The sequence below is a fragment of the Phocoena phocoena genome, chromosome 10 (assembly GCF_963924675.1).
Source record: "Phocoena phocoena chromosome 10, mPhoPho1.1, whole genome shotgun sequence".
NCBI classification, from domain to species: Eukaryota; Metazoa; Chordata; class Mammalia; order Artiodactyla; family Phocoenidae; genus Phocoena; species Phocoena phocoena.
In genome coordinates, this window is record NC_089228.1 from 139616 (window position 1) to 210776 (window position 71161).

The 71161-nt window shown below is 52.9% G+C and overlaps 1 protein-coding gene across 1 annotated transcript; it reads right to left on the reverse strand.

Annotated features, from left to right (window-relative positions):
• Nucleotides 1-24500: 24500 nt before the first annotated feature.
• On the reverse strand, nucleotides 24501-51275 carry CFAP100 (cilia and flagella associated protein 100). Its single transcript, XM_065885015.1, has 15 exons — nucleotides 51217-51275; nucleotides 49959-50157; nucleotides 48001-48187; nucleotides 46380-46447; nucleotides 46144-46307; nucleotides 45920-46000; nucleotides 45350-45531; nucleotides 45086-45118; nucleotides 44886-45009; nucleotides 42856-42904; nucleotides 42627-42778; nucleotides 27800-27935; nucleotides 26487-26692; nucleotides 25396-25489; nucleotides 24501-24614 (listed from the first exon to the last, which is right to left on the reverse strand). Exons 1-15 carry the CDS (start codon nucleotides 51273-51275, stop codon nucleotides 24501-24503), a joined length of 1848 nt encoding a protein of 615 aa, XP_065741087.1.
• Nucleotides 51276-71161: the final 19886 nt, after the last annotated feature.

Consider the following 71161-nt stretch of genomic DNA (forward strand, 5'->3'; position numbering starts at 1 on the left):
GGCCCAGCTGTGCCCACAGGGAGGCCTGGAGGGGTCGGGCGGGAAGCACGGGTGTGGTCTCGCCTGTGCGGAAGCTCCCGAGCCAGTGTCCAGTGGAAGCCCTCACCTCGCATGTGGGTTTCAAGTCCATGGCTCAGATCACCTTCTGGCCGCTTGGTTTGTTTTCTAGACACAAAGTCCTAATATCTCCTATGTCCCCTGCCCGTGAAAAGGCACGTCTCACCTGGCACCAGGTGCTGCCTCTGGTCCCTCCTGACTGGACGCCCAGCAGCCAGTGTCACCGCATCACGACTGTCAGGAGTGTCAGGCGTGGGGGGACGAGAGCACACGGTCCAGGCCCACAAGCGGCCGTGCCGTCCACGGAGCCAGTGCTGTGGCTGTAGGTGTTCCCTCCCCACCCCACGGGCAGAGACCACCGTCCCCTTACAGACTGTTACCAAGTGAAGTCATGTGGACCCTGCTCGGGCCCCAGCCTGCGAGGCGCTCTGCCCCAGCGGGGAAGGTTTCCTTTTTCCATGTGGGTTCAAGTAGGCAAATAACAGAACCAAAGCCGAGACCAACACAGCACAGGCTCTACTCAGTGGCCAAAGAGTGGAGAAGCGGGAACTGAGCTCACAGATCACCTTCTCGCCCTCCTGGAGAGAGTGGTTTAATTTCGAAGAGTAAAGACAAAGGGAGGAGGAGGGAGGCTAGTGGTGGGATGAAGAGGCCTTCTGGGGTAGGGGCGGGGCTTCTTCCAAGGGGCTGGGGTACCACCTCCTTTTACCCGTTTCTGGTCCTTCATGTCCAGCCGTGGCCGCCAGTGGGTGTGTCACTTAATATGCTGATATAGTAAATTCAACATGTGATGAGACTCGGGGTCGGTTGGAGGTGACACTCGTTGCCATCCTGGTCCCAGCTGGTTCCATGTTTGTTTGTTTGTAGCGTCCTTTTTTACCTCTGGATCCCTTCACTTAAATACTTAGGGGAACTCCTGCTGAAGGTGGGGGTGCAGGACAGCCCTGTGAAAGGTGGGTGCACGGGGCTTGAGCAGGGCCTGGAGCAGCTCTGACAACAACGGGAGGCTGAGACGGGCAGTCAGTCTGACGCCCACACTGGGGCCTGTGGTCGGCATGCGGAGGGGGTCAGCCGGGGACACGTGTCAGGGAAGGTTCTCGGTGTTTACACAGAAGACGTGAACTTGGGCCCAGATGCACAGCTGCCTGCAGACGCTGCTACAGAAACCCTTGATTCTTTCCTGAGAAAACTGGTGGGCGGTCATTCAGGCAACAGGGCAAACAGCTTGCTCTAGAGGCTCTTGTGGGGAAGTGGGGACTTAGCAACAGGGGCTCAGCCTGCATAACCCCAGAAGCCCTCCCAGGACAGCTCCAGAACCGCTTCTGGAATGGCAAGGAGAAGTGGGTCTTCCACCTACTAGACGTGGAGGAGAGGGCTGGGTTCTGCAGGGCCACCCTCACCTTCAGGTATCGGCTGGGAGGCTCACAGGACCCGGCACATACTTGTGCCTTGTGTCCTCACAGCTGAGATGGGTCACAGCACGCAGTAGGGATGCACGGGAGGGAGGGCCCCGGCTCCGGCCACCTCATGACCCTTCATGCCCCCTCCTTCCCTCGAGGGTCTCTAGGGTGTCTCTTCCCCCAGCAACAAGGGCAGAACCATTACAGTTACCCCACCCCCGTCCCCCCAGGGAAGCTCATTAGAGACTTGGTACCCGGCTGGGGGCTGGTCACGTGGTGTTGCCTGCCCTCACCCTCCAAAATGCCGGGGCCCAGAAGGGGAGCCGGGGTTCAGCATGAACCACATGGTTTGTGAAAGCAGCACAGGCGCAGGGGGCTGCCCCTAACGGGAGGCGGGAGGGTTTAGATCAGGCCAGGGAGCTGCTCACCAGCTGCATTAGCTTCCCGGGGCAGCTGTGACAAACGACCACAAACGGAGGCTCAGAGCAACAGAAACCTGTCCTCTCTCAGTCCTGGAGACCAGACGTCTGAGGTCAAGGTGTCTCAGGCCCGCGCTCCCTCCGGAGGCTCCAGGGGAGGGTCCTTCCCGCCTCTTCCAGCTTCTGGGGGCTCCAGGCGTCCCTGGGCTTGTGGCCGCATCCCTCCCGTCTCTGCCTCCGTCTTCACATGGTGTCTCCTGTGTGTCTGTGTCTCTCCTCTAGTCTCTTAGAAGGACACTGTCACTGATTCAGGGCCACCCGGATCCATGATGACCTCATCTCCAGATCCGTAACTAATTATACCTGCAGAGACCCTACTTCCAAATAAGGTTCTTTTCTCAGATTCTGGGAGCCATGACGCGGACATAACTTTTGGGGGGACCTCCCCATTCAACCCACCATAGCACCCAGTTCCCAGATGCCAGCCGACCTTCCTCAGGACAGCATCAGGCTGGTGATGTTCTGTCTTTCTGCATGGAGTTGTCTCTTGTTTCTTGTGGTAACAGTGAGGTTGGGTGGGGGGCACTTCTGGCTGACCTCCCGGTCATTCCAGGGACCACGCTGACGTGTCCTTCCCGGGAGGGTGCGAGCACGGCCAGGGCTCCCTGGGAATACTCCACACTGACCGCTCGGTGGTCAGACACCTGCATGGGCTGGACCGGTCCCCGGCACCTTCTACCACATCCACAGCCTGGTGGACTCTGTGCGGGCCTGTGACCAGGAGGTGTGGACCGGCAGGATCGGTGGGAGCCCTCCTGCCTGCCACGTGGCCTCCAGCCCACCACAGACCCTCCAGTCCTGCCATGGACATCCCCATCGCATTAACCCCCAAGACGGCTTCTGGGAGGGGTGAGAATTTGACCATGAAGAAGACAGGGCAGGCCCTAACTGCAGCAGGTGAAGGCAAGGACTGGGGGTGCTTGGCTATTTGTCCCCCAAAGACCCCGAATGTGGGCTCTGACTTGATGGGTCCACCCCCACCTGGGCTCACCTGGGGGGTCGCTGCAGGGAAAGCGTGTCCTTGGGTGATTTTCCAACTCTCCCCACCCCCAGCTTCCCCCTCTGGGCCCCCCGGCCCCATTAATAGTGTTTAAATAGTGTCTCTCACCCATCAGGCCTGCGTGGGAGATTTTAATATTGTGTGGGAGTCCAGTGACCAGCACCCATGTGTCCTGTGTGTCTTGGGAGGGGAGGGAGCCTCGCTCTCACATTCCTGCCCCAGTGCACCTGGGTTCGGGGGCAGCAGACCCAGGCTTTGCTCTGGCAGAAGCTCCCTTTCTGTGAACAAGTCTTCCCCGACTCCTGTTATCCTCACTGGAGACTCAGGAGGCCACAGCATCGGGGCACCTCCAGCACCAGGACCCCACCCTAGGGAATCTCTCAAGAGCAGGGACCAAGCCTGGAGGTGGAGGGGAGGAGGAAGCCGGCCGCTTCAGGATCCCCGGGGCTAGGATGCCTCCTACACAGGAGGGCCTTGGACTCAGCTTAACTACCACCCGGGGTCTCCTACCCCTCCCCTGGTAGGGGAGCCCTTCAGATTCCAGGGCCCCAAGATCCTCCCCACCAACTTCTGACCCCAACTGCAAAGTCGGGGACCCAGAGACCCCCTCCCCGGCTTCTTTTTTCTTGCTCCCAGAATTCCCTGAAGCTGTTATAGCCAGGGTGTATTATGGTGAAGGATGCAAGTTAAAATCAGCGAGGACAGGGGGACGAGCAGGGTCCAGCCTCCTCGGCTGTGGCAGCCCAGGGAAGCCCACCTGAGTCCTGAAGTGCAGGGTTTATTGGGGTCTGTCACGTCAATGTGGGGACCGCCATGTGCCTGACCTTGGCCTCCAGCCCCCGGGGGGGACTCAGGAAGTCCCACCGTGCATCACGCCATCAGCACAGACCAGCCTGGAGCGAGGCCCACGGAGCACGGACACTCCCGTCAGACTCAAGGTGACCTCTGGAGCCAGGAGCAGAGGCCCGGCCTCTCTGTGGGCAGGTGAACCCACACCGCACAGGCCCTGGTGCAGTGCCCGTTCCGTGGGGTCAGCTGGGTGCACGCAGGTCAGCCAGTGTCTGCGTGTCTCAGCCTGTGACCACAGACCACACTGTCCTGCTCTGCTCACAAGAGCGAGGCCAATGGAGGGACAACAGGGGTGGGAACAAAGCCGGGTCATGGTCCGGCTGGGTGAGAAAGGGTCCAAGGAGCGAGAACCCTGCTACCCTTGCCTGGTGAGCCGAGAGCTGACGTCCACCCTGTGGGCAGCCCCTCTCCCCCCGTCCCGAGGTAAGGCTGCCTTTCCTGCACCCTGGGCAGTGTCATGCCTGTGTATACAGCAGGACGCACAGCAGTGCACGCAGCAGGCCTGATGCCTGCCCTTGCCATGTACTTGGGGGCTTGCTGAGGGTGGAACATCCCGACAGGACACGGGCCAACCCCGGGGAGGATGTACGGGTGAAGCGTTTGGGAGCTTCCGGAGGGGATTCTTACCTGTCTGCACAGGTGGACTGAGGACACAGACCAAGGGTGGGCAGGCGGGGAGCCCAGGAAGGGTCCTGGGTCATCCCTGAGGCTGGAGGAGGGGTGTAGAGCTGGGGGTGACGGCGGTGGGGACGAGGGGCTGATCACAGGACAGTGCGGAGACAGAGCATCCGAGGCAGCGGGGAAGGTGAAGACTGTGCCCGGCGGGAGGACGGAGAGACCAGCAGGTGGCGCTGCAGGCGCGGGTAGCAGGGCTGCTCCCTGCAGGGCAGCGCCAGAGCCCCGCACCGCTGGAAACCACGCAGTGTCCAGACAGAACCCCAGAGGATGGGGGCCCGGATGGGTGGGAAGAGTTTGGAAAAGTCACCTTATCTCCACATGTCCTGGGGGAGGGGTCCCTGCTCCCGCCTCGTTCCTTAGAGTCTCCCCACCTGGGGAAGTCAACACACTCAACAGCCGGTCGTGCACGGCTTGGAATTTGTCCGGAGGATGAAGGGGAAGCGGGGGAAAGAATGAGAAACAAGCTCTACGTGTTTGGACAGCACATACCACTCTAATTTCCAATCAGGAAGAGGAATTTCCCAAAGGCTCAGCTGCCCCTGTAACCAGAATGGGGCTTAAAGCGATCCTGCCACTTTGTGGCCGGTTCCAGAAACAAGTTGAAGACAGTTTCTCAGGGGCACTGCAATCCACAACGCCTGCAGGGTTGTAAATGACAACTATGGTGGGAAAATGTCTTGGGGTAAGTAATTGAAAAGGACTTGAAAACAAGGCAGAATTGCAGGAACCGGATTGCAAGACGTAGACTGGACTCGCCGTTAAAGCACATGAAAGCTGCTCAACATTGCCTACGATTCAGGCGGCCAAAAAGGGTGTACTGTGTAAATCCACACGCCCTTGTGCCAACCAAACATGCGGGAAAAACAAATCAACACTGCAAAGATGTGTCACTTTGCCCCAGTCAGAATGGCCGTCCTCACAAAGTGTAAAAACCAGAAATGGAGGAGAGGACGTGGAGAAAAGGGAACGCTGCTGCGCTGATGGTGGGAATGTCAACTGCTAACAGTCACGCTGGAGAAGGGTATGATGTTTCCTAAAAATTCTAAAACACAGAGCTATAGGGACTTCCCTGGTGCGCAGTGGTTAAGAATCCAACTGCCAATGCAGAGGACACGGGTTCAAGCCCTGGTGCGGAAAGGTAACACATGCCGCGGAGCAACTAAGCCCGTGCACCACGACTACTGAGCCTGTGCTGTAGAGCCCATGAGCCACAAATGCTGAGCCCATGTGCCACAAGTACTGAAGCCCAACGCCTAGAGCCTGTGCTCCGCAAAAAGAGAAGCCAGTGCAATGAGAAGCCCACGCACTTCAACGAAGAGTATCCCCAACTTGGTGCAACTAGAGAAAGCCCACGTGCAATAACAGAGACCCAACCCAGGCAAAAACAATTAATTAATTTAAAAAATAGAGCTACAGAGCATACGGCACTTCCACGCCTGGGTGTATATCTCGGGATAACCATAAATCCATAGGACACAGGCACTTCAACTGTTAGTGCAGCCCCTTTGCAGGAGCCTCGACTTGGAAACAATGTAAATGTCCTTGGAAGGAAAAAATGGATAAAGAAGATGTGGTACTTCTGTACAATGGAATATTACTCAGCCATGAAATCAATGAAATAAGGCCAGTTGCAGCAACTCAGGTGGACTTAGGTACGATCATTCTAAGTGACATAAGTCAGACACAAAAAGACACTTAGCATAAGATATCACTTATAAAGTGGAATCTAAAAATGGCTACACATGAACTAAATTACAAAACAAACAGAGTCACACATTTAGAAAACAAACTTATGGCTGCTAAAGGGGAAAGGTGGGGTGGGGTGAGGCATAAACCAGAGGGTTGAAATTAGCACAGATACCGTTCCAAAGACCAAATAGGTAATCGACAAGACCTCCTCTATAGCTCAAGGAACTGGACTGGGCACACTCTAGTCACCAGAAAAGAATATGTACGACTGGTAAGAATGTGGAAAAGAATTTATGGATGTCTCTCTGTAAGTGAATCAAGTGGATGTGCAGCAGCAAGAAAGACAGCATGGAAAATCAGCTACACCTCATTATAAAAATAAATTACAAAAAAAAAAAACCACAGGGAGAAACTGTTACAAAATTCGTTCAGGGGCTGTGATGAAACCTGCGTTGACCCCATCTACATCCACAGCTAAACGGGACAAGAGCAGAGGGCTCAGTCTCTGTCTCTAGGTTTACAGTCTAATGCTAGCTCAAGTCATTGTACCTCTGTTCACACACTGCTGATTATTTTCAACAAATCACAAAGATATCAGCGTTTTATATTGACTATTTGGTGCTTGGGCTGGGGTAGCAGGCAGCACCTGCTGCTGTTAATCCAGGCTGAGCTATGCTAACCTGGAGCGCTACCTGGAGATGCCCAAATCTTTAACGTAGTCATAACAGTCCCTGCACTTGCAATAATATTCTCTACAGTTGTACCCATTATGATTGCAGGGTTTGAAAACTGACTTGGGCCACTAATAACTGGGGCACCTGAGGTAACACTTCCCCAAATAAAACATATAAACTTTTGACTACTTCCCCCATCATTCCTACTCCTACTCATATCACCAATAGAAGCTGGTTCTGGCACAGGTGGAACCGTGTATGCAGCTCTAGTCTGCAGTCTGGCCCACGCAGGAGCCTCTGTCGACCTAACCATTTCCTCCTTACATTTAGCAGGTGTCTCTTCAATTCTTCGTGCTATTTCTTGTATTACTATAGTCTTTAATCCAAAACCAGCAGTCGTATCCCAACACCAAACACCATTATTAGTTTAATCTTCCCCAGCTATAGCCATATTACTGTAATTACCAGTGTCAGTCCGAGCAGCCAGAATCGCTATACTGTTAAGAGACAGAAATCTCAACACGACCTTCTCTGACCCTGCAGGAGGAGAGCGAATCCTATACCAACACCTATCCTGATTCTTTGGTCACCCTGAAGTGTGTATTCGTGGCCTACCAGGGTTTGTTAAATTTCACATACTATTACATACTATTTAGGACAAAAACTGCCTTTCAGCTATTTGGGAATGTTATGAGTCATGTCCACTGGCTTTTTAGGATTTCCCTTGTGGGCCCGTCTTATATTTACCGTAAGGATAGCTGTCGACTCAGTAGCATACTTTGCATCAGCTACCGTAATTACTTCTATCCCTACAGGAGTAAAAGTATCTAGCCGATTAGCAACTCTTCTTTAATTTTTTTTTTTTTTTTTTGCGGTACGCGGGCCTCTCACTGCTGCGGCCTCTTCCGTTGCAGAGCACAGGCTCCGGAGGCGCAGGCCCAGCGGCCACGGCCCACGAGCCCAGCTGCTCCGCAGCATGTGGGATTCCCCCGGACCGGGGCATGAACCCGTGCCCCCCGCACCGGCAGGCGGACTTTCAACCACTGCGCCACCGGGGAAGCCCTAATTTTTTTTTTTTTTTTTGGCTGCGTTGGGTCTTCGTTTAATGCACGCCGGCTTTCTCTGGTTGCGGTGAGCGGGAGCTACTCTCCGTCACTGTGCGCGGGCTTCTTGTGGCAGTGGCTTCTCTTGCTGCAGAGCACAGGCTCTAGGCACGTGGGCTTCAGTAGTTGTGGCTCACGGGCTCTAGAGCGCAGGCTCAGTAGTTGCGGCGCACGGGCTTTTCGCTCTGCAGCACGTGGGATCTTCCCGGACCGGGGATCGAACCCGTGTCCCATGCATTGGCAGGCCTATTCTTAACCACTTCGTCACCAGGGAAGTCCCTGATCAGCAACTCTTCATGGAGGTAATATTATATGAGCTCCCACTCTATTATGAGTTTTAGGCTTTATTTTCCTTTTTACAGTAGGTGGTTTGACAGGAATCATCTTAGCCAACTCATCCCCGGACATTGTCCTCCAGGATACATACTATGCAGTAGCACACTTCCATGAGGTAGTGTCCACGGGAGAAGCCTTCACTATTATAGGAGGCTTCCTACACTGATTCCCACTATTCTCAGGTTATACACTTAACTCAGCATGAACGAACAGTCACGTCACTGGTATATCTGTCGTAATAAATACGACTTCCTGCAGCGCTTTCCTGGCCTCTCAGGGATGTCACTGCGTTAGTCTGAGGACCCTGAGGCACACACAACATGGAGTATTCTGTCTTTAGGCTCATTCGTCTCAGTAGCAGCAGTAATGCTAATAAGCTTCATACTTTGAAAAGCATTTGCATCCAAACGAGAAGCCTCAGCAGTGGAAACTGCTATTCCTAACCTAGAATGGTTGCACGGATGCCCTCCGCCATATCCTATGTTTGAAGATCCTACCTATGTAAATGTAAAATAAGGAAGGACTCAAGTCCTTTTCAACCAGTTTCAAACCAACACCATAACAATTATGTCTTTCTCAATAAATGAGATAAAAGTTAAAAGTGATGTAACTTTGTCAAAGTTAAATCATAGGCTAAATTACTGTATATCAAAAGGTACATCAATTTCTTCTAGGCTCTCAAAATGTAACATCACCGATTATGGAAGAACTTTTACATGTTCATAATCACACATTAATAGTTATTTTTAAAATAAGTTCTCTAGTCCTCTCTATTATTTCACTAATATTGACAACTAAACTCATATACATACAATAGATGCACAGGTAGAGAAAATTTGAACAATTTACCAGCCATTATTGTAATCTTAATTGCCCTATCATCATTGTGAATCCTTTACAAGATACGTGAAATCAATAACTCTTCCCAAACCATACAAACTATGGGTCAGTAATGATACCGATGCTACAAATACACAGATTATGAAGATTTAAATGTTGACTCCTCTGTAATCCCCACATCAGAGCTAAAAGCAGGAGAATAATGACTAATAGAAGTCAACAACCCAGCAGTATAGAGATAGTCATTGAATATTAGTTTCATCTGAAAATGTTTTACACTCCTGAGCTGTTCCTTCTCAGGCCTAAAAAGAGCTGCTATCCCAGGACGGCTAAATTAAAGAATCCTAATACCAACAGGACCAGGCCTATGTTGTGCACAAGAGAGCTCGTTTTCCTGAGTTCAAAGACAGGACAGAAGGATATGGCTGAGATATGGGGTGAATCTGGAGCCCATGGGGATGCACTGTCCAAGCTCCAGGATAGGAATGGGGTCTCTGGGGTCCCAGGCCACCTACCAAGCCCTCCCGAGCAGGATCTTGGCAACATCCCCTGTCAGTGATGAGGCAGCCCTAGCGCTTGTCATGCCCCAGTGCTGTGTCCTATGTGGGTCCCATGCTCTTGGGACCACACCCATACTCTGCAGGTCCATGCTGCAGGGTCCTTCATGCCTCAGGAGTAGAGACCACACAGCAAGCAGCTCCCTCCCCAACCAGCAGGAGGAGGGGAGGAGAGCAGGGGCACCAGGGGAATCTCACTCAGACCACAACACCCCAGGGGCGCCAGCGGGGCCAGTGATGATGCAGATGAGACACAGACCAAGAGGTGGGACCAGAGGACCCGAAAGGCAGCTGGTCAGGTCCTGGCTCACCTGCACCCCAGATGCCTTTGTCCCTCATACACCCCCTTCCTCATACCCTCTCCTTAAATGCAGGTTCTTCACATGCAAACAGGCAGAGCTTCAGACTGAAAGTCAGCTCTTCCAAAGTGACCGCCAGCAAACACTGCAGGATTCCACTTCAGTGGGTGCCCTGGAGTCAACAACTCAGGGACTGAAGTGGATATCGGTGCCAGGGCAGTGGGAGGGAACGGGGAGTGAGACTTTCATGGTTGTGGAATTTTGGTTTTGCAAGATGAAAAGTTCAGGGATGGTGGTGATGGCTCCGCGAGAAAGTGAATAGATCTGATGCCTCAGAAACGTGCACTTAAAATGGTGACGATGGTAAAGGGTATGTGATGTGTGTTTTATTTCACTTAAAATAAATCCTTAAAATAATGTCTTGTTAATTGGGATTCCATTTCGACTCCCTTTCACAAATGTCGGAGGCCCAGACACAGTCCCCTACCTTAAGGGCCATCACGGTACCCTCACAGAGCACGTGGGAGACCATTCTTAGGGAGGGCTAGTCTGTGCTCGCCTGACCTCTGTCCAGGGGCACCCAGGCAGTGGAGACCCCCGTAGATTAGACATATGATATGATATGATATTAATATGATACCACCAAGCGTTGTCACTCACCAAACACAGAGCAGCAACCCGCTCAAACATGCCTGACCTCATATGAACGTGAGAAGATTAAGAGAAGAAAAGGAACCACAGGTTAATCAGGGCAACACCCTTAATGCAGAGGTTGGAAATCTCAAAGGGGACAAGACACACTGCAGTCAAAGAGCACATATGTATGTGGTCTCCCCGTACATGTGATCCTGACCCATGCAGATGTGGTGAGACCCACACAGTCCCTGCACCCTTTACCTGGGGTCGCACATCCACATTCACAAGGGCGACCCCACCTCCCCAGACCCTGCACCTAAAGTCACACGTTCTCACTCAACAGGTGACCCCTCCTACACAGATCCTGAAACTAAAGTCACACGTGCTCTCTCAACAGGTGACCCCTCCTACCCAGACCCCTCCACCTGAGTCACATGTCCACAGTCCCAGGGTGACCTCACCTCCCCAGACCCTGCACCTAAAGTCACATGTTCTCTCTCAACAGGTGACAACTCCTACCCAGACCCCTCCACCTGGGTCACATGTCCACAGTCCCAGGGTGAACGGCCCTCCCCAGACCCTGCGCCTGGGGTCACACCTCCCCTTGGTCAGGACACCATGGCTCTGCTGCTTGCTCCCCTAATGTGGAAACAAGCTGGGTTCCTGGGACCTCCTGGAATGGGAAAAAGTGTCAGGTGGGTCTCCTCTGCCCACGCTTGTCCCAGAGAAGTCCTCCTCTTTTCCCTTTGGTTCTACTGATTTTACCTGTGTTTAAAGCTTTCATGCTAGAGTTGAACACACTTCCTTGGTTCTCGCAGGCTCAGTCCTTTCTTGTCTCACATACTTGTTGAGTTAACTCACAGGACAGCAGGGCTGAAAGCTGAGGGGCAGCTCTGGACGCTTCTGAGTAGGGACGGTAGACTGGAAGGAGAGCTCGGCAGCAGCCTCAGCTGTTACCCATCGGCCTTTTACCCGATCTGCCCTGCAATCAATTCACCAGCTAAACCTGCCTCCCTACGCACCATGCACGTGCTGGTGAATTGGAATGATTGCCAGGTAGCCCCCCTGTGGATTCTCCACAAGCCCCAGGGAAGGTGAACCTTGCAGGGATTAAGACTAAGGCCCCGACACCAGCACTGACCCTTGGGAGGACCAGGTAACCACACTCACAAAAGAGGCTGTTACGTACACAAGCCCACCTCAGCTCCAGACCCCAGACATCTAAGCACTGACCTTCAGATGCAGGCACGGAGCTGCCCAGTGCTGAGGCCAGGCCGGGTCTCTACCCAGGTTCCCATAGTCCTAGCGTACACAGAACATGGTCAGGTCTAAATCTTATTATTATAGACAACACATGGTCAGCTCTAAACATAATCAGTAGACAGGACATGCAGAGGTCTAAATCTACCGTGTAGACAGAACTTGATCATGTTTAAACTAGCTTAGGGCTGATCTCATAGGAGGTACAGATCACACACATGGTCTCTCATCTTTGGACACCCACATCAGGAAACTGAACAAAATCTTTGTCATTAAACATTTCAACAGGCAAAACAGAAATGTTACCAATGTCTCTGGCCACCTGATGGTCAGGACCCACGGGTGAGCCATGAACTTCTTAGAGCACAACCCAGTCTGCTGCCAGGATAGACAAGAAATGGCCTGATTCCAGCCTCCCAGGCTTCCAGAAGGAGGCGGCCGCACTGGAAGCCCGGGCAGGACAGTCCTGCATGGTCCGGGCCGGGAGATCCGGTCTGTCCATTCTGCTGGCCGATTCCGGGCGGGGTGCTCAGGGCCGCTGACAGCCCTGCACTCAGGTCCTGCTTCCCTCCAGCGTGTGCGTGTGCGTTTGTGTGTAGAGGGGGCGGTGGCTGACGGCTCCCATGGCTCCCGTCCCAGGCACGGCGCTGTCTTCGAGGGGAGGCACGGCGAGAGGTAGGGGCACAGAAGCCGTTGGAGAGGAGAACCCACTGCGGAACTCCTTGCACACTGGCTCGCCCCACCCAGGGACCCGCCTGCCCATCGTGGGCCGCATGTCATTCCCCAGCCCCCACCCCCGAGGGCAGGGCGCCTGCTCTTTCAAAAGCACAAGGTCTCACATGAAGGAGACCCAATGGGGCTGTCACGTCCCCACTCCTGATGCTGAGTTTGGGGAGAATGAACCCCCTTGACTGGGCGATGGGACCCTGTGAGGAAAGAGGTGGCGGCCCCATCCAAGTCGGGGCCTGCCTGAGAGGTGGGAGCACAGGAGCCAAGTGCAGGGCCTGGAGGCCAGGCCAACAGGAGGGACACCCCAGGCCCTGGTCGGGCTCTCCCACTGTGACATTGTAGATTTAGGGGACCTGGGGCAGGTGACTGAATGTGATGGGGGTCTAAGCTGGACCCTGAATGGGGCTTAAAGAAGGTGTGAAGGATGTTACTGAGACAGTGACAGTCACTGGAAGAGAGACTCTGTGTCAGGACGTCCTGCTCCATCCATTGAAATCCCTGAGATCCGTGACCTTTACGTGGCTCTGCAGGATTGTTAGAGCAGCTGCGTGTGGACGTATCTGGGGCACGATTCAGTCTGCAACCAACCTGCAAGTGGTTCCAGCAAACACACAGGTGTGCGCACAGGCAGACACAGCACACACACAAACACATGCATGTGCACAGCACAAATATATTCACTCACTAGCATGTGAACACACACGCACGCATGTGCCCGCACTAACGTGTGCAAGTGTACATACCTACGCACACGCACAGCACATGTATGCAAACAGGCACATGCACGTGCAGAGCGCACACACAGGGAATAAAGTGAATCCGTAAAGCATTAACTCCTGAACACAAGTGAGGCTGACATGTATTCTTCCCTTTTTCTTAGCTTTGATGTTTTTCACAATAAAAAGTTTAAGAAAAAGTTAATGGCAAATGACTTCTGATTAACAGGACTTTCCAACGTTACTCCACAAATATTATAAGACGTGAGAAATGAACGTAGGTATTACATGTGTCCATTAACGGACGAATGGAGAAGCAAAACATGGTCCATCAATACAAGGGGATGTTATTCAGCCTAAAAAGGAAGGCAATTCTGACGCAGGCTGCAGCAGGGATGACCCTTGAGGGCGTCATGCTCAGTGATGTAAGCGAGACACACAAAAACAAACAGTGCTTGACCCACTCATACAAGGCCCCTAGAGCAGTCGGAAACAGAGACAGAAAGTAGGATGTTGAGTGCCAGGGGCTGAGGGAGGGAGAATGGGGAGTGAGTGTTTAATGGGGACTGTTTCAATTTTGCAAGAGGAAAAAGTTCTGGAGGACGGTGGCGATCAGGTTTGCACAACAGTGCGAATTACTTCTTGACCCTGAAATGTGCACTTAAAAATGGTTAAGACAGTAAATTTTATGTTATGTGTATTTGACCACAATTTTAAAAACTTTTTAAAAACAACAGGAAGTGGTCCATGAATGCCACAAGATGCAGAACTTCACTAACAACCGAGGGGTTAAAACCATAAGAAAACGACTGTGCACACACCTACCGGAAGGGCAGACATGAAGACACAGGATCAAACATCAGCAGGACGTGGAGCAATGGAGAGCCTGGTGCTCAGCGGGCGGTGCAACCACTTCTGAAACAATCGGGCCTCAGAGAGCGCACTCCGTGCACACAGACCCACGGTGTTCCTCCCAGCTGAACACAAACCCCCCAGCCCTGCACCAGGACACACGGACATGGACTCCGCAGCCACAGGAGCCAAACCTGAAAGCACCTGGAGGCCATCACAAGCGGATGCAGAAGTGAGCCATGCACGCTCCTAGGAAGGAATATTCCACAGCAATGGAGTACATTGTATTTAAAGGGAGTAAAACTATAAAATTATTTTTTAAAAAACTATATTCACAAGATGAAAGAATCTCATGGACACAATGCTGAGCCATCAAGAGCAATAAAGCAGCAAGCACGGTCCACCCACTTACGGACTTTGGAACCAGGCAAAGCTGGGCTGCGTTGTTTAGGGATGCGTGCTTGGGCATAAGCTATGAGGACAAGTCACTGACACAACATCAGGAGAGCCGCCACCTCACGGCGGGGGGGAGGCTGGGACGAGGGAAGGGCCCTCCTGGGTGTCCACTCATCAGGTTCTGTTTCTTGATGTTTATGATTATTCTTTACTTGTATATAACCTAATCCTTAATATGTACTTACAGCTTATCATTTTGGTTTATTAAAAAAGGGGTCTCCCCAACAAAGTAGAAGGAGACCTGCTTCTCCCAGGGAAGAAAAGGAATAGTTTCTACCAGTGAAATCTCGATACCACGGCTGCTTCAACCATGAAGCCTGACAGCAACTCCTGTGAGAGGGGCACGGGGGCCACAACACTCAGAAGGAGGCTCTGGGGCCTCAGTCCTGGGTCACTGCCTCTGAGGAGTCCACAGCACCTGGTCAAAGTTCTCAGTCATTCTGTGCACGACCCTTTTGCCTTGGGTGCTCTGGCACAGCTCGGCCGGCACCATCGCTGGGAGAGAAAGAAGAAGCATGCAGAAGAGGGAACCGGATTTCCAGCTGACCCACCTCCTTCTACAGGATGATGCCACAGTCCCTAAGAGAGGACAGCAAGGCCACGGAATCCAGCCTCTCTGCCTGAGGCCTGGCCACACTAGTGCCCCACGCTTCTGATGCCACAGGGAGAATTTCGCAAGGTGCCCTCAGACCACCTGGTTGGACACACGGGGCTTTCAGACACGCAGGTCCTGTCCAACCCAGCACCTCTGGGGTCACACTCTGGAGGTGGGCCTGCAAGCCTCCAGGTTGTCGCTTTTGGTAGCAGCTTTATTGAGACTGAATTTCCTTACCACACAGTTAGTTCACCCACTTTACGTAGTAAGCTCAGTGGTGCTTTGCATATTCACAGGGCTGTGCACCCACCAGCACAATGCATTTGACAACAGTTCCATCATCTCCCCAGAACCCCACTCTTCAGAGGTCACCCCTCACCTCCCACAGCCCCGGCATCCCCGGTCCACGTTCTGTCTCTGTGGGCTTGCCTGTTCTGGATGTCTCATGTACGTGGAATCCCCTAATTGTCTTTTTCTGTCTGGCCTCTCCCACTGAGCGTCATGTTTTCGAGGTTCATCCTCATCGTAGCCTCTGTCAGTGCTTCACTCCTTTTCCATGGCTGAGTCACCCTTAGCCTCTCTGCTTTTAAGTCTGTAATTAATTGTGTCGCCCTGCCGGCACCACACAGGGCTGACGAGGATTTCACCTTCCGTCATTCTTGAACTTTGAACCAACACCAAGGGATCTTGTGCAGAGGCTGAAAGCCCAGCCCCACACAGTGCACAGTCACCGTGTGTGACCAGAGCCCGGGAGGAAGGGTGAGATGGGCCCGCCTGTTCACGGGACCAGTGTCCTACGGTCTCATGGGAAACCAACTCACTCGTCAGCGTCTTGTGAGAGCTGCTCCCCACCGTGCCAAGCGGGCAAGACAGACTGGTCAGGGACCACGGTGCTGCCTTCAGTTCAGACCCACTCCTACTAACTGTCTAGTTGGAAAGTGCTGAGGCTCCAGGGGTGGGTCCTTCCTGCTTCTTCCAGCTTCTTGGGGCTCCAGGCATCCCTGGGCTTATGGCTGCATCCCTCCCATCTCCGCCTTCATCTTCATGGGGCTTCCCCTCTGTGTCTGTGTCTCCACTCATCATATAAGGACGCAGTTACACAGGATTGGGGCCACCCTAAGGCCCCTGTCTCACCTAGTTACACGACCAGGCCCTACTTCCAAATGAGGTCCTGTCCTGAGCCCCTGGGGTCAGGGCATGGACATCTCTTTCCCTGGGGGGTACACAATCCCCCTTCAGTCTGAGGTAACAGTGATGTTGCCCAGGAAACAAGCCAGCCCCTTACCTAAGCCAGCCCCCGAAGAGGTCTGAGCCCGCCTGGTCTCTCGGGAACTGACTGGGCAGGAGAGTGTGGCTCAGGGCCCGAGTGTGAAGGACACCAGGAAGCACCCGTGTGAGGCTCCCCTTCGCAGCGGCAGCGCTGGACCAGCTGCTGAGGTCCAGCAGGGCCACCCTGAGCTCCTTAGAGGACTCGACCCACGTGGACTGGGGGCGACAGGCAGCAGTGGGTGGGCGTGTGATGAAGTGTATGTGACGGGCCTGCAGCGAGCAGGTGAGCACGTACGTCTGTGTGTGTGACATCAGGCACACGTGATGGGTCAGCAGTGAGCGCACGTGTCTGAGATCAGGTGCGGTACACACCCACGTGATCAGGGTCGCGTGGCGTCTTAGCGGGCAGGGCACCACAGGGCTGCAGGCCACCGACCCCGCCTGGTGCCCGCCTGGTGCCTCGAGCCCTCCCTCCCCCACCACGTGCCCCAGCAGCTCCCACGTCCGCAACCGCGCAGTGGCTGCACCTGCGCAGAGTTCTTCCCCTGGGCAAGTACTTCTTGAAGAGGGTCACCTCCATGGTGACGGCGACCTTCCTCTTCTGCTGCTTCAGCGGGGGCCCCCCTGCCTGCCTTCACCAAGGCATCCAGCCGCAGAGGGCTGGTCCCTGCACCTGAGACCAAAGAGAAGGACTTGAGGGGCTGCGCTTTCTCCCACCAGGAGCCCCATATCCAGGGGGGCCAGCGGGGGCATGTCAGACACACAGGGCCGGACACTCTGGTTCATCTTCCCGCAACACGGTGGGCGAAAGGAGAGCCACGTGGGACCTCAGACCGTGTAGGACAAGGCATGTGTCGAGGACCAGTGAGTGTCTGTTGTTGCAGCACGTCCATCCTCCCTCGGGCCGGCCCCTCTCCCCCACAGGCTGGGTCTATTAACACAGGGAACCCTGGAAGGGGGTTTTCTGTGTGGCTGGCTCACTAAAGCTGGGTGTCTGTGAGCACATGGGCCCGTCTGCAGTCCCGGTGAACACACTGTTCTCTCCGGGGAAATGAGATGGACACTCAGTCCCCGGTCTGTGGATGGTCTAGTCCTCTGGGTGTCTTGTCTCTTCTTCGGGGTCACTGGGGCTTTATCCTCACTCCATGGGGTACAGGAGGGGAGGGATGCCCACGCCCTGGGCTCACTGCGCCTGGGCTCCTGGGGAGGACCTCTCTGGCCCACACGTTCACAGGCCTCAGTCACTCCTGCTCGACGTCCCCTCCAGGGACTCGGCACGAGGACCTGCCCTGTGAAACGGGGCACCTGCATCTACAGAGGCGGGTCATCCACCGGACATACGACAGGAGCGAGCGGGACAGCAAGGCAGCCCGATGCCCAGCTCGGGTGGGGAGGCGGCTGCGTGTCCTCCATCTTCAGCACCCAGACGTGTGCGTAGAGATGCTCGTGCAGATACCGAGGGGCTCTTTCCTCCGATGCCTCGTGTCTCATCATCTGGCAGGTGTGGGGGTACTGGGGTGACTGTAACAACATGCCACAAGCCGGGGGTGTCACAACAGCAGAGATTTCTCTCTCGCAGCTCTGGACGCTGGAAATACACAATGAAGGTGTGGTTGGTTCCTTCTGGAAATTCAGGGAATCTGCCCTGGCCTCTCCAGGCTTCTCTGGTCTCCAGAAATCCTTGGCGCCCCTGGACTTGGGGCTGCATCATCCCCATCTCTGCCTCCATCGTCACGTGGCTTCTCCTCTGTGTCTGTGTCCAGATTTCCCTCTTTTTATAAGGACACCAGCTGTTGGATTTAGGGCTCTCCCTAATCCAGCATGACCTCATCTTAACCACATCTGCAAAGACCCTGTTTCAGAAACAAGGCCTGATTCTGGGGTCAGAATGGATATAAATTTGGGTGGGGCGGGGACACTACTGAACCCACAGCAGTGGGTGAGATGTCAAAGGATGGAGGGAACAAGAAGTGCCCACCGAACTGACAGGGCGTCGTGAGCCCGAAAACCAAGGCAGGCAGCTGCTTTGGGACCTGACTGCTCAGACCTCTGCGTGACCTCTGCGTGACCTCTGCATGACCTCTGCAGGCCGACCTCAGAGGGAGCACATTGTGTCAGGAGTCTCAGGCAGGACACATCCTCAGGGCTCAGGAGGAACCTCAGGAGGCCTTGGAGGCCAAATCTGTTGGGGGAGGACAGAAGGGCTCAACTCCAACCACCGTGGGGAAAGTGAGCAGGGCAGCGGGTGTCCCACGTGGACGGGGCAGTGTTATCAGCTCGCCTAAGAAAATACCCTATGACGGCTCCTGTGCGTTATGTAAAACTCACGTTTCTACCATGAGGTTCTCAAGGAACTGGAGGTGCTCCGGTCTCACTCTGCAGCCGCGCCCGTGTTCCAGCAGCGACCACGGACTGACAGCAGCGCCGTCCACTTCACCTGGTAGGCCCCAGCCTCGGGCTGAGAGGAGTCAGGCCACAGGCCGTGGCGTCCAGGGCTGCGGTCAGTCAGTCACCAGTGCACGGCCACCGGCCCCACGAGGCTGTTCACACGTGATGATAAAGCCGGCCAGCCCTCCCAGTGGATTCTGTCCACGCTGATGGGGATGCGTGTACACGTGGGCTGAGCCCTGGGTCCGCCTCTGGACCGTCCCGGCGTGGGGTCGTTCACGCCCTCCTTTACACTCCACGGTCCCCACACGGTCACCCGGGAACCACGTGGGCAAGCAGACGGGGTCTTTCAGCAGAAATGCGAGGCCCCAGTGATGTCAAGTTGTTGATGTGATGAACGATGGGGTTTTTTTAATTGTGGTAAGAAGCATTCTCAGCCCCCCAAAGGAGAACCCATCCCCCTCCCCCAGCACCTGGCACCACTAGCCCACTTTCTGTCTCTGTGGATTTGCCTGTTCTGGATGTTTCCTATAAATGGAATCATACAGTTTGTGGTTGTTCTTGGCTGAGTGTTTGTGTCCCTCCAAAATTCACATGTTGAAATCCTAACCCCCAAGGTGATGGTATCAGGAGATGGTGCCCTGAGGAGGTGATAAGGTCATGAGAGTGGAGACCCCATGAATGGAATTAGTGGGGGGGTTTTAATAAATTTATTTACTTTTTATTTATTTTTGGCTGCACTGGGTCTTCGTTGCTGTGCAGTAAGCGGGGGCTACTCTTTGTTGCAGTGCGCGAGCTTCTCAGTGCGGCAGCTTCTCTTGTTGCGGAGCATGGGCTCTAGGCACACGGGCTCAGTAGCTGTGGCATGACGGCTTCAGCAGTTGTGGCTCACGGGCTCTAGAAAGCAGGCTCAGTGGTTGTGGCGCACGGGCTTAGTTGCTCCGCGGCACGTGGGATCTTCCCGGACCAGGGCTCAAACCCGTGTCCCCTGCACTGACAGGCGGATTCTTAACCACCACGCCACCAGGGAAGTCCAGAATTAGTGTTCTTATAAAAGAGACCCCAGAGAGCTCCCTCTGCCCTTCCTCCATGTGAGGACAGTGAGAAGACACCGTCTGCAGCCGAGAACGAGCTTCGCCAGAACCTGGCCATCCTGACACCCTGATCTCAGACTTCTGTCCTCCAGAGCTGTAGGAAATACATTTCTGTTGTTGAAGCCCCCAGCCTGGTATTTTGCTACGGCAGCCCGAGCAGACTAAGAGAGTGTCCTTCTGCGCCTGGCTTCTCTCACTGAGCATCACGTTTTCAAGGCTCATCAGCATTGTAGTGAGTGTCAGTGCCTCACTCCTTTTCGTGGCTGAGTAATACCATTGTGTGGATGGGCCACATTGTGTGTATCTGTTCTCCTGTTGACGGTCTGTTACCTGTTGATGGTCATTTGGGTGGTTTCCATCTTTTAGGTGTAGTGACTCATGCTGCTATGAAGATGCGTGCACAGGTGTTCGTGTGGACAGGTTTTCCTTTCTCTTGGGCTTATACGTAGGCGTGGAATTGCTGGGTCACGTGGTGACTCCATGTTTGACACTTTGAGGAACTGCCAGACTGTTTTCCCAACTGGTGGCACCATTTCACATTCCCACCAGCGGTGTTTGAAGGTTCCACTTTCTCCCCTTGTTATCGTCTGTCTTTTCGATTCTAGCACCTTAGTGGGAATGAAATGCTATGTCATGCAGGTTCTGTCAGCCCGTCAGACTCTCACCCCTTTTATATCAAGTACTTTGGAACACTCCCCTCACCTTCTGAAATCAGATGCAGAGATAACATAATCTCTCTGCACATATAATTTAAGTATAATTATGTATATTGTGTATGTATGCAGCTATAGTTACAACAGAGAGGAGAATTCAAGATAAATACATTTAAATAAAATAAAACATAATTTAATAGGTGAGTGTTTGGCTTCAACTACACTAAGTAATCAGATGCTTGCTTAAAGTTTTCTTCAGTTTAGATTTAAGAAAAGGCAGATAACATTCGACTCAACTTTTATATTTAACATTTTTAAATGAAGACAAATAGGCATCTCTCTACAGAACTTGAATGACTGTGCTGACAGCAATCCTGGTGTGGTTACTGGCAATTCAGAAACTCTGAGTCCCTTTACCAGGAGATCTGATTTTCCAAACTGTCAGAGGATTCTTGGTAAAGTTCTGAATAACTATGAGAACAAGGTTCGCTAGAATCACTTCATTATTTTATTCCTGCAAAATTTAGCGTATCTTAAAGACGCACAGAAATAACTTGTGTGTGAAGTAGAACAGAGTCAGATTCTCAACTCAGAAAATCACGGGCAGGTCCTTCCCAGGAAGGGCGGGGGCACAGGTCAGCCCTTCCTGCAGGAGGCCTGGCAGCTCAGGGCACCCCTACAATGTGCCCGAGAACCCCAACCTTTGTGTCGACCACAAAAGCACAATTCCACGTGTGCCGGGGAGAACCCAGCTGACACCAGAGGCTCCCAAACAGGGACATGTGCCCCCGCGTCCGGGGCGCAGTGGAGTGCACGGTTTGGAAGGGGTCACTTTGCAGCTGCCCCTGAAACTGGCCGGCCTGGAGCCCCTGCGTGCAGAGCAGCTCACACGCAGAGGAACCCTGCTGCAGTCCCCTCTTTCTAGGACATTAGATTGGTTAAGGCCCCGTAAATGCAAGACGTCGTAACTTGGCTACAGAGTACTGAGTATAGTTCCCTGTACTTCTAGTTCACCCAAAACTCGGTCTCCAAAATTCAATTCAGCATTGGTGCACAGAGAACAGGTTTCGGTATCACAAGGGAAGATGTATAGTATCCATGTAAGAATGGATCACGTTGGAGGTATTATTATAAACTCACCTTTCGTTTACTATGGGTACAGACAGTTCCACACAGAAATCTTTATAATTAGGTGTGTATACTGTTGTTTAGATTTAAGAAAAGGCAGATAACATTCAACTCAACTTTTATATTTAACATTTTTAAATGAGGACAAATAGGAATCTCTCTACATAATTTGAATTACTGTGCTGACGGTAATACTGTTGGGGAGGGGGACCTTTTGCCCTCTCTCCCTCCGGAGTTCCTGTGGTTGGACTAATAATAAAATTGACACAAGACAGATCAACAGGAGAAAAAGAAACAAATTTGATTCCTGCACACAGAGGTCTCATAGAAATGGGACCCAAGAAGTAGTCAAAACAGGCAAAAAAAAAAAAAAAAAATTATCATTCCCGCAAGGAGATGGAAGGATGTCAAATGAAACAGGACCCAAAGGGAAAGGATCAATGGCCAAAGCAGGAATAAACAGCAACCAAAAACTGCAGTGCTGGATTATAACCAAGAGCTTAAAACACCTACCCAGGTGTCCACACCGGGAGAAATATGTGATTGCATAGGTTTCTTCTTTAAAATCAGATTGAATAGAAATCTCCTATGCAGAAGAATCCACGTATTTGATGCAGACACTCAGCCATCCATCAAGGAGGTGAAGATAACTCCCTTCTGCAGAAGTGTGGGCTGCCCAAGCTAAGTTCATCCAAGAGAAGACACACAGTATGGACACAGGGAAACAAGTAACTTCACTGTGGGAAAAGCTGACACGTAATAACTTAGCCAGGAGTCCAAGTGAGATGAACAGTGATAAGTTGCCTTGAGGCCTATATATAGAGATATAAAGTGATGAGACCTCTGTGACCTGTCTCCTCAAGACACATAACCCCAGTCTAATCACAAGAAAAACACCAACCTGATCAGTCCTCCTCCACACTGTCAAGGTCATAGAAACAAGGTGAGCCTGAGAAACTGTCAAAGCCCAGAAGAGACTAAACAGACACGACGACTACATGTCATGTGGCGCCCTGGATGGGATACTGGAACGGAAAAGGTAGAATAAAGGTAAACTGAATAAAATATGGATTTCCGTTCATAATAAAGTATCAGCATTTGTTCACTAAATGTGACAATTCTGTAGAATAAGAGAAACATATTGCATCAAACTAAAGATCTAGAGGAAACTGGTGATTTCTTAGTGAAAACACACATGAACAAAATGGACCCTAAAATAACAACATACAAGCAGTCCCATTTGTGACCCAGAGACCTCTTCCCTCCTGATTCTCCTCTCAATGTTCTGGGGTTTCCCTTTCCTGGACAGGGAAGGAACAGGGACAGAGCTGTTTGGCTGCTCCTCTAAGATCTGACCCGACCCCGTGTCTTCATGTTCCCCACCCATCCCCACCCAACGAGGACACCCTGCCAGAGGGAGTCTCAGGACTTATTCAACAGCCACTGTTTCCACCCACACTCTGCACAATCCAGCCTTCGCGCCTTATGACTCACTCAATACCATTCAGATATACCTACTTGCACCCTCGCCGTGTGCATTGAAAAACCACTCTTTACAGATGATGCGTGCAAATAACCAACGTCTCAGATACACTCATTCTGCAAAATCCAATTTTTACTCTTTAGAAAGAAAACTTCTTAATTCAACATTCAATCCAGGCACACTCAATGTCTGCAATAAATACCCTATGTATATTCATTCCGCCCCATCCAACAGACAGGTCTTGCCCGATCACTCTGGGCTAATCAACCATGTCTCACATACAGATGGACCTGGGGTGATCTCATAAATCACTCCAGAATGAAAATGCAGTTGATCCCACACCTCACCCAGAGTGAAACTGGATTGACCACAGACCTCCCGTCAAGGTGGAACTGGGCTTATCCCACATACCACCTGCAGGTGGAGCTGGAGCTGATGCGACACCTCTCCCCAGGGTAGAACAGGGGTTCATCCCACACCTCTGTCCAGGGTGGAGCTCGTGTGGATCCCACACCTCAACTCAGGTTCAACCTGGGCTGTTTCCACACCTCACCATGGCGAAAAGCTGTGGCCGATCCCACACCTCCTCCAGTCAGGGTGGAACAGTGTTCGACCCAACACCTCACCTCCGGATGGAGCTGCAGGTGGTCCCCCACCTCACCCTATTTGATTCCACGCCTTACCCTGGGTAGAACGGGGTTTAATCTCACCATACTCATCTCACGTAGAACTCGGGTTATTCTTACACCTCAACTCCATGGGGACTAGGGGTGATCCCACATCTCACCTCAGGTTGGAGCTAAGGTTTATCCCACATTTCACAACAGGGTAGAGATAGGGTTGATGCCAAATCTCACCTCAAGGTGGAACTGGGGTTGGTCTCACATCTCGTCTCAGGTAGTTCTGGGTTTTATCCCACACCTCACCTCAGGGTGGAACCGGGTTGGATCCTACACCTCGTCTCAGGATGGAGCTGGGGTTTATCCCAACCCTCACCTTAGGAAGGAGCTCTCTGTCTCAGCAGCTAATTGAACTGACATGCAAAATGGGCTCCTCTCTCATTATTTGCTGATTTAGATGACGAATGAGGGGAGGCTGACGTTTTGCTAGAGCGTCTGCCTCCTGAAACAGGCCTCGAGGTACCAGAGCGACATAGCTTTTATTTCGCATGAGACTGAAGAGACAGCGTGGGAGCGGGGGGCATGGTGCCAGCGCTGGCGTGTCCTGGGGCGTCAGGCCCGCCGCCTCTGCTTTTCCTTAGGCAGCAGGTGGTCCGTGGGCTATGTGAAGAAGAACAGCTGTTCCACCTTGTCCTTGTCCGCCAGCTCGTGCCTGGGCGCCTCCTTGCTCTGCAGGGCAGGCGGCCGCGAGCGGCACATCAGCCTCCTGCCACTCTGTGGGGAGGGGCACACCGTGAGCCTGCGCCCTGACCGCAGAGCCCCAGCGCTGAGGTCTGGACACCTGGCCCGAGTGCGCCAGAAGCCCAGGGCCCATGCCAGCCTCTCTGGACATTCGTGGCCACTCGTGGTCAGTGGGCAGGCCGGGGCCACTGTGAGCGCTACGGGGGAGGAAGTCTAACCAGCCTGGACCGGGCCTGCCCCCCGGGATGAGCTGGGCATGGGGAGAGAAGGGGGGAAACCTGGAAACTCAGGGGAAACGCCAGGCTGAAGGGCCCGTCTCTCCTGCCGCAAGGATTACGGGAGACCCCGCAGTGTCCTCATTTGTCCTTAGGGCCGTGTTGAGGCTCAGGCCTGCTTTAGGGGCCACGCATCCTGACGCCGGGGCCGGAGGCCAGAGGCCGCTCCAGCCCACTTGCTGTGGTGGAGGACGCAGCTCTTGGGGGGCCCTTACTGAGGGATGATGACCTTGGCCTGTGGTCTGGCTGAAACATAGGTGGGACCCTGGGGTGGGGGCTGAGCTGTGGGTGCCAGCACTCTGGGCGGAGGGCCCGCAGCCGGGCAGGGCTGGGAGGACACCCGGAGGAAGCAGGTCCTGAGGGGCAGGTGGGGCGGCGGGCCTGGAACGGGAGAACTTGCTCCACCCTGACCCCGCTCTGCTGGCCCATCTCCCCCCGAGGAACTCAGCAAGAGCACCTGCAAAAGGGGGCGAGCCAGGGGGCCTGCAGGCCGTCACCCCTCCCGGGCCCCGGCGCCTCCCCAGGGCCACCTCGCCCACCTTCTTCTTGACCTCGGCCTGGGCCCGGGCCTGGGCCCGCTGCACACGTTCCTCCTGCAGTTGCTTCTGCAGCATTAGCTTCTCTTCCCGGAGTCTGGGGGGCAGGGAGAGAGGGGCTCACGACCAGAGGCCCAGGGAAGGCCACCAAGTCACCAGCTCCCTCCCACATGGCCCTCAGGCCACAGCCCTCCATCTTCTGAGAAAACTGCCCACTCCTCTCCACCTCCCTGCCAGGGGGCAGGGCCTGGCTTCTGACCCTTGCTCCGTGCAGGTCGCGGCTCTGGGCTCATGCCCCCGGGAGACCCCACTTCCTAGCTCGTCATCCCTGGTCACCGATCCACTCCCCCATCGCCACCCTTGAAGGCCCAGGCCCCAGCAAGCTCTAGAGTCCCGTGTCGTCCTCTGTACTTGTGGCCGTCAAACCTTTGTCCAGTGCCCGCTCTGGCAGGGCCCAGGGACACACAGGAAGAGCCCTTGTGCATGTGGCAGAGACATGGCTGCTTGCAGGTGACCGTGTCTTGGGGCTCTGCTAGGACCGAATGAATCAGGTGGCCAGGGACTGGCCTGCACCCCACTGGGCCTGTGGGGAGCTCCACGGGCCTCCCTTCGGAGCCAGGCGTCCCCTGCTGACCTAGGCTCCCCTCAGCTGCTCCCGAGCGGGCGCCTTCCCCCTCCACCGCCCCCCACCCCGGGCTCTGGCAGTGCAGCTCCTCTCCCCCTCCAGTCCAGCCAGCACAGTGCCTGCCACCGTCCCTTGTCCCCGGAGGCAAGGCCGGCTGGCCGCACCCTCACTTTGGCTCCCAGGCCCCCTGACACCACCACACGCCCCACTCCCAAACAGGGACTTTCTCCGTCGGGCTGAGTGTGCCGCCCCGTCTGGACCCCCAGACGCCCCCAGACGCCCCCAGATCCCGGCTCCCCTCCCTCAGCATGCAGCGCCAGGTCCTGCCGCTGGTTTGGGAGCTCCGCGGGCAGGGCCGCATCCGACCTCTGTCCTCAGTGCCAGCCCAGAGCCGGGGCAGGGGTGTGAGGGTCCCTCGACCCCCGGACCCTCCCGCTGAGAGACAGCTGCACGACCGGCGGGACCTCACCTCAAACGGCGCTCCTTCTCCTTGGCTTTCTCGGCCTGCTCGACCCTCACCTGGGGCACTCGCTCCAGGTTCTCGAGCAGCTCGTTCAGCTGGTGCTCGATGGTGGCCAGCATCTTCACGGTGCCCAGGCTGGACTCCTGCTGGCTGCTGACGCAGTGCCGGTACACGTCCAGCACCTTGCGGTTCAGGCTCTCCAGCAGCTTGTCCTGCGAGGCGGGGAGGCCCCCTCCGGTGTGGCCACGCGGGACTGGGCCGGCCCCGTGCCACAGCCTGCCAGACCTCTCACTGAGGCTTCTTTGACCTCCCAGGGCCCTGCCCGGCAGGCAGTGGGGCTCGGGAAGTGGGAGAGGGTACAACTGGACGCCTGGACTTCTCTTGGCCAGAGTGCCTGACCCCTTGGCCCTCTTGTGGCCAGCCAGATCCTGGGTCCCGGCACCTACTGGGGCTCATGTCTGGGCCTCGGGGTGCCCACTGAGGCCCAGTCCCCTATTCCAGGAGCCTGCCTTGTCCTGCCCCCGCGCTGACCTCAGCTACCCCCCAGGACCATGTTCTGTGGCCTGCTTTCTGTATAGCCCTGGGTAGGTGGACTCCCCTCTCTCAGCCTGTCCTGGCATTCAGAAAACTCAACAACCGCTGTCCCACGGGGTGGTTACAAGAGGAGCAGCAGGCACAGGCCAGGCACAGGGCACAGCCAGTGCCCACTAGTCTGCAGGAGGCGCGGACGCCTGGCCTGCTCTCGGGGCATCCCATGCACCTGGCCCGGTGCCTGGTGCACAGTAGGCATTCAACGGGAATTTGAATGAACTAGGAAGGCAGGTGCACACCCTGGGCCCCGGGCATGCTGTCAGGAGGGGTGTGCCCGGTCCCAGGACACATCCCTGGCCTCTGTGCCCTCAGAACTCTCTCCCCGCCCCCCAAGTCTGCCCTCCTCCTGGCAGGGTCACTTCCAGACACACTGTGTGTGTTTAAGAAGCTGATGTAGTCACTGAAGGAAGCAAGGGATAGAGGAGGTGTGTCGGGGAGCTGCCTGTCCACGGGGCGTGAATACATGGCTGGTTCTGCTTTGAGGCCAACGGCCTTGTCCAGTGGTGCCCCTGGGTCAGGCCCAGAGCCTGGACGCTGGCCAAGGGTCACGGCAGCCCCAGAGCACCGTGTCCCCGGGGCTTTGCTCTCCCACCATCCGAGCTCTGGGCACTGGGCCCCGTCCCAGCAGGTGCCCATGAATGCCCCCACCCTCCCACCCTGGCCTGTGGCCACACGCCCTCTGCCCACCACCGCCCACGGGCAGCCATCTGTCCATCCAGAGGCCCTACCTCCTGATCACCCTTGTACTCGCCGAAATGGAAGATGCGAGCTTTGAGCTCCAGCTCCGCGGCTATCTCCTCCTCCCTGGCGACGGACATCATCAGCGTGTTGATCCACTGCTTCAGTTGGCTGACCTCCCGGTCCCTGGATGGGGGACCAGCACCTCTCTGAGCCTGCTGGCCTCTGCCGCATGCTGAGGGCTGGGTGAGGCCCAGGGTCAGAGGCGCTGGTGAGATGCAGGAGGAAAATGTAAGATCTTTAACAATCCACACTAAAAAAAAAAACGAAAACAAAAACCAGCCTTACTGAGGTATGTAATTTGCCATCAAATTCTTTACAAGTGTACGATTCAGCTGTTTTTAGTAGAGTTGCAAAGGTGTACAACCACCGCCATAATCTAATTTTAGAACATTTTCACCAGCTGGGGAGAAACCCAGGCGGTCACTCCCACTCTTCCATCTCCCCTACCGTGCCTCCTGGATATCTCAGTAACATGGAGCCACATGACATCTGTCCCTCTGTGTCTGGCTCTTTCATTCAGAATAATGTTTTCAGGTCTGTCCGTGCTGTAGCGCGTATCAGAGCTCCACTCCTTTCTGTGACCGCGGTGGTCCATTTATGACTCTGCAGTAGTGCACTGTGTGCAGAGACCACACTTTGCTGATGGCTTCTTCACCACTGGACACCTGGGTACTGCCCACCTTTAGGCTCTTGGGAATAATGCTGCTATGGACATTGACAGGACAGGGCTTGGTGAGGACGTGTTTTCAATTCTCTTAGGAATAGGACAGCAACAATCAACTCTTACATGAAATAATATATTGAGAAGTTTTTTAAATCTTTCACAATCATGGCAGACACTGACCATTGTATGTTGGGGTTTCTGGAGCAGGAATCCTGGCTCTTAGGGTGGTCGTGGGGCCGTCCTGTACGGGCGGCTGCATGCAAGTCCTGGCCAGGGTAAGCAGGACATTGGCCACTCAGCCAGCAGTGCCGGGAGGCCTAGAGGTGTCCCTTAGCCCTATGGTGATTTTGTGTCTCTGCGCATTGGTTGATGGAACCTACTGACATTTTCTCCTTTATAGGCCAAGTGCCATGGGCTGCTGCTCCTTTGCCCACTGGGGGCCACCGGTCCGTCACACGCACCGCCACAGGGTTACGGGCCTCAGCCTCCCGGTGCCCCCCCCCCGGGCTGCAGCCCCATGGCTGTGGGGCTGAGGCCAGAAGCCTGAGCATGAGGGATCCTGACCTGGTCTGGCCAGCTCTCCTGGGCTCTCAGAGGCAGATGGCCTGAGAGGCCACATGCAGCTCACACATACCCTCCCCCCGGGCCCTTGTGGGGTGCACGCAGGTTGCCCGGGACAATAACAGAGGCCGGACACCCCTCCAACCCTGAGTGCCCACCAAAAGGGCGGGTGCGTTTGGGGTCAGTGATGCATCTCCTAAGGGTATGTGATTGCACTCGGTTCTAGCCTGTTTTGTAAAGCTTCCTCTACGTCCGGTGCCTGGACCCATGAGTGACCCTACAGCCGGCACCTCTGCTACGTGGACCAGGTTGGGGGCCGGGGGGTAATTTTGTTGTTCTATTTCTTCTCCAGGTAATTGGGATAAAAAGGTACCTTTTCCCCACTAGTTCTCTTTAAATGTCAAATTGTTGGGTCACAGGCTTTTCTCTACCACCAGATCCCACTGGTAAAGGAGAAGAGTCTCAGGAAATGCAGGGCATGAGGGACACACTGCTCAGTGTCGGTCCTTTCAGACCAGCGTGCACATCACCGGCACATCTGTCAGAACCGCAGGGTCCAGGCCCCACCCAGGACCTGCCCAACTAGAGACTTCACTTACCAAGATCCCTGGGAACCCTCCTACAGTGTGGGAGGGAATGCAAGCTGCTGCAGCCACTGTGGAGAGCAGTATGGAGGATCCTCAGAAAGCTAGAAATAGAGCTACCATGTGATCCAGCAATCCCACTCCTGGGCATATATCCAGACAAAAGTCTAATCCAAAGAGATACGTGCAACCCCATTTTCAGAGCAGCACTGTTCACAACAGCCAAGACATGGAAACAACCGAAGTGTCCGTGGACAGGCGAATGGATAAAGAAGGCGTGGTACATATATACAATAGAATACTACTCGGCCATAAAAAAGAATGTAATAGGACTTCCCTGGTGGCCCAGTGGTTAAGACTCCGTGCTTCCAATGCAGGGGGCACGGGTTCAACCCCTGGTTGGGGAACTAAGATCCCACATGCCACAGGGTGCAGCCAGAAAGTAAAAAAAAAAAAAAAAAAGAATAAAAGAACGCCATTTGCAGCAACATGGATGCAACTAGAGATTGTCCTACAAAGTACAGTAAGTCAGAAAGAGAAAGACAAATATATGACATCATTTATATGTACAATCTAAAAGATGACAAGATGACACAAATGATCCTATCTACGAAACAGAAACAGACGACAGACAGAGATAAAAGACTTGTGGTTGTCAAGGGGGAGGAGGTTGAGGGAGGGACGGAGTGAGTGGGAGTGTGGGGTTAGCGGATCTAAGCTATGATATACAGAATGGATAAACAACAAGGTCCTGCTGTAGAGCACAGGGAACTGTGCTCAGTACCCTGTGATGAGCCATAATGGAAAGAACTATTTAAATATACATGTACATGTTTGCGTGCCGGAATCACATTGCTGTGCAGAAGTTAACACAACATTGTAAATCGACTGTACTTCAATTAAAAGGTACTGAGATTAAAAAAAGCAAGATCCCCGGGGAATCCAACACACAGCGCCCGAGGAGCGTTTTGCCACCGGAAAAGTGATCACACAGGGCGGGAACCTACGGGTTGAAAGGGACTTAAAGATACAACTGATTGCAGAGTATTGATCTTATTTGGATTCTAATTCAAATTAATGATTGAAAAACTCCGTTTATGGATTTTGAATATTCAATATTAAGGACTTCTTTTTTTAATGCTATGATGGTATTGTGGTTAATTTGAGGAGGCCTCATCTTTTTAGAAGTATCTATTGAAACAGTTAAAGATTAAATGATACAATGCCTGGAATTTGCTTCAAAACAATATGGGAGGGACTTCCCTGGTGGCACAGTGGTTAAGAATCTGTCTGCCGATGCAGAGGACATGGGTTTGAGCCCTGGTCCGGGAAGATCCCACATGCCGCGGAGCAACTAAGCCCACGCGCCACAACTACTGCGCCTGCGCTCCAGAGCCCGCGAGCCACAACTACTGACCCACGTGACACAACTACTGAAGCCCACGCGCCTAGAGCCCATCCTCCACAACAAGAGAAGCCACCGCCATGAGAAGCCCATGCACCCCAATAAGAAGCCCATGCACCACAATAAAGAGTAACCCCTGCTCACTGCAACTAGAGAAAGCCTGCACGCAGCAACGAAGACCTAATACAGCCAAAAATAAATACGTAAATAACTTTATAAAAATAATATGGGACATAGGGAAGTGGGTGGGGTCTAGGTGAAGGGAGATTGGCTACAAGTTGATCACTGGTGAAGCTGGTGATGGGATCCTGGAGACTCATTATACCATCCTCTTTACTTCTGAAGATTTTTTTTTGATGTGGACCATTTTTAAAGTCTTTATTGAATTGGTTAAAATATTGCTTCTGTTTTACGTTTTGGTTTTTTGGCCCCGAGGCATGTGGGATCTTAATTCCCTGACCAGGGGTCGAACCCGCACCCCTTGCACTAGAAGGTGAAGTCTCAACCACTGGGCCTCCAGGGAAGTCCCGCCTCTCTACTTTTGTATATGTTTATGTGTTTGAAATTTTCTTAGAGCCACTGGGCTGAACTGGAGAAGTTATAATAGGTTTTATAGACAGTAACAAGAAAGGGAATCCCTTCATAAATACCTGGGGACATATACTCAGAAAGTTTGCTGAACTGGTATTAAAGAGACAGAGAGAGAGAGAGAAAAGCGAGCAGAACCAAATGTGAATAAAGGTCATTCAAAGACCAAGCAAAAGAGAAGGAGTTACCATTTTCCTGCAGAAATAGCAGCAAAAAGAACAAAAATAACATATTTTGAAGTAGGGGGCGATGGTAGAGTAGGAAGCCCCAGGAGTCTACCTCCCCATCCAGACCACTGTTGCACTGGCAGAACTGTGATGGAGCTCTCCTGTAACTCTGGAGTCTGTTGAGGCTTGCAGTTTCTAGGGGAAGACTCTGATGTAAAACTGTGTTAATTTCTGTCCATTTCAGCACTGAGCACAGTAACAGCTACCTATCCCCCACCTCCATCCCTGTGGCAGCATCCACAAGGGAAAGTCTCAGAAAAGACCTGAGACCTTAAGTTTACACCTCAGGCTGATTCTCAGCACAAAGATAGCATACAACAATCAAAAAAACCAAAACCAACAAACAATAAACAGAAAACCCTGGGGAAGAGATAGAATGTGATTTCCAGAGTTAACGCATTATTAGACTCAAATATTCAGGTTTTACAAAAAATTCACAAGGCACACATAGAAATGAGAAAGTATGGCCCATTGACAGGAAAAACAAACAAACTGTTCCTTAAAAAAACATGATGGCAGGTATACTACCAAGACTTTTAAAAAACTGTGCTAAAAGATGCTCAAAGAGGGGCTTCCCTGGTGGCGCAGTGGTTGAGCGTCCGCCTGCCGATGCAGGGGACACGGGTTCGTGCCCTGGTCCGGGAAGATCCCACATGCCGCGGAGCGGCTAGTCCCGTGAGCCATGGCCACTGAGCCTGCACTTCTGGAGCCTGTGCTCCACAATGGGAGAGGCCACAACAGTGAGAGGCCCGCGTACCACAAAATAAAAAAAAAAAAAAGATGCTCAAAGAACTAAAAGAAGATGTGGAGAAGGTCGAGAAAATGATGTGTGAACAAAATGGAAATATGCACAAAGAAGTAGAAAACTTAACAAGAAATCAGAAAAGAAAATTTGGAGCTAAAAACCACAATCATTGAAATAAATAATTCACTAGAGGGATTGAAAGGCAAATTTGAGCAGGGAGAAAAAACAATCAGTGATCTTGAAAAGAGGACGATGGAAACTATGGAGGCTGAGGAACAGAAAGGAAAAGACTGAAGAAAAGCAAACAAAGCCTAAGGAACCTGTAGGACAACATCAAAAGGACCAATATATGCATTGTGGGCGTCACAGAAAGAGAAGAGAGAGAAAGAGGCGGAGAATATATCTGAAGAAATAATGGCTGAAAAGTTTGCAGACTGGATGAATATAAACATCCAGGAAACTCAAAGAACTCCAAGTATGAGGAAGTCAAAGAGACCTACACTGAGACACATTATAACAAACGATCACAGCATAATCAAAAGCCAAAGAATCTTGAAAGCAGCGAGAGAGAAGCAAATCCCCACATCCAAAGGACCTTCAATAACATTTCCAGCACATTTCTCATTAGAAACTGTGGAGGCCAGAAGACAGAGGCCAATATATTCAAAGTGTTCAAAGGAAAAAAACAAAAAAGTCAACCATGAATCCTACATCTGGCAAAAGGGTCCTTTAAAAGTGGAGAAATCAAGACATTCCCAGATGAACAAAAGCTGAGGGACTTGGTGACCACTAGAGCTGTCCTGCAAGAAATGCCCAGAGGAGTCCTGCCAGGTGAAATGGAAGGTTACTGATAGTAACTTGAAGCCACGTGAAGAAATAAAAATCTCAATAAAGGTAAATACATCAGCAAGTACAAAAGCCAGTATTACGGTAACAGAGGCTTGTAACTGTACTTTCTGTTATTTCTATGATTTATAAGACTGATACATTTAAAGAAGAAAAAATCAGTAGTGTAAAAACTAATATTACTGAAACTTGTTGGTTTGTAACTCCAAATCTTGGTTTCTACATAATTTAAGAGACTAATGCATTGAAAGAATTGTTAGTTTATGTTTTGGGGCACACGATGTATGAAGACGTCTGCAACCACTTAAAGGGGCAGGGATGGGGCTGTTAAGGAGCAGTTTTAGCATGTTATTCAAGTTAAGCTGATAGAGATTCAAATTTGAGTGTTATTTATAACTTTAGGTTAGTAAACGTAATCCTCGTGGCAACCACAAAGAAAAGAGCTATAAAACATACACAAAAGGAAATGAGAAAGGAATGTAAATGTTTCACTACAAAAATCAGCTAAACACAAAAGATGACAATAACGCAGGAAATGAGAGATTAAAATAAAAGAGCTATAAAGCTGGATATAGCGTGATGACAGAAGTCAGTCCCTCCGTATTAGTAATTTCTTTAAATGTAAATGGATTAAACTCTCTAATCAGAAGACAGAGATTGGTAGAATGGGTAAAAACACATGACCCAGATAGACGCTGCCTATCAGAGACTCGCGATCCAAAGACACAAGCAGGTCGAAAGTCAAAGGATGAAAAAGGTATTCCATGCAAATATAACCGAAAGATAGCAGGAGTGGCCATATTAATACCAGACAGACTTTAAATCAGAAAAGGTTACGAGAGACAAGGAAGAACATTATACATTAATAAATTATATATTAATAAAAGGTTCAACACAGCTAGAAGATATAACAATTATAAACATTATAAACATTAACCCACCTAATAACAGATCTTTAAAATCATCCTAAATTCACCAAATAATATTTTGTTATCGAGGTTTAAGTTACATATCAGAAATGTACCCATTTTACGTATACCATTCGATGTGGCTTCACAAATGTACATGCTGTGTAAGGACCAGCATAATCAAGGTATAGGGCCTTTTCACATTGAAAAACCGTTCCTCAAGAAGTTAAAACTACAGGGCTTCCCTGGTGGCGCAGTGGTTGGGAGTCTGCCTGTCGATGCAGGGGACACGGGTTCGTGCCCCGGTCCGGGAGGATCCCACACGCCACGGAGCGGCTGGGCCCGTGAGCCGTGGCCACTGGGGCTGCGCGTCCGGAGCCTGTGCTCCACAGCGGGAGAGGCCACAACAGTGAGAGGCCCGTGTACCACAAAAAAAAAAAGGAGAAGAAGAGATCCTTCTCACCCCTCAAACTTGAGAGCCGTGCTCGCCTAGACCCTGGCATTAGGATTCTGGAGGAAACGAATGACACACACTTGGCTCTGGTTCCTTTATAGGACCTGGGTTTTGTTTGTTTTCCTGGTCTGCTCCAGCATCGTAGCTTTTTCTTCTCGGTCTTATCCCTGTGGAGGTGTCCAGTGTGAGCTCCTGTCCCTGCACCTAGGCCTTGGGTTCAGTCCAGGGCGGTTTTCACCTGCCGGTGCACTGGCTTTTGCCTCTCCTGCCTTCCGTCTGTTGGCACCTGGAATTCCTCCCACTCGTCACCTGCAGGCATAGCCCTGGGCCCTGCCCTTTCTCCTGCACTGCCACCTTGTTCTTGTCCTTGGAGCTCTGGTAGCTGTCCCAGCCTACTGCCCACTCTGCCTGCCTGATTGCCGGCCATGTTCAGTCCTTATCACGCCCTTAACCCCGGTGGGCTTTCCTGTGCCCCGATGGTTCTTTCCCCGGCGGGGCTGAAGCCTCTCCAGAGAGGAATTAAGACGTTCTCCTAATTCTCACAGTGTCTATGTTTACTAGGATTTCTCAAACTCATCCCCTTCGTGAATTTTTTTTCTCCTGTTTCTGATGACAATTTTTGTTGGCTTCTCTTTAGAGCTGGAAGTCAGCGCAAGTCCAGTCCCGGGACCTAAGGTGAGTTGTGTCGCTTTAATCGAGTGTCGGGATGGAGCCTGGGCCAGAGGCTGACATGCGGGCTGGTGTCCACCGGGCCATGGAAGCTCGTTTCCAAGTCTGAGTGGCAGTCATGGGCGGCAGGTGCCTCGCGTGGCTGCCAAGACTCAGCCTACACGGCGTGTGGCCTCAGCCGAGGCCGGCATGGGCAAGTACTTCCTGCTGGGTGTGGCTGGCCTTGTCCCGGTGGCCCCAGCTACTGCAGGGCTGACCCTCACCTCCAGCGATGGTGTCTGGGGTTCTGCTGGATTCCTTCCTGCACATTTTCTGACTTCCTGGTTGGGCTGGTCCTTCTTGGAGGAAGGTTTGTGCGGTATCCAGGAAGGGACTGAGGCTTAATTTCTCTTTCCTGCTCCTATGGTCACTATGGCACAGCTGGGAGGGGCTCGGGTTCCCTCTGGCTTGAGCACCTCTGCTTGGCTTCTCTCTGATCCCATCACCTCTGCCCTGTCTGGAGACACAGAACTGACCCTGGCGCTCAGGCTCTGTCCTTACCTCAGCCTGTCCTGTGTCTCTTGTGTGTCTCGGGCCCATCTTCCCGGTCTGGGCTCTCCTTGGAGGGCCCAGGGAGTGAGCGTCTCAAGCAACTCACAGCAGGGAAAGGGCTGGGACCTGAGGCAGGAAGCCAGGGAGCCAGCGTGCGATTCAAGGAGGTGTTCGCCCTCAGGGTCACAGGCGACTCCTCACGTGCAGTGCCCTTGACAGAGAGTATTTGATGCCCTGTCTGCTCGTCCTGCAACCTTACGCGCCCAGTCAATGTACAGGGGCAACTGGCCAAGTCAGCCTTAAGAAGTCCTGAATTCACCAAATAATATTTTGTGGTTGCGGTTTAATTTACGTATCAGAAATGTACCGTTTTGTGTATACGGCGGGGCTACACCAATGTACACGCTGTGTAAGGACCAGCATAATCGAGGCACAGGGCCTTTTCACACCCCCAAACTTCCTCGTGCCCCTCGGTCTCCTCCCTCCCCTTCCCCCGCCAAAGGCACCTGATGGGCTGAAGTCTCCATTCACTTTGGCTTCTCAAAGATGCTCACACCCTGAACTCAGGCTGAACTCAGCGACTTGCCCTCACCAGTGGAATGTGGGCAGCACGTCCCTTCTGTGACCAGGTTACAGAGGATCCTGACTTCCGTCTTGCTAGGAGACTCTCTCCGCTGGCTTTCCGGCTTGCACACAAGCTGCCCTATCCAGGAGCCCACGTGGCAGGGACCGAGGGTGGCCTCTGGCCTAGAACCAGCCAGGACCCAAATCCTGAGAACAGTCGTGCGCACGAGCTCAGAGCTCAGAGCCTTGGGACGGTTGCAGCCCAGCCTCCACCTTACAGCAGTCCCCGTGAGGCCCCGGAGCAGAGAAGCCAGCCCAGCCGTGCACAGGCCCCTGACCCACAGAAAGCCTGACATAATACATGTGTGTGAGACTGAGCCACCAAGTTCTGGGGTAATTTGCGACGCAGCAATGGATCACAAACACAGTTGGTTCCAGCCCGCCCGGTTAATAAGATAGTAGGTGTTCTCTGGTGCCTGCCTTCTTTCCCTCACCCGCATCACTGGCTGGCGTGATAGTCTGTTCCTTTTTACTGCTCAGTGGATTTGTACGGTGTGTAACGGCCCCCTTTACACGTCCGTGCCCTAATCCCACGAACCTGTGAATATATTACATTACCTGGCAAGGGGGAACCAGGGTTGCATTTGGAATTAAGGCTGTTAGCCAGCTAACCTTGAGATGGAGAGATGGTCCTGGATTATCTGGTTGGACCCACTGTAATCACAAGGGTCCTTGTAAATGGAAGACAGAGGCAGGAAAGAGAGTCAAGCAATGTGAGGGGAGGAGGCCTCCGCTGACACTGCTGGCTTCAAAATGCAAGGGCAAGGTGGCCTCTGGAAGCTGGAAAAGGTCAGAAAAGGGCTCTCCCTCAGGGCCTCTGGGAAGAACGAAGCCAACACCCTGATTTTAACCCAGCAAGACCCATGTCACGATTCTGGCCTCCAGAACTGTAAGAGAATAATTCTGGTTGCTTTAAGCCCCTCGGTTTGCACTAATTTGTCACAGCAGCGGTGGACACCCAATAAGAGAGCTGTGGGCAGGCCGCACTGTCCATCCGCTCGCCTGCTGGTGCCATGGCGTGAGCCCAGCGCTGGCTGCCCTGCCTGACTCCACTGTGGCACTCCTGAGAGTTTCAGGACACTGTCTCTAACACGGCCACTCTCACTTCCACTGTGGGAAGACACTGCTCATTTGCTGTTGTATATATTTTTTGAATACAGACTTCATATTTTAGAGCAGTTTTAGGTTCACAGCAAAACTGAGTGCAAGGTGCAGAGATTTCCCGAATTTCCCCTGCCCCCCACCTCCCCCACTATTGACATTCTGCGCCAGGGTGGTCTGCTTACCACAACTGATGAAGGTACATGGGCCCATCATTATCACCCAGAATCCATAGTTAACACTGGGGTTCACTCTTGGTGGTGCACATTCTATGGATGTGGGCTTTACCCATCATTGTGGTGTCACATACAGTATTGTCACTGCCCTAAAAATCCTGGGTTCTCCCTATTCATCCCTCCGCCCCCCAACTCCTGGCAACCACTGATCTTTTTTTTTTTTTTTTTTTTGCGGTACGCGGGCCTCTCACTGTTGTGGCCTCTCCCGTTGCGGAGCACAGGCTCCGGACGCGCAGGCTCAGCAGCCATGGCTCGCGGGCCCAGCCGCTCTGCGGCATGTGACATCTTCCCAGACTGGGGCACGAACCCGTGTCCCCTGCATCGGCAGGCGGACTCTCAACCACTGTGCCACCGGGGAAGCCCAACCACTGATCTTTTCACTGCCTCCACAGTTTTGCCTTTTCCAGAATGTCGTATAGTTGGAATCATACAGTTTTGTAGCCTCTTCAGATTGGCTTCTCTCACTTCGTCATATGCAGTTGAGTTTCTTCCATGTCTTTTCACGGCTCGACAGTTCATTTCTTTTTAGCACCAAATAACATTCCACTGTCTGGTTGTATCTCCTGAAGCCCATCTTGGTTGCTCTCCGGTTTTGAATAAATTATGACTAAAGCTGCTATAAGCATCTATGTGCAGGTTTTGATGTAGACCTAAGATGTTAACGCCTTGGGTAAACACCAAGGCGCATGACTGCTGAATTCTAAGGCAAGAGTACGTTTGGTTTCGTGAGAAACTGCCCAACTGCCCTCCAAAGTGGCTGCACCTCCATCAATGATGAGAGTTCCTGTTGCTCCACAACCTCACCAGCACCTGCTGCTGTCAGTGCTCTGAGTTTGGTCATTCTGATGGGTGTGTAATGGTATTTCGGGGTTTTTTTGTTTGCTTGTTTTGGGCCACGCCTCACAGCTTGTGGGATCTTAGTTCGCTGACCAGGGATAGAACTCGAGCCCTCGGCAGTGAAAGCTCGGAGTCTTTAACCGCTGGACCGCCATGGAATTCCCTCTCATTGTTGTCTTAATTTGCATTTCCCGGAGGACCTATGATGCCGAGCATCTTTTCATGTGTTTTTTTGCCATCTGACTATTTTTTTGATGAGGTGACAGTTCAGATCTTTGGCCCATTTTTTAAATCAGCTTGTTTATTTCTTATTGTGAAATTTTAACAATTTTTAACAATATTAAATTTTTCACAATGTATATTTTGGACAACAGCCCTTTATCATATATTCTGTACATATCTTCTCCCAGTCTCTGGCTTATCTTCTCATTCTCTTGACATTGCTTTTCATAAAGCTGAATTTTATATTTTTAATGAAGTGCACCTTATCAATTCTTTCTTTCACAGATTGTCTTCTTTGGCGTTGTGTCTAAAAAGTCATCACCGTACCCAAGGTCATCTAGGTTTTCTCCTATATTTTCTTCTAGTTTTATAGTTTTGCATTTTAGATGTACGTCTGTGATCCATTTTTGAGCTAGTTTTTATGAAGGGTGTAAAGTCTGTGTCTAGATTCCTTTTTTTTTTTTTTTTTTGCATGTGGACATCCAGTTGTTCCAGCAGCATTTGTTGAAAAGACTATCTTTGTTCCATCGTACGACCTTTGTCCCTTTGTGAAAAATCAGTTGATCACATTTATGTGGGTTTATTTCTGGGTTCTCTATTCTGTTCCATTGATCTCTATGTCTTTTCTCTTGCCAATTAAGTCTTGAAGTTGGGTAGTGTCATTCCTCTAACTTTGATCTTCTCCTTCAATACTGAGTCAGCTCTTCTAGGTCTTTTGCCTCCACATAAATTTTAGAATCAGTTTTTCAACATCCATAAAAACAACTTGCTGAGATCTTGATGGAGAGTGCACCGAATCTGTAAATCAAGTTGGGAAGCACCGATATTTTGACATATTTGAGTCTTCCTACCCATAAACATGGCTTGCTTTCTTTTATCAGAATTTTGTGGCTTTCCTCATATAGATCTTGTACATATTTTGTTAGCTATATAAGCATTTCATTTTGGGGGACGCTAATACATCTTCAATTTCAAATTCCACTTGTTCATTGCGAATATATAGGAAGGTGATTGACTTTTGTACATTAACCTTGTATTCTGTTACCTTGCTATAATAGTCTACTAGTTCCAGGAGTTTTTTTGTTGATTCTTTCATTTCTTCTACACAGATGACCATGTGTTCTGTGAACAAAGAAAGTTTTATTTCTTCCTTCCCAGCCTGTATACCTCTTACTTCCTTTTCTTGCCTTGTTGCATTAGCTATGACTTCTAGTATGATGTTGAAAAGGAGTGGTGACAGAGGACATCCTTGCCTTGTTCCTGATCTTAGCAAGAAAGCTTTAAGTATGACGTTAGCTGTAGGGCTTTTGTAGACATCCTATATCAAGTTTAGGAAATTCTCCTCTATTCCTAGTTTATTGAGGGTTTTTATGATGAATGAGTATTAGATTTTCTCAAATGCTTTTTCTGCATCCATTGAGATGATCATGTGCTTTTTTCTTATTTAGCTTACTGATGTGGTGGATTACATTAATTGATTTCCAAATGTTAAACTAGCCTCGCATACCCGGGAAAAATCTCACTTCATCGTGGTGTATAATTCTTTTTATACATTGTTGAATTCAATTTGCTAATATTTTGTTGAGGATTTTTACATCTCTGTTCATGAGAGATACTGTACTTTTCTTGTAATGGCTTTGTCTGGTTTTGTCACTAGGTAGGTTAACGCTGAATGCTGGTCTTAGAGAAGGAGTTATCATCTGGAAGAGACTGTAGAAAACTGTTATCTCTTCCTTAAATGTTTGGCAGAATTCACCAGTAAATCCATCTGGCCCTGGTAACTTGTGTTTTGGAAGGTTTAGTTTTTTGTTTTTTTTGTTTTTTTTTTGGTTGTGTTGGGTCTTTGTTGCTGCACATTGGCTTTCTCTAGTTGCAGCGAGTGGGGGGCACTCTTTGTTGCAGTGCACAGGCTTCTCACCATGGTGGCTTCCCTTGTTGTGGAGCATGGGCTCTAGGCATGTGGGCCTCAGCAGTTGTGGCACACTGACTCAGTAGTTGTGGCGTGCGGGCTCAGTAGCTGTGGTGTGCGGGCTCAGTAGCTGCAGCTCGCGGGCTCTACAGCACAGGCTCAACAGTTGTGGCGCACAGGCTCAGTTGCTCTGCGGCATGTGGGATCTTCCCAGACCAGGGCTCGAACCTGCGTCCCCTGCACCAGCAGGCGGACTCTCAACCCCTGCGCCACCAGGGAAGCCCATGGAAGGTTATGAATTATTAATACAATTTCCTTAATAGCCCTACTCAAATGATTCGTTGTATTTTTTGAGTTTTTTCTTTTAAGATCTTTTTGACATAGACCATTTTTAAAGTCTTTACTGAATTTGTTACAATATTGCTTCTGCTTTAAGTTTCTGGTTTTTTGGCCGTGAGGCGTGGGGGATCTTAGCTCCCTGATCAGGGATCGAAGCCACACTCCCTGCATTGGAAGGCGAGGTCTTAACCACTGGACCACCAAGGAAGTCCCTAAGTTTTCTTTCTCTTTTTTCTTTCTTCCTTATTTTATTTTAGAAACGATGGTTGAGTTCATGTAAGTTAAATGCATATGGGCTGTGTCTCCTCTGGAAATAAACTGTTGGTGATCTTGGGGATGGCTCAGCTGGCTGAAGACCAGCTACCAGACAGCCCCTCCAGGATTCTGCGGTGAGGCCTATGGGTGCATGTGTATGTCCTCTAGCAGGTTCTTGGAGTCTGGGAGGCCGCCTGCCTCTCCCCAGCTCATCTCTCTTTGTATCTCTGCCACTTCCCAGGTTCCAGGAAACCGTCTTTCCTGAGAGCTTGTGTTTCTGTATTATTCTGGAGCCCCTCAGCAGGAAATTCTCCAGGGCAGATGCAGCCCAGCAAGACTGAGCCCTGAAGAACATGGTTCCCCTGGGACTTCACAGCCTTGGGCCGGCTCCCACCTCAGGGTGTTTACACATGCCTCCCCTTTGCGCGCAGCCCTCTTCCCCCAAGATCTCCATGTGGCTTCCCACTGCTCAGGAAGTGCCTGGCTTAAAGGACACCTTCCCCTGGAAGTCTCCCCTACCCTCTCCCATCTGCTGCGACCCTCCACTTCGGCCTCCTGCTTATGTCACTCTTTCTTTTCCTCCTCGCATGTGTTACTACCTACAAGTCAAATCTGTGAGCCTCTAAGTCTGCTCCCATGGGCTGTCAGCTCACGAGGCAGGGCCTTACCTTATCCCTGGAGAGCCTAGACCCCAGCCTGACCCAGAACAGGCGCTTAGCCACTGTTTGGGAATAAATGGATGATTCCTGGCTCCCAGCAGGCCTCACGTGGTACCCCGGCCTGACCCTGCCCAGACCAGCTCTGGGGGGCCTAGTGTCAGCAATAAGGCCCTGCGCGAGAGGGCCTTGGAGATTTCCCTCTCTGCGTACAGGCTGCTCCAGGGTGGGGAGGGGCCTGACCTGCTCCCAACCCCAGCCCCCTGCCCAAGAAGACACACCCTCTCCCCAGAGCCAGGCCTTAAGTCTGCAAATGGAGCTTTCCAGAAAACTGAAGCCATGCATAGGGCGGGGAGTGCACAGCCCAGCTCCCAGTTGCTGTGGGAGGTCCCAGGAGGAAAGCCAGTGACAGACCCCCCTCGCTGCCCGGGCGCCTGGCGGCGTGAGACCTACATGCGGATCTGGGTGTTTTTCAGGGTGAAGCTCAGCTCTTCCAAGGCCTCCTCCATCTCCTGCGTGTTCTGGACCAGTGAGAGGTTCTGCTCTTCCAGCTTCACGAAGACATCCAGGAGCTGCTGGGGCTCCGTGAAGTACAGCTGCAGCTCCTGCAACCAGAGCCACGTGGAGCTGCTGGACGGCGCGGGCCCGGCTCCTGCGGTCCCCGTCCAGAGTGGGCACTGACCTCCCCGTCGCTCTCTGGGTCCTCCTGCACGGGGAGGGTGGAACAGGCCCTGTGGAGACACGGGGTCGGGGAGGCCTGAGGGCGTGACGCCCGCCCCTCGCCCCCTCCTCTGTCCCTCAAGTTGCCGAGAAGGTGGCGCCGGGCTCCCCTCGGCCCCCAGCTGTCACACGGCAGCCAGGGGGAGAGGGTCAGCACCCAACTAGCTCCTCTCATTCCGGTCAGACTACAGCTCGCACCCTCGGGGCCTGTGAGCCCCCATCCCAAGGCGGCTCTGCCCCTCCCCACCGGCTCCTTCCCGCACTCCGGGTGCTCAGCAGCTGTGCACCTGCGGCTCCCCATCCACCGTGCGCCTCTTCTGCCCACCTCCTCTGTCAGATTCAGCCGTGCCACATGTCCTTGCTGGTCCCATGCACAGCTGTTGTGACACGCATGCCACGGGGCAGGGACCAGGCTGGGCGGGCCCAGAGGCCACAGGAAAGGCTGCTTGGGCCGCGACACTGCAGGGGGCCCTGGACCGACCTCAAACCTGCTTTCGTCACCCCTCCTGGCCTGCTTCAGCCTGCACCCTATGCAGACACACAGGTTCTGCTGGCCCCGGGGCTGGCGAGGGTGGCTTGCAGCCGGGGAGAGCTGGGCCGAGGCCTGAGAGACTCCAGGCCCCGACCATCGTGAAGTACGGAGATGACAGCGCAGGGCCCACGCCGACAGCTAACACACTCCCAGGCCTGTGCCCCACCCCGTTTGCAAGTGAGAAACATACTCCTCAGACAGCCAGTCACCTGCCGAGGTCACTCTCGGCCCAGAAGGTGCCCTTCTAAGAATCCTCCTTCCAGGAAGACAGAGCCTGGGGCTGGGCTGGGCTTTAGCCCCCACTTGCCCTCTCGGCCAAGTGCCTCGTGCAGCCCACAACCTGCCCACACGTGCTCAGTGGCCCTGGTCACATGGCTAGTAGAGGGCGGGGCCCAGACCTCTGTTCTCAGGGTCTGTCCCGACAGGAGCCTGTTGCTGGGAGCTCCAGGGCTGAGGGCAACGTAGGGCGAGGAAGCACACACATGTAACCTCTTCAGCTGGAAACAGCACCCCCGACAGGGGTTCCTGGGACCAGAGTTAACCTGCTGCACGTGCGTGGCTTGTGCAGTTGGTGATGTGTCCACAACACTACAGTATCAGAGAAGAAAGTAGCAGAAGACCCAAGTGCGATCATGGCAGTGCTTTGCTGAAACTTCCTGGCCTCTGCAGCCCTGGCCCCGAGGGCAGGTGCTGGAAGCGGAGCCAGGGCTCCAGCTTCGCCTGGCTGCTCAGGGCCCCAGTCCCCTCCCCGCTGCGTGGGCAGCTCTGCAGGAGGGGCCGGGGTTTGGGGTGGCTGGGCTAGAGGAGCGAGGGGACACGGAGGACGGAGTGGGGCAGGAGGTCTGTCCCGTTGTCACCTGTCACAGATGGAGAACAGCGGGCGTTGGGGGGGGGGGTGGAGGGGCACGGCAGGAAGAGACCCAGGAGAGCCCGGGGGGCTTGGGGGTCCCAGAGGTAGAGTGTCGGAGGGACCATGGGGCAAGTCACCGGGTCTGGATCTGTCTGATTTGCTTGTCCCTTACCGTATTTTTTAAAAGACTTAAAAGTAACTGTCACAGTTAAAATTTGGGACTTCCATATGAAAATCCAGACTTCCTGATTCTCTTGAAAGGCTCAGAGGCTCTGCCAGCCGCCAGCCGGCACTCCTGCCACAGAGGGCGTGGGCAGGTGCGTCCTGTCCCAGGCGCCCACCTAGCTGCTTCATCTGTGTACCTTTGACTGTCCCACCAGCGCCCAACTGGGCCACCCCAACTCAAGTTCACCAAATCAGACAAAAAGAAAGTTTTGCTTGGGAAACATCTCGCTTTTCAGGCTTGAGTCTGACTCCAGACCGTCCAGGCTAGAAACAGCCCCTCCTGACCCTCTCACCCCGGCTGGGGTGCCCCTGGCCGGAGCCATTGGGGGCCGCTCCGCAGCAGGCCAGTCACCTCCGTCGCCCACCCCCCACCAAGCCCACTCACCTGGGGTCCAGCCTGACAGGCCCACTGGGCTGGGGGCCCCCCTGGTGGCTGACAGTGCTGGGCGGGACCTGCCTCAGCGGCGGCACCTGCAGGAGCTTGGTGGCCTTCTTTGGGCCCTGCTCCTCTAGAGGAAGCAGAGGAGGGCTGTCCATCTGCCCCAGCTCGGAGCAGGGCCCCTCCAACCTGGGGCAGCCACATACCTCTGAGATCCGTCTGGCCCTTGATCTCCGGTCCTACAGGAAGCACGGGAGGACTCTCAGATGGCTCAGGGGCACAGAGTTCCCCAGGACCCTCCCCGAGGTCCCCCTCAGCGGCAGGAGGAAGGTTTGCTTTGAGAGCCGGCAATTCTCCCAGGAGTGCGTGGGCTGAGCCCGGTGGGGGAGCTCTGTGAGCAGGGGAAGGGGCCTGGAGCCAGCTGGACACAGGCTCTAGGGGCACCCGGCACGCCCTCTCTCTCCTGCTACCTTTGTCCCCGAGTGTAGAGAACAGCACGTTCTCCTTGGAGGCCTCGACCGCCTCCCTGGTCCTTGTGAGAGCTAAGCGCTTTCTCTCCTGTCCCTCCAGCCACTCCTTGGGCGACAGCTTGTACAGGAAATCCTTGTAGATCTTGTAACGCTGCAGAGTGTCTTCAAATTTGGAGATTTCACTAGACCCGGGAGGGGACAGGCGAAGTCAGGCTCCGTCCCTGGGTCCCTAGGAGGGGAGGCCGGGCCCAGAGCTCCCAGGCCTCCCCCGAAGGACAGGCGCCGGAACTCCGTGTGCGGGGAAGGAGGCCGCCCTGCCGGGACCAGCGCGGCTCACACCCCCTGAGTTGCAGCCGCTCTCAGGGTGGAGCGAGCCCTGCCCCGGTGGTGTGGCCTCAGGAAGGCCCCCGACTCTCTCCTGGCCTCGGTCGCCTCTTCTGAAAAAGCCCCACAGGGCTTGGGGTCCCTAGAGAGCCGAGGCTCAGAGGTGTGTGTTGTATGGGGCTCCTCTGGCTCCCGGAGATGTGCCGGCCCGGAGGGCGCAGGGCCCAGCTTGCCGCCTGACCTCACCTCTTGATGATCATGATCTGGGTGGTCAGATCACGGATCTCGACGATCGTCTCCATCTTCGCTTTGGTCTCCTTCTCAGCCCTGGGGGTGGGGCGGGGAGGGAGCCAATCACAGGGTGTGCACTCTGCCTTCAGTCAAGGCGGGAGGCGGGGGAGCTGCCAAGGAGGGGCCTGGCTGGCTGGCTGGGTGGTGGGTGTGCACAGGCTGGGGTCCGGGCAGCTCACACTCTCAGGGCCTGCAGGGAGCTGCGGTCGTTTTCCCTGAGGAACTCTTCAAATCGAGCAGCGTCCTTCTCCAGAAACTTCTCCGCCCGCTCCAGCTCGGCCTCCTCCTTGGCCGCCAGCCTCTCCAGCCGCTGGATCTCATTCCGCTTCATATCCAGGGCGTACTGAGGGCACCGAAGCGGGAGTCACGCTTCGCACAGGGACAGCCCGCTGGGCCCGCGGGGCAGCCAGCCTACCTGGAGGAGGAATGTTTGCCGCTTCTGGGCGATGTAGCTGTGTATGTTATCAGGTTCCATCTTCCTTTCTGCAACAAGAGGCACAAGGCATCTGGGGCGGGCAGGAAGTGGGAGAGAGACCCAAGCCTGCAGCCTTGGGTGGGCACAGCCAGGCAGTGCGGAGCCGGCCTGCCGGCCTGGTGCTACGCCTGGCTGTGAGGCCCAGATTACTACAGGGATTGCAAGAGAGCCAGCTCTGGCTCCAGCAAAAGGAAAGCAGGCTCTGCTGACATAGTACAGCCTCCATGGCTAGAGACTGGCCAGGTGGGAAGTCCTTCCATATGTCTGACTCGAGTCTCTCTTGCTGTAGCACCCTTCTCACCTGGAATGAAGCTCTGGACATGCCCACCCTGGAAGTTTTACCTGGCTGGACTTAATAATGAAAGGTCTATCGGCCAGGACAGTGAGAGAATGGGGGCGGTGAGAGAAAGATGGGGCAGCATGATCTCTCCTTGGGGTTCCCTAAGCACACAATGTGGGCAGCAGCTAAGTCTACCCTGGCAGGGTTTCAGCCAGGTGGAAGTTACGTGTACCTTCCAGAGCACAAGCAGGGAGGCACCGCAGTTGGGCTCAAGGCCCATGCGGGCCTCCTTCCCTGCCTTTCTGGAGAGGAAGGCCTCCAGCTGTGGATGGAACCGTGGGGCTCTCGGCCTTTTCCCTCAAATCCTCTCCTTTCCCGAAGAAGCCGGTGTGGTACACGAGTTCTGTTTTCAGTCTTGAAGTCTGGCCTGGCCTCCCTGGGCTCCTCACTGGAAGTCAGACCTGCTGGGTCCAGCTTTCCCCACCCAGATGCCATCTGCTGCTCCCAGGTCTCAGAAATGGACAGTGAGGCAGAGACAAAACGCATGCAGCGCTGCTTCCCTGGTGCAGAGCTCCACACACAAAACGTCCAAGCAAGCTCAGGGCTTCCTACCCAAAACAACAAGCCTCGGGCATCAGGGGTAGAGGCTGGCGGTCTCTCCACGCTCAAATTCACATTCAGGGCCCCTGTAGCCCATGGGGTCCAGGGCTCTCTGATCTCAATTGCTTCTTTCTAGTTTACTGGTTTATATTTCACTGGCAGGGTATTAGTGCATTTTTTAGTACTTCAGATTTCCTACAGGGTCATAAAAATAATAACAGGTCACACACACCCACATAGTTCCCTCTCAGTACCTGCAGTGTCTGAAGACGTTGAACCTGACCACCCATGAGGCTGGTACTGTTACCAGCCAGGAGCGGAAGCTGCGGTACAAAGCTGACTTGTCCAGGACAGAGAAGCCATTCAATGCTGAAGCTCAGATGCTCGCCACCAAGGGAAGTGCCTACATCTTATACATTGTCCAGCCTGCGTTCACTGTGCAGGTCAGCATTCAGAATGCGTGCAATGTTGGGATTCAAAGGCTTTTAGAGCAGAAAACCATGTGGAATTTATCCTTGTACCCCGGGAGGCAAAGGTCAGGCACAGAGAAGACCCCGGCCACACACGCACGCTGCACCACAGCCCCGCATCTCCCGAGCCCTTTAAACGCACTGCTCAGACCGCAAGGGCGAAGACGGGATTCTGGGGCGTCATGGCTGGGGGGCAGGGGGTGGGGCGCACCTCGGGTCATGGAGAGCTTCCAGGCCATCTGCTCGTGGAAGATGCGTAGCTGCTCTTCACGCGCCCCCTGCTCCGCCACCTCGTCCTCCAGCTGCAGCTCGCGCCGCAGGCTGGCGTGCTTGGCCGCCACGCTGGACGAGTAGGTCATCTTCTCGTGCACCCGCAGCTGCTTCTTCTGCTCCCGATCCTGGGGTAGGCGGTGTAGGGCAACGGGGTCGGGCGGGGCCGGCCACCCACCCCTCTCCCGCCCACCAGCCCTCTCCTCGGCGCCCTGTCCGGGACGGCGGGGGCTTCGGAAGCGCGCACGCTGCGGAGGCGCGCACGTGCGCAGTGACTTGCGGAGAAGACCCTGGGGCTGTGAGCCTGCGGGAACTGCTCTGGGTACCTGAGCACAGCTGCCCAGCGGTTGACAGGGAGGCGGGGCGCCAGATCAACCACAGGCTGCCAGCTCAGATACTCATTCCAGATCAGTGGTGCAGGGACACACTCACTAGACGTGATCCTCATTTGCCTCAAGTTCACACTTAAACTGAGTGTCTTGTATTGTGATTTGCTAAATCTTGACAAACCGACGTTGAGGGAAAGTAGATCCTCGGAGTTTCCAAAAGAAACTGGAAATCCCAAGTTTGATCTGCAAGCTCCCTACTCACTGTGGGCAGCCCGTGGTCACGTGCGGGGCTCTGCACCTCCCGACCTATTCTCCACCCTGCATGGCCTCTGGCCAGCCAACCCCAGGACTGCATCCGGCCCCAGCCCTTCACTTGGGAGGGTCTCAGGATAGGGTGGGGTGAGGGACTCTTCTTCCCGAGGCCTAGTGCCCAGCCCCTCCTGCTGTCCAAGCCCTGGGGATCTTGCTGGCTCAGGACCCTGACTGCCCGATCAGATAAGCCCTCACGTGGGTCTTCATTTGGCTTCCCCCGGTCAAACTCTACTTCCTGCTGGCCCTGCCACGTGCAACACCTATTCCACCGCTAGCCTGTGGCGGGACCCTAATTTGCACATCCGTGTACAATGAAGTTAGGAAAACGTCACCCGCTAGAATTCCAGTGGCAGGTCTGCAATTTAAAGACACTGGGCAGCTGCTTGGGGTCAGTGTGAGGAGGTCGGGGCTGTGCTGGGTAGAGGAGTGTGAGGTGGGGACAGGGGCTTTGGAAGGAAGGCAGAGGCTCCCTGAGGCTGCGTCAGGCTGCGAGAAGAGAGTCCAGGCTGTGCTGGCACTGGTGGAGAAAGGGGAAGTCCTGTGTGTGCGTGTTGCCATGAGTGCCGCTCAGAGTGGCTCTATGTCTCTGTCGCTCCGCCTTCCAGGCAGGAGGTGGGGAACACCGATGGCACCGCCTGGATCCTAGGCACAGGGCTGGGGCTGGAGGACCCGCATGTCCCTGTGTGTCCTTGGTCCTGGTCAGGGTCACAGAGGGAGCCACTGCTCTAAGGAATCTCAGATGCTGAGCCCTGAGTCGGGGTGGACACAGTCAGCCCATGAGGGAGCCCGGGACGCAGGCCTTGCCTGTGCATGTGAGAGTATGTCCCAGAAACACGGCCTGGGGCGTGTGTGTGTGCGTGTGTGTGTGTGTGTGTGTCTGGCCTCCCAGAATTCCAGTGAGGGGGACTCTGCAAGGTTAGAGCATGCAGGGGGTTTCCTAGAGCCTTGAAGGTCAGGGAGAGTCTCAGGAGGGGACAGCGCCTCATGCAGGGGACAGCAGAAGTTAAGGTGTGTTGGCTGAGGCTGTAGCCACAGAAACTCCCCCAGCCTGACAACAGCCCAGGAACAGTGGTGATGAAGCTGGTAAGACAGTGGGACGAGAGACCTGGGGCCAGGCAGTTGCGAGTGGTTTTCATCGTAAGTGGTGAGCCATTGACTATTCCAGAGTGAGACAGTGACCTGAGCAAAGGGCAGTGTGGCTGCTGCCGTGTGAGGGAGGAAGAAGCTGCGGGCAGGCTACTCCTCGACAGATACTCACTGATAGAGACTTATTCCGCTCCTGGTCTCTGAGCAAGAAGAAATCCAGGTCCCCAGACACATGGAAAGGATTGGCTGACTGGTCGGGAACAACTGCAGATCCTGGGGAGGGAGATGCCTCGCTGGAGAAACAAGCCACCTCTTCCAGCCGGTGATCTGGGCCTCTGGGGTCCCGGCACCCTCCCAGCCCAGCAAGGGAGCTTCCACGAAAGCACAAGCGAGCAGCGAATGTTCTCTTGGATCCAGCTGTGCCTGAAGTCCACCCCTGGACCTTCCAGCTCTGGTTTAACCTGTTTGGACTTGGGCTTCTGTCCCTGCCATCTGAAAGAGACCTTGTGAACACAGACCTTCCTGTGTCTCAGACCTGTGCTATGTGCCTGGCCCTCTGTCCTCTCTCGCTGAAAGTCTCGGGAACCCCCAGTCCATAGGGGAGAGAAGCTCCACCTGCCCTTTGTAAGTGATGGAAGCAGCTGACCCTGGAGCTGAGGCACCTGCTTGAAGGGGGCAGGGGGAGCCCTGCGCTTTGTCCTTGCAGGGGTCTCCCTGAGCCTCCCAGGGGAAGGCTGAGCTTGGGAGCTGGTGAGGGCAGAGTGCCTGAAGTCGGGGAAGGCAGGGCAGGAATCTGGGACGTGAGGGCTGCCAAGGACGCTAATCCTGCTGCCTCCCTCCCAGTAGTAAGGGGGAGATTCCCACAGCACAGCCCACCGGTGTCAGAGAAGATGGAACCCAGGGCACCAAACTAAGGGCTCAAAACTATGGTTGCTTCTTCCCCCACTACCCTTGATTTAGAAGAAACAGGGTTTATTGTTAAAAAAAGAAAATCTCGGGCTTCCCTGGTGGCGCAGTGGTTGAGAGTCCGCCTGCCAATGCAGGGGACGCGGGTTCGTGCCCCGGTCCGGGAAGATCCCACATACCACGGAGTGGCTGGGCCCGTGAGCCATGGATGCTGGGCCTGCGCGTCCGGAGCCTGTGCTCCGCAACGGGAGAGGCCCCAACAGTGAGAGGCCCGCGTACCGCAAAAAAAAAAAAAAATTTCGAGAGTAAAAGAAAATATCATATATAAAAAAGAACTCCTCCATTTTAAACAACTGCTGATAACATTTCTGGGGGTATTTTTTTCCTAATACTTTTCAATACACATTTTTGATAATTCTGTATCTTCCTTAAAAAGAAACACTTTAAAGTTACTAACTCTTTGTGGACAGCATAAGGAAATATTAAGGGCTACCGTAACTCACTGCTTCACGCGGCACACTCACATGGCAAATGCGGGCCCCACGGCACCGCCCTGGACATCCTGAGTCCTCCACTGCACCATCACTGACTGGCCCTCGGAGTGACTTTCCGAAGGGAGGCTAGAGGGCTGTGAGCAGTTTCCAGGCTTCAGAGACTTAGGTTGACCTGCCTTCCTGGAGGTCGGTCCCATTTTATGCCCTCGCCCCCAGAAAGAGGATGCCGTTAAAGAGACATGAAGTTATGCCCTGAGAGTCTCAAAGCACCTCCACACAAGACATGTGTCAGTTCCCGCAGCGAAACGAGCTTGCAGTGGAGAAGCCTGGCAGCCTTCACACCAGCCCGGGTGAGAGAAGTCTGCATCCTGACCCCGGACGTGCCCAGGACGCGCATCCCTCATGAGGAGGGGTCAGAGAAGCCTAAACACGGGCACGCTACAAAAATTTTTTTCAACTTTTCTGTAAGAATTAGCTCCTATCAGAAAAGAGTTTTAAAAACTGAGTTGTGCTCAGGCTGAGAAGAATAGAGAAAAATTATCTGCTCCTGGCCCCAGCCCATGGGAGGGAGTCAGCAGGGGCTGTGTCAGTTCCACCCTGCTTTCTGGCAGCACAGCCGGCCTCTGTGGAAGAGGTTAACTGCGGTAGTTACCAAGGACTAATGTTTGGAACGACCCAATGAGGTGGGAAACACTGCGACCCCTGTGAGGAAAGAGAGGCACCGAGAGGTTAGAAGCCCCCCAAGGCCACGCAGCCGTTAAGTAGCTACTCCGAGACCAGCTTCCGAAGCAGAAGTGGCATCTGCGTTCGGGAAGAAGGGAACGTTTAGCGCTAACGTGAAGGGAATCAACGGGTGACGTGAAGACGAGCCCCAAACCCAGAATGGTGATCATTCCAGGCAGACTCTTCCAGAAACTCAGTCGGTTTAACATTTACACATCAAGCAACGTACTACACCCCATTAACAGAATTAGGAAGAAAATCATATGATCATTTCAACAGATGGCAGGAAAAGTGTTTTTTAAGATTCAAAGCTTACTTTGAATAAAAGTCTTAGCAACCTAGGAACAGAAGCAGACATCCCTGATCTGATCAAAGGAAGAATGGTGAGCTGACTCGTGGCCCCCAAAGACGTCCGTGCCCTAGTCCACAGCCTGTGACTGTGTTCCCTTATACAGGAAGGGGGTTTTGCAGATGTGATCACGGACCTTGAGACAGGAAGATGGTCCTGGATTACCCACATGGGCCCAATGTAATCACAAGGGGCCCTACAGGACGGAGGCCTGGAACAGCAGCACGCAGAGTGACAGCAGAAGCAGAGCTGGGGAGACACCACGGAGACGGGAAGAGGCTGCTCTCGGGGGTGGAGGAGCGCAGGCGCCTCTAGAAGCTGGAAAAGGCGGGCAAGAGATTCTCCCCGGGAGCCCCAGAAGGAGCCAGCTCTGGGGGCACCTTGCTTCCAGCCCTGTAAGATTCATTTTGGACTTCTGATTTCTAGAACCCTAATAAACGTGTGTGTCTTAAACCACGGAGTCTGTGGTAATTTGTTACAGCAGCAATGGGAAACCGATCCATGTAGCCACAAGAAACCGCTAGGTAAAATATTTGCCCCCAACATTGGAAACAAGGCATGGATGCCTATCTTAGCAGTGTTGTCATGAGGTCCTCAGGACGCCATAGGCAAGAAAAAGAATAAAAGGTGTAAGGACTGGAAAGAAAGGGAAAATAATGTCACTCAAGGTGATGAAGTAGAGTAGAAAATCCAAAAAACCTACAAACAAAATGGATACAATTCGATCAATTAGAGATGGTTTGTAGATCTTCTTGTGAAATGAAAAAAAAAAATGCAGAGAAGATACAGTAAACCTATATCTTCAAGACCTTGGGGGTCAGCAAAGAGTTTTAAAACAGGACTTGAAAAGTACTAACCCTAAGGAAGTGATCGGTAAATTGAACTACAAAAGTAGAAACTTTCGTTTATTAAAAGGCACCACCAGGGCTTCCCTGGCGGCGCAGTGGTTGAGAGTCCGCCTGCTGATGCAGGGGACATGGGTTCGTGCCCCGGTCTGGGAAGATCCCACATGCTGCGGAGCGGCTGGGCCCGTGAGCCATGGCCGCTGAGCCTGCGTGTCCGGAGCCTGTGCTCCGCAACGGGAGAGGCCACAGCAGTGAGAGGTCCGCGTACCGCAAAAAAAAAAAAAAAAAAAAGGCACCACCAAGAGAGAGAAGGCAACCCACACAGTGGGGGAAGGTATTTGCAGTACTCAGAACTGGCGAATGATCTGTAATCAGAATATGTAAAGAGCCCCTAGGAATCATTAAAATAAGGAGACAGACAACCCGATAGAAAAGTGGGCCGAAAGCAGGAGGAACAGGTGCTTCACAGCACAGAGTCATCAATGGCCCATAAACATAAGTAATCCCCCTCGCTGGTCACAGGGAACATGAGATACTAATGCACACCCAAAGGACCAGGTAATACAGAAAGGAAGTATGTGTGCCTGGTGTTGGAGAGGTATGGAGCAACTGGAACCCTCACACCTGTTGGTGGGCTGTGAACAGCTACAGTCGCTCTGGAAGATTGTTCAGCAGCAACTATGAAAGTTTAGCATCCAGCCGGCAATTCCACTCCTCCCTGTACACCCAGGGGACACAGCCCCAGAATGGCACACGCAAGAATGTTCACAGCGGGGGCCCTCAAGATGGCAGAAGAGTAGGACGACGTGGAGTTCACCTCTCCCCAGAAACGCATCAAGACTACATCTACGGGGCCTCCCTGGCGGCGCAGTGGTTGAGAATCCACCTGCCAATGCAGGGGACACGGGTTTGAGCCCCAGTCTGAGAGGATCCCACAGGCTGCGGAGCAGCTGGGCCCGTGTGCCACACTACTGAGCCTGTACTCTAGAGCCCACGTGCCACAACTACTGAAGCCTGCACGCCTAGAGCCCGCGTGCCACAACTACTGAAGCCTGCACGCCTAGAGCCCGCGTGCCACAACTACTGAAGCCTGCACGCCTAGAGCCTGTGCTCTGCAACAAGAGAAGCCACCCCAGTGAGAAGCCCATGCACCACAACGAAGTGTAGCCCCCACTCACCACAACTAGAGAAAGCCCGTGCCCAGCAACAAAGACCCAATGCAGCCAAAAATAAATAAATAAATAATACATGTTAAAAAAAGGAAAGAAAAAGAAAAGAAATGAGGACAGTCTCAGAGACCTCTGGGACAACATTAAATGCACCAACATTCGAATTATAGGGGTCCCAGAAGAAGAAGAAAAGAGAAAGGGCCCGAGAAAATACTTGAAGAGATTATAGTCAAAAACTTCCCTAACATGGGAAAGGAAATAGTCACCCAAGTCCAGGAAGCATAGAGTCCCATACAGGATAAACCCAAGGAGGAACATGCCAAGATACATATTAATCAAACTAACAAAAATTAAATACCAAGAAAAGTATTAAAAGCAACACGGGAAAAGCAACAAATAACATACAAGAGAATCCCCATAAGGTTATCAGCTGATTTTTCAGCGTAAACTCTGCAGGCCAGAAGGCAGTGGCAGGATATATTTAAAGTGATGAAAGGGAAAAAACTTACAACCAAGATTACTCTACCCAGCAAGGCGCTCATTCAGATTCAACAGAGAAATCAAAAGCTTCACAGACAAGCAAAACCTAAGAGAATTCAGCACACCAAACCAGCTTTACAACAAATGCTAAAGGTACTTCTCTAGGCAGGAGGAGAAAAAAAAGAGGCCACAAGTAGAAACAAGAAAAGAACAAATGGGAAAGCTCACTGGTAAAGGCAAACATACAGTAAAGGCAGGAAATCATCCATCCACAAGTATGATATCAAAACCAGCAACCATGAGAAGAGGAGAGCACAAATGCAGGAAATGGGAATTGCATTTGAAATTAAGAGACCAGCAACTTAAAACAACCTTGTATATAATACACTGCTCATGGGAAATGCAAGCCAAAAAACTACAATAGATACACACACAAAAAAAAAAAGAAAAGTAGGGACTTCCCTGGTGGCACAGTGGTTAAGAATCCGCCTGCCAATGCAGGGAACATGGGTTTGATCCCTGGTCCGGGAAGATCCCACATGCCAAGGAGCAACTAAGCCCGTGCACCACAACTACCGAGCCTGCACTCTAGAGCCCACGCGCCACAACTCCTGAGCACGTGCTGCAACTACTGAAGCCTACACGCCTAGAGTCCATGCTCCACAAGAGAAGCCAGCGCAATGAGAAGCCCCTGCACTACAATGAAGAGTAGCCCCTGCTCGCTGCAACTAGAGAAAGCCTGTGCCCAGCAACGAAGACCCAATGCAGTCAAATATAAATAAATAAATAATTTTTTTGGAAAGAAAAAGCAACCCAAACACAACACTAAAGATGGTCATCAAACCACAAGAGAACAAAAGAGGAAGGGAAGAAAAAAGACCTACAAAAACAAACCCAAAACAATTAAGAAAATGGCAATAGGAACATACGTATCGATAATTACCTTCAATGTAAATGGATTAAATGCTCCAACCGAAAGACACAGGCTCGCTGAATGGATACAAAAACAAGACTCGTATAAATGCTGTCTACAAGAGATCTGGAGAGACACACAGAGACTGAAAGTGAGGGGATGGAAAAAGATATTCCATGCAAATGGGAATCAAAAAAAAAGCTGGAGTAGCAATGATCATATAAGATAAAATAGACTTTAAAATAAAGACTGTTATAAGAGACAAGGAAGGACACTACATAATGATCAAGGGATCAATCCAAGAAGAAGACATAAAAACTGTAAACATATATGCACCCAGCAAAGGAGCACCTCAATATGTAAGGCAAATGCTAACAGCCATAAAAGGGGAAACTGACAGTAACACAATAATAGTGTGACTTTAACACCCCACTTACACCAATGGACAGATCACCTGGACAGAAAATTAATAAGGAAACACAAGCCTTAAATGACACATTAGACCAGATACACTTAATTGATATTTCCAGGACATTCCACCCAAAAGCAGCAGATTACACTTTCTTCTCAAGTACACATGGAACATTCTCCAGGATAGATCACATCTTAGGTCACAAATCAAACCTTGGTAAATTTAAGAAAACTGAAATCATATCAAGCATCTTTTCTGACCACAACATTGTGAGATTAGAAATCAATTACAGAAAAAAAAATTGTAAAAAACACAAACACCTGGAGGCTAAACAATATGTTACTAAATAACTAATGGATCACTAAAGAAATCAAAGAGGAGTTTTAAAAATACCTAGAGACAAATGACAAAGAAAACACAGTGATCCGAAACATATGGGACGCAGCAAAAGCAGGATCTAAAGGGAAGCATTATAGCAATACAATCTTACCTTAAGAAAACAAGAAAAATCTCAAACAAACAACCTAAACTTACACCTAAAGCAACTAGAGAAAGAAGAAGAAACAAAACCCAAAGTTAGTAGAAGGAAAGAAATCATAAAGATCAGAGCAAAAATAAATGAAAGAGAGACAAAGAAAACAATAGCAACAATCAATGAAACTAAAAGCTGGTTCTTTGAGAAGATTTACAAAATTGATAAAACTTTAGCCAGACTCATCAAGAAAAAAAAGGGAGAAGACTCAAATCAACGAAATTAGCAATGAAAAAGGAGAAGTTACAATGGACACCACAGAAATACAAAGGATCATAAAAAACGACTACAAGCAACTCTATGCCAATAAAATGGACAAGCTGGAAGAAACGGACAAATTCTTAGAAAGGTACAACCTTCCAAGACTGCATGAGGAAGAAATCAAAAATATGAACAGGCCAATCACAAGTAATGAAATTGAAATTGTGATTTAAAATCTTCCAAAAAACGAAGTCCAGGACCAGATGTCTTCACAGGAGAATTCTATCAAACATCTAGAGAAAAGTTACCACCTATCCTTCTGAAACTCTTTCAAAAAATTGCAGAGGAAGGAACACTCCCAAGATCATTCCACGAGGCCACCATCACCCTGATACCAAAACCAGACAAAGATATCACAAGAAAAGAAAATTACAGACCAATATCACTGACGAACGTGACACAAAAATCCTCAACAAAATACTAGCAAACCGAATCCAACGACACTTTAAAAGGATCATACACCATGATCAAGTGGGATTTATCCCAGAGATGCAAGGATTTTTTCAATATATGCAAATCAATCAGTGTGATACACCATGTTAACAAATTGGAGAATAAAAATCATACGATCATCTCAATAGATGTAGAAAAAGCTTTTGACAAAATTCAACACCAATTTATGATAAAAACTCTACAGAAAGTGCAAATAGAGGGAACCTACCTCAACATAATAAAGGCCATATATGACAAACCCACAGATAACATCATACTCGATGGTGAAAAACTGAAAGTACTTCCTCTAAGATCAGGAACAAGACAAGGATGTCCACTCTCGCCACTATTATTCAACATAGTTTTGGAAGGCCTAGCCATGGCAATCAGAGAAGAAAAAGAAATAAAAGGAATCCAAATTGGAAAAGAAGGAGTAAAATTGTCACTGTTTGCAGATGACATGATGCTATACATAGAAAATCCTAAAGATGCTACCGGAAAAATAGTGGAGCTCATCAATGAATTTGGTAAAGTTTCAGGATACAAAATTAACACACAGAAATCTCTTGCATTCCTATACACTAACAACGAAAGATCAGAAGAGAAATCAAGAAAACAATCCCATTTACCATCACATCAAAAAGAATAAAATACCTAAGAATAAACCTACCTACAGAGGCAAAAGACCTGTACTCAGAAAACTATAAGATACTGATGAAAGAAGTAAAAGATGACACAAACAGATGGAAAGCTGGGATTGGAAGAATCAATACTGCGAAAATGACTATACTACCCAAAGCGATCTACAGATTCAATGCAATCCCTATCAAATTACTAATAGCATTTTTCACAGAATTAGAACAAAAAATTTTATAATTCGTATGGAAACACAAAAGACCACGAATATCCAAAGCAATCTTGAGAAAGAAAAATGGAGCTGGAGGAATCAGGCTCCCTAAATTTGGAATATACTACAAAGCTACATTCATGAAAACCGTATGGTACTGGCACAAAAACAGAATTATAGAGCATTGGAACAGGATAGAAAGCCCAGAAATAAACCCACACACATATGGTCACCTAAACTATGACAGAGGAGGCAAGAATATACAATAGAGAAAAGACAGCCTCTTCAATAAGTGGTGCTGGGAAAACTGGACAGCTGCATGTAAAAGAATGAAATTAGAACATTACCTAACACCATACACAAAAATAAACTCAAAATGGATTAAAGACCTAAAGGTAAGGCCAGATACTCTAAACTCTTAGAGGAAAACACAGGCAGAACACTCTTTGACATAAATGACAGCAATATCTTTTTCGATCCACCTCCTAGAGTAATAAAAATTAAAACAAAAATAAATTAATGGGACCTAATTAAAAGCTTCTGCACAGCAAAGGAAACCATAAACAAAACGAAAAGACAGCACTCAGAATGGGAGAAAATATTTGCAAACGAAGCAACCGACAAGGGATTAATCTCTAAGATACACAAACAGCTCATGCAGCTCAATATCCAAAAAAAAACCCAATCAAAAAATGGACGGAAGATCTAAATAGACATTTCTCCAAAGAAGACACACAGATGGCCAACAAGCACGTGAAAAGATGCTCAACATCACTAATCATTAGAGAAATGCAAATCAAAACTACAATGAGGTATCGCCTCACACTGGTCAGAATGGGCATCATCAAAAACTCTACAAACAATAAACGCTGGAGAGGGTGTGGAGAAAACAGAACCCTCCTACACTGTCGGTGGGAACGTATCAACAAATTGGTGCAGCCACTATGGAGAACAGCATGGAGGTTCCTTAAAAAACGATCCCAGGCAATCCCATGCCTGGGCATATATCCAGAGAAAACCATAATTCTAAAAGACATGTGCACTCCAATGTTCATTGCAGCACTATTTACAATACCCAGGACATGGAAACAACCTAAATGTCCATTAACAGAGGAATGGGTAAAGAAGATGTGGTACATACATACAATGGAATATTACTCAACCATAAGAAGGAATGAAATAATGCCATTTGCAGCAACATGGATGCAACTAGAGATTGTCATAATGAGTGAAGTAAGTCAGAAAGAAAAAGGCAAATATATATTGCTTATATGTGGAATCTAAAAAAAGGGTACAAATGAACTTATCTACAAAACAGAAATAGAGCTACAGATGTAGAAAACAAAACATATGGCTACCAGTGGGTAAGGTGGGGGGAGGGATACATTGGGAGAATGGGATTCACATATACACACTACTACATATAAAATACATAACTAATAAGGACCTACTGTATAGCGCAGGGAACTATACTCAATACTCTGTAACAGCCTGTACAGGAAAAGAATCTAAAAGAGTGGATATATGTTTATGTATAACTGATTCACTTTTCTGTACGCCTAACACTAACACAACAATTGTAAATCAACTATACTCCAGTAAACATTTTTTTAAAAACTGAATGCTCGCATCAGTATTATTTGGAGTAGCTAATAACTGGAAACAACCTAAATGTCCACTTGTAGAAGAATACACACATTGTTGGCGTATGTACACAGCAGAATACGCACCACAACAGCGAAGGACTCCTGCTACGTGCATGTCAGATGTGATGCTGAGAAAGAAGCCGGAAGCAAAAGAGCACAGGGTGTGATTTCACTTGCACAAGGGTCAGGAGCAGATAAGAGGATTCCATGGTGATAGCAGAACATGGGCTGTCCTTGGGGGAATGGATGGGAAAGTTCTAGATGGTGAATATGGGGTAGAGGCTGGACACAAAATTGTACACATTTATCAAAACTTATCAAACTGTAGCCTTGAGATTTGTGCATTTCACTGTAATGAATGATACCTCAGTGAAGAAACACAGACAGACCACAGTGTGCACCCCTGACCCTTAATGTAACGTTCAGTTCAGTGCAAACATCACAGGTAGAAGAAACTGTCAGGTCAATGACTGGTGGGATGTGCGATGCAGGGTCAGCCTGTCACACCTGAACCCGCAGGTCACTGGGTGGTCCACCACGAGACAGCTGAAAGCACAGAGCCCACCCAGGAGGGAGTCTGCAGACACAGGGGAACATGGATCCTATCAATCATCCTGGGTTAATGTCCAGCCAAATGAAATGGGGGGCCCAGAGAAACAGCTTCAGTGACACCATCAGGAAGCGAACAGACACGTTTGTCTCGGGGACGTTCTATAGGATAATTAACGCCATTTCTCTACAAGCACAGAAAATGAAAAGACGTGGAAAGGGGCTCAGCTTGATTCAAAGAGACCGAAGATGTTCAGATCTCATCTGACTCCCGATTAGAATAAGTGTTCTATGGGAAGACGTTTTTGAGACAATTGGGTAAATCTGACGATGGCCTGGTTAACTGCTTACGGGCTTGTAAGAAAAGATCCCTACATTTGAAAAGTGCTCACTGTAGGGATGAAATGACGTATCTGGAAATTACTTTAAAATATTGTGGCAAAATCTGCAGCAATGTGGATACATCTAGAGATTACCACATAAGTGAAGTCAGAAAGAGAAAGGCAAATACCATATGACGTCACTTATATGTGGCATCTAAAATATGACACAAATGAACCTCTCTATGAAACCGAAACAGACTCACAGACATAGAGAACAGACTTGTGGTTGCCAAGGGGGAGGGAGTATGGGGGAGGGATGGACTGGGAGTTTGGGGTTAGTAGGTGCAAACTATTACATATAGAACGGATAAACCACAAGGTCCTACTGTATAGCACAGGGAACTGTATTCCATATCCTGGGATAAGCCATAGTAGAAAAGAATATAAAAAAGAATGTATATATGTGTATAACCGGGTCCTTTGCTGTACAGCAGAAATTAACACAACACTGTAAATCAACCGTACTTCAATAAAAAAATAAATTTAAAGAAAGTAAAATATTCTGGCAAAGACAAAAAAACAGAGAAAAAGGACAGATGAAGCAAACGTGGCAAAATCTTGTCTGCTTCCAATCTGGCAATGAGCACACAAGTTCGTTGGACTTCAGTCTCTACTTCTGGGCAGGTTTGGATTTTGATAACTAAAACAAAGAGGAATTGGGGTTGGTGCAGGGTGGACTGGGAAGCTTGGCCCCAGGGTGGGAGCTCGGCCTGGGAAGGGCAGGCTCGGGGAAAATGCTCGCATCTGCACATCTCTGCAGAAGGATCAGACTGGCCTGTGAGGCCGGGTTGGGGTGGGGACAGCAAAGGAACCAGGAGGGAGGCCAGGAAGCCAAGGCGTGGAGGACACAGCAGGGGCTCAGAGCAGGAGGCACATGCAGCCAGCTGCCTCCTCTTCCTTCTCCTAACAGGTGGCAATCACGTGCCTCATTGAAAAGCTACACTTCTGAGCCTCCCTCACAGATACCGATGGGCCCATAACCAATGGAGTGTAGGCAGCAACGGCTGGGTGGGGCTTCTGGGGAGGAGGTCTTCCAAGATCTGAGTTAGCAGGTGGGCAATTTTGCCCTTCCCTTTGCTCCTTCTCCCTGCCTGGAATCAGGTATGATGGCTGGAGCTGCCACAGCCATTTTGTGACCATGTGACAACCTTGTGGTTGAAAGGCCTGAAAATAAAGATGGTGGATCAGAAAGACTTGGGACCTGGTGACCTGGAAGATTTTGTAGAACTGCCGTTGGTGGAGCTCCATGGAGCCCTGGTCTGCCTCCCACGTTTCTCATTACAGGAGGAAAAATAAACCCTACTTTGTGGTTTATGTTCCTATCATTTCACGTTTCAGTAACCCAATTCTGAATGGAAACAGAAGCATTTCTCTCTGTCCGTCACACTGAAAACTAGGTCTGAAGGCATCTGGGTGCTGAGGGAGAGAGTCTGCCTCCCACCAACTGGAACCTCAACTCCCAGCTGCAGAATTACCTTTGGATTTTTCCCCATGTTTCTTTTTTTCTTCAATGACTGAAGAACTATTGTCCATGGATTCCGGACTCTTTTCTGGGGAGACACAAAAGTGAGGGCCACAGCAAATGACTCATTGGCTTGGTACAGCTGTGAACACAGTGTGAGGCTGGGGAGACCCCAGATACTAGGGCTCCAGTCCCACGGTCTCCCCTACCAGCTGACCCTCAGTTTCCACATTGGAGAGGATTATGCTGACTTTGCCAGGAGGCTGTGAGAATTGTGCAAGAGAATGGCCACAAAAATTCCTAGCACACGTGCCTGGCGCACAGAAGGCGTCTTGTGCGTCCCTTTTGGCACCCCTCTCTTTGCTCCTAAGGTCAGAGCGGGACTGTTTTTCATGGAGGCCACGGCCCCTAAGCCTTTGACGCCCACCCAGCCAGCCCTTGGGCCGCGAGCCTCCCAGGGCTTCCGAGGGCTGCAGCGGAAGACGCGGAGACCCCCTGCCCACTGCTCTCCTGTCCGCTGACACCACAGCACCAGCAGCAGGCAAGCAGCAAAGGGACTGCTGGAGCCAAGGGGATGACGAGGGGGAGAGGGACCTGCTGGTCTGTTGGGATGACGCTCCCACATCAGCACTGAATCCCCCAGAGCTCCTCTGCTCGCCAGGCATCCCCAGAAGGTCCTGCAGGCGCCTGCATCTCAGCAAGAGCGGTGCCCCAAGCTTCCCCCAGACGTGCCCCCGGGCCCCCTCCTACTCCCCTCAGCACCTGCCCCTCACCAGCCTCCGCTGCCCCCCAGGCCCTGCTCGACCCCCGAGGCCCAGCGCTCACCCTCGACGTGCCTTTCCCGCCACCGGGGCCCGCGCCCACACGCCCGCCCTTCCCACGTCCTGCCCCCACCCGGCTTCTTCCCGGGGTCCGGCCGCCCTCTCTCCCGTGGGACGACGGCAGCTCACACCACCTCGCGCCTCCCCAGGCTCAGCCCCAGACCGGTCGCCACGTCCAGTCCCCACAAAGCTCGGGAGACCCGTGCTGCTCCTCAGGAACCGGGGAGACAAGACGCGAGAGTTGGGTGTCACCCGAGGCCGAGCGGGGACGTCACAGGCCCGACGCCTGCTGGCCCCGACCCCCTGGGCAGTGCTGTCCTCTGGAAACGCCCATGGCCCCGGCGCCACGAGAGAAAGGCGTGGATCTGTGCTTCCCGACGGGGCTGTGAATGGGGTCAGGCCCTCCCCATCCTTGGGCTGGGGCTCCGCAGGGATCAGGGCGAGACCCTCGAGATAGCAGGTGCTGCCCAGCAGCCCCCAGCTCCACTCTCCCCTCTGGCAGAACCAGAGAACGAGGGGTGCGTTCCAGGCGTCCTCCCGCCACCCCCAGCGCCGCCCTGAGCTCTGCTTCCCGGGTGTTGTTCCGAGCGGTCAGCCTGGGTCCTGTGCCTGGCCCTCTGACCCGCCATCCCCCTTCTTGTTTATCCCAGAGACACGTGGGAATCACGCACAGGTGTCGACTGCCGTGCCGGAGGGAAAAGCGAACACTGGGAAGGGAATTAGCCCTCAGTAGAGGAGGTGTGGTGGGTGCTGGTGTGTCATTCCGTGGGCACAGGGCGTGGATGTGGACGGTTAAATGGATGTGCACGTGGAGGGCGGCTGCCCAGATCAAGCCCCGGGGGGTGCTCGCTGAGCCGCTCTGCCTCGTCCCCTGCCCCCCGCACTTCAGCCACCCAGCCTCCCTGGGCCCCTCACACAGGACGAATGGTTCCTGCCCCAGGGCCTTTGCACAGAGGGGCTCCCCGACTCCCGCCACACCAGACAGTGTGAATTTGCTTGTCTCCCAGCTCCTGTCTTCCTGTCTGAAAGCACCCGAGTCACCTGTTGCTTCCTTCTGCCTTCCACCCCTGAATCCCAACCTCACGAGGCTGGTTCGGCCCACAGCCGTCCTGGCACCCAGTGGAAGCAGTTGAGGAACTGGCACAAACGAAGGAGAACGTGCAGGGGTGTGAGTGTTCCCTCACAGCCCTCGGGTACAGGAAAGTCACAAGCCTTTAGTTCCTGGGATGCCCACCCTTCCCCTGCAGGCAACTCTACCCCGGCCACCAGCTCCCCTGCCAGCCTGGGCTCAGTGGGGCACGGGGGAAGCAGCCATGCCCACAGCCCAAGAGGAAGGGAGCGGGGAGCCCCTGCTCACGACGTGTCGCTGCTTGCTCCGTGCCTGTTGGCCACCTGCACCTCTTCTGTGGAGAAGCGTCTATTAAGTTCTTTGCCCACTTTCTAACCGGGTTGTCTGTTTTTACTCGTTGTTGAGTTTTAGGGCTCTCCGTGTATTTTGGATATTAACCTCACATCAAAGCTTTCCTTACGTGTCTGGCTCCCAAAGCCAGGGAAGGGGCCCCGTTTCTAAATCCCCCAACAGACATGGCAGGGAAGAGATGGCAGCTGTGGGGCTGAAATAATGACCAGCCTCTGCCTGGCCCCTCAGCAATCAAACACACAGCCCCAATCTGGGACGACAAGGTCCTTGTTGCCCACCCTGGCACCCACAAGCCACGGCGGGAACTCAGGCCACCCTCCCCACTGCTCCGGGACCAGAGACTGGGGACTGGTGGCCCCTCCACCAAATGCCAAAGGTCACCAGGATCTCCCAGCCTCTCCATTTAGTTCTCTCCTGGAAGCTGCGGAGCTCGTCCGGGGTTCTGACAGTTCCTGCCTGCTCGATCCTCGTCTGTGTGGAGAGAGTGACTCCCAGGTCTTCCTGCTGGGTCGCCTCCCGTGACGTCACCCCATTCACAGATATTTTGTTCTTCTAGACGCCAGTGTGGACGGAACTGCCCCTTAATTTCCACGTTGGATGGTGCACTGCTGGTGTATAGAAACACAACTAATTCCTGAGTGTTGATCTTGTACCCTGCAATGTTGCTCAATTCCTGTATTAGCACAGATAGCTTTCTTGGGGATTCCTGGGGATTCTCTACATATAGGATCTGTGAACAGAGAGTCTCCCCTCTTCCGCCCCCATCTGAAGCCCTTTTACTTCCCTTCCTTGTCTAAATGCCCTGGTGAACCTCAGCACGGGGTTGAAAGGCACTGTTGAAAGCGCCTGGTCTTTGGGGAAACCTTGCAGCCTAACAGAATTTTACTGAAGGCTTTTTAGGTGCCGGGTTCTGGAGACGCAGCAGCGTAAGGGGTACAGAGCAGCCCCTGCCCTCACAGAGCCGACACTCTACCGGGGAGAGAGATAAACAACGTAAGTAGGGAAAGGCCAGGCAGGTCGGGGGGACGTGCTAAGGACGGAATGAAGCAGGGCACAGCAAGGAGAAGCGCGGGGAAGGCGCGGCCGCCCCGTGATAGAACTGCACGCGGGGCTCACTGCGGGGCCTCACGCTGAATCAAATCCTGAAGGGAGTGAGGGGGAGTGAGGGGGAGGGAGCCCCAGGGGGAGGGCCTTCTGGGCAGGGGACCCTGCAGGTCTGTCCCAGCAGCACAGGCGGCCAGTGGCGCGAACGGAACGAGCACAGAGAGGAGAGCTGCCTATCACCGTCCCCCCAAACTCTCCGAAAGCAGGCGACGCCTCCGTGTCCTCGACCTCTGCACCCCACCCCGGCACAGAGCAGCTGTGCTCACGCCCGGCCCGACCTTGCAGCTCCCCAGATGAAGGTTGGGTCGCTTAAAACCAGGGCTCCTAAACCGCCAAAGTCAACGACTGAACCCGGCCCCCACGCCCAGGGTGAGCGGCGGCGGGGGAAGGCACGTGCACGTACGCTGGCGGAGCACACAGGCCCCACAGCCCCCACGCCCAGGGTGAGCGGCGGCGGGGGAAGGCACGTGCACGCACGCTGGCAGAGCACACAGGCCCCACAGCCAGGCCTCAGCAGGGAGGACCCCTCCCGGCAGCCACCTCCCCCCACCCACACAGGGAAATACACTCAGCCGCTAAAGGGACGGGCCCCAGGCCCCGCCCCCGCGAGGAGCCCCAGAGATGCGGGGACCAGCTGCAGGCCAGGTCTCCCGGAAGGGGCTCTGCACTGGGGTCCTGCAGCCCTGCCCCCGCCAGCCCCGACTGGGGAGCCTGGGGCCCACTCTGGCGTTGCCGGCCGCTCTGCCAGGCCAAGGTCCCACCAGGCATCCTCTGCCCTCTGTGCCAGGGCCAGGCCTTGCCCAGGGTCTCGAGGGAGCCGTGGCCAGTGGCCCCCTGCCCAAGGGGGACGGAATGGCACCCCAGCCACAGAGTCGTAAAACCCAGACCCTGGGCCGTGTCCTGCTCAAACCCTCCCCGTCATCCCCACGGAGCCCAGCGGTCCCCCTACGCCCACAAGGCCCTGCACGCTGGTCCACACTGGCCTTCTGTCTCTTCCGCAAGCTCTCATGCCCATTCCCACGTCAGGGCCTCCGCTGGCCTCGCCCACTGCCTAGGACACCCTTCCATGCGTTCATCTTTCAGGACAGTGACCCACAGGTGTCGAATGCCGCTTCCTCCCAGAGACCTCCCCGCCCCCTCGGCTGCTACAGATACAGAACGATCGCCCGATTCCCAGCGTCTGCGTCCCTCGCCCCAACCTAAGTCCCAGGACGGGCAACTCCATCAGCGCTACTCATCTGAGCCCCCAGGGCCTAGGACCCACGCCCACACACAGCCGGCACTCACTAAGCACGTGCGAATGAGGAACAAACCCAGAGCCCACTCCTCCCGTGTTCCATCCCAGCTAAGTCCTTGCCCACACCCCCGGCCACCCCTCGTCCTGCAGCCTGCAGCATCTCGTCCAACTCTGGCCCCATGCACGCAGACGCAGCCCAGGCCCTGGAGGATGGGCGGTGGGCGTGCTAACAGCAACAGCGCAGACACTGCACAAGCAACGTGGATGCGCCTACTGTTGGCAGAGCTGCACGTGTGCCCAGCCCTCCCGCCCCACGGCAGCCCTCGGCAAGACAGGCTGTTCCTCCTCCACAGATGGGGCAGCTGAGGCTGACCGAGGCGACCCGAGCGAACAGGTGTATCTGACGCCAGTGCCCCTGCCCGCGGCCTCTGGCTGCGGCTGGGGTCCAGACCCCCCATCTGCACCTGGCCCAGACTCGGAGTTCAGTGTCCCCTAGCCCCTCTCCCGCAGAGGGCTCAGACTGTTCCTGGCCCACACCGTGGTCGCCAGCTCCTGTAGCCGAACCCAGGATGCCAGGCGCAGCAGTCTTCCCGGCTTGAGCCCCAGTCGACACACCCTCACCCAGGTCGACTTCCCTCACCCGCCTTGCTCAGCACCCCTGCCCAGCCCGGCCTGCCGATGCCCTGGGTCTGTCAGCTTGGCCGTGCCGGCCTGGCCTGGTTTCCTCCCTAATGCACAGACCCTCAACCCAGACCAGGCCACCCAGCTAGGGATGCCTCCTGCTTGCTTGTCACCTCCACGGGTGTGATCACAGAATCTTGAGGGTAACAGGGTGCCCACCATCTAACCAGCCCCTGGTACCATAGAGTCAATCAGCATAGTTTATAAAGCTTTCAATTGTCTTGTGAGAGCGCCCCTGTGTTGCATTGTTTTGGGTGTGTGCATTTAGAGTTGATTTGTTATCTGTAAACATTGCAGAGCTATCTTTTTTTTTTTTTTTTGGTAACCCCATTTCAGCCTTCATTTTTCAATTTACTAGGGAGCAGAGTAAGTGAGAGGCAGAGCACACGGTGTAAAAGCGCGACCGCTGCTGACAGCAGCCCAACAGCGAACTGGTTAAAGAATTATGCTACCTGCACACGTGGGGTCGCTATTTGCTGCAAGCACTAAAGGTGTAAGGGAGCTCGACATTGTGATAGAGAACAGTCTCCACAACGTCTGGGTTAACGGGAAGCAAGGCTCAGGGAGCGTCGCGGCTGTGTGGGAAAGGACAGGCCGTCTCTGTGTGCATTTGCTTGTACGTGGACAAGGCGTGAGCGTGGCGGGTGTCACGCGTGGAGGGAGACAGAGACATGGCAGCCGCCGCGTTGGGAGGCACGTAGGGCTTGTCACAAGGGCGGCTATCGACCGAACCACAGGAAAATTAAACCAAAAGCTGAAGAAATGCACAGCGCGCAGACAGTGGACGTGTTGTCCCTCCGGCCCCCTCAGCCCCAGCGGCCTCTCACGTGCCACTCAGCGGGAGCACCTGGCCGCGCACGTGTGCCTCCAGAGGGGGAGGGGCTTCGCACGGGGCCGGTCTGCACAAAGCTGAGAGCCCCACCTCCACGGCGGCACTTTCCTCAAAGCCTGTTTTGGGGTGCATTCTGTCCCCCCTGAGACGAATGCTTTTGAATATCTGAAATCCTAACTCCCAGGACCTCAGAATGTGAGCCTGCTCAGAAACAGGGTGGCTGCAGATGTAACTAAGACCAGGTCATGCTGGGCTACTGTGGTTGCCTAATACCATATGCCTCCTGTCCTCAAGAAAAAGGCGCTATTTGGAACACACACACGTAGAACGCCACGTGAAGACGAAGGTACACACTGAGCTGATGCTTCTACACGCCCAAGAACCCCAAAGATCGCCAGCAAACCCCCAGAAGCTGCGAGAGAGCATAGGACAGAGTCCCCCCCTCACGGCCGCAGAAAGGAACCAGCCCTGCCCACGACACCTCGATTGTGACACTGGGAAAAGACACACTTCTGTTATTTAAGCGCCCGGCCTGGGGTGGGGCTTTGTTACAGTGGCCCTAGGAAGCAAAACATGCAGTTTCTAGGGAGCCTGGCAAACCTGGGATTTCTGGTTCACGGCCTGATTTAGAATCACTGTGGCCCTTGATTACATCTAGACCTCACTGTGCAGACCCCCAAGGCTGCCTCTGACACCGAGAGAGCCCACCCGAGCCCAGAACTTACTGCTGAAACTTATGCCCTTGGAGACCATAGGAGGCAGGACCTTTGACATCCGGGCGAAGGAGGGAGCGCTCACCGAGAAGCTTGCCATTGGCTAAAGCAGATTCCAACCTGGGGAGAGAGACGAGGCCTGAGCCAGCTGGGCACGCCCCCAGCCCCCGCCCCACGCGCGGTGGTTGAGAACAGCGGCGCTCTCTGAGGGCGCGCCACGAGGCCCACACCTGCAGTTCCTGGCGTTCCGTACGACCTCGCTCCCCTCCGTGGCTCGGTTCCAGCCGCCCTACCTAGTCTTCCTGCTCCCAGATCAGGCCTCCCCCACACCCAGACCTGAGCTCAAGCGTCCCCCCTCCGGAGAAGCATCTTTTCAACACCCCATCCACTCCCATTTGACCAGTTACCAATACTTGATTTATCAGTTTGACAATCGGTTGATTGCCTATCTGCCCCTAGAACGTAAGCTCCATGAGGACGGGGTGAGGCACCGATTCGTGGCTTCTCAAGCGTCTGGCCCCGCCATGGCGCTTCTTAAGTATGTACTGAACGAGTTTGCATTTTGCAGAGGCGGAGGCAAAGCGGCAAGCTGTCCGAAGGCACACAGCCAGGAAGGGCCCAGGCTGGGACTCCAGTCCAAGATTCCTCGACTCCAAAACTTGCACCCTTCCAGCCACATTCCGGCTGCAGCCTCCACGAACGGAACCGTGTACTCGGGCAGGACGGGGTCCCCCCACACCCCCGTCTGGGCCGTCGGGCCTACGGCAAGGGTGACCGGGCCGAGAGGCAAGAAGGGTGCCCAGATGGCTGGGTATGTGATAAGGCCAGTAAAGTACGGGCAAGGAAGGGGGAGAGCGTTGCAACGGGGGCTTGGAAGGGCGCCCGAAGTGTCCGCCCCCGACTCCACGCGGCCCCGCCCCGCACGCACTCCGCCCCGACCCCGCACGCCCCCAGCCCGGGTCCAGCGCGCACTCACGGGCTGCGCACGACCGCGCTCGCTCCGAAGCCTCTGCGCACCTGGACTCGTCTCCCCGAGGCCGGGCCTTCGGTTTACGTCGCCATGGCAACCATTCTCCCGGCAGGCGGGGCTGTGACGTCACAAAGGCTGCGGGGGCCCTGCTGCCCACGAGCCGCGCCGCAGGGGGGGCTGCGCAGCTCGGAGCAAGCGCCCGGCCCAGGTTTCTTTCCTTTCTCGGTCTTCACCATTCCGCCCCGCTTCTGCTCATTTTCCTTCATTCTCTGATTCATTTTTTCACCGGGCACCAGGTTGCTCGTGCGTGGTACAAAAATATACCTGGTCCTTGCTGCGGAGTGGACCTCACTTTCTAGAGGAGCGGCTCTTAAAAGTGTGGTATCGGGCGGCAGCATCACACATGCTGGGAACTCGTTAGAAAAGCAGATGTTCTGCCTGGCCGAAGCAGAAGCTTCGGGCCCGGAGATCTGGGCTGTAAACAAGTCCTCCAGGAGGTGATTGCGGTGCTGGTTCCGGTTGGAGAACCACCGCTCCAGAGGGTGCGTGAGACATAAAATAAAGGCAGAGTGACAAATCTGTCAGTAAAAAGAGGGAGGGATCCCGGTTAAATCGCCCAGATTCACCAGCTGTTGTGGCCACGGGCACCAGGGTCTGCCCTCTGCCTTCCCGGCTGAGGGCCGCCTTTCCCCCCAAAACAGCAGGAGGCCCCTCCTTGAGATTAGACCGTGGCCACCATTTCTGCCCACGCATCTCGGGGATTTATAGATTGACAAGGGCATGTAGGGCCCTCTGGGGTCCTCTGGACAGTTTGCAGGCAGGCCAGTACTGTACTGCCAGTGGGAGTCCCAGCAGCTCCTGGGTCTGCTAATCCCAAGGCAGGATTAGTGGGTGGGGAGACCAGTTCCACGAGTGGGAGGGGGGAAACCCGCGGGTGGAAGGAGCAAGAATCCCTGAATCACCCCTGGAGGGGTGGGACCCAATAGGCAGTAACCACAGTGTTCTTCGTACAAGGCAGGAAGTTCTATTGTGTTAAGCCACACGTGGGATTTGTGTGTGTGCGCGCACGTGTGTATGTATGGGGGAGTATATGTTACAGCAGCTGGTGTCCGGTGCCCTGAGCAGACAAGTGTCTCCCCCACCCCCAGGACTCTCACAATCTACTGATCCAGCCGCTGCCTGACTCTGCAGCCC

Coding starts and splice junctions, on each gene's coding strand:
- CFAP100 (XM_065885015.1), bottom strand. CDS start 51,275: ATGGTGCAGTGGAGGACTCAGGATGTCCAGGGCGGTGCCGTGGGGCCC. Junction 46,001..46,143: donor TCCCTGCAGGCCCTGAGAGT/GTGAGCTGCCCG, acceptor CCCCACCCCCAG/GGCTGAGAAGGAGACCAAAG. Junction 45,532..45,919: donor CAGATCATGATCATCAAGAG/GTGAGGTCAGGC, acceptor TCCCGGGTCTAG/TGAAATCTCCAAATTTGAAG.